We start from the raw sequence: 72,089 nt of genomic DNA, 5'->3' as shown, positions 1-72,089 counted from the left end.
AATTGGGTGGTTTATGAAATAATTTCTCAAAAGGAGATATATTTTGAAGTGTAGGTAACGGGAGTCTATTAATGACATAGATTGCAGTGGTGAAAGCATAAGTCTAGAATTTACTTGGTAAACCAACTTGAGTGAGAAGAGACATGCCAAGTTCCCTAATGCGTCTATGTCTACAATTTGCAAAACCATTTCATTCTGGTGTATGTGAAGTAGTGAGAAAGTGAGTAAAGCCATGTGTAGCAAAAAATTATTTTAATTTAAGAAACTCTGCACCATTATCAGAATATATTGAAATAATTGGGGTTTGAAAATATTTTTCCACAATGTTTTTAAATTTAATGAAGACAGACGAAACCTTAGATTTGAAATTAATTGGAAATGACCATGTGTATCGTGCAAAATGACCTACAAACAATACATAATATTTTAATCCATCATAAAAACAAATAGAGGTCTGACCCTAAACATTCGAGTACAATAATTGAAGAGGCTTTGAACTTGACATAGAAGAAATTCCAAAAGGTAAATTATGAGACTTATTACATAAACAAGTGTTGCAGTAAAACTTATTAAAAGAAGAAACAAACAAGGCTTAAGAAGACACTAAGTGATGAAGGGTCCTATTGGATTGATATCCTAAACGGTGATGCCACAGTTGAAGTGAAGCAGAAAGATTGAAAAGGGTTGTGGAGATGGAGCAAGGAAGACATCGAGGATGGCCACTGATAGGTTCCACCCTTATGCTGTCCTTTGAGAGGTACTATTTCGGTCCGTAAATCCTTCACTAAAAAACAATTTGCTGAGAATTCCACAGAAACATTGTTAATTTCACACAATTTGGTAATTGAAAGTAAATTCTTTGTCATTGTAGGAAGACACAGGACATCTTGTAGTAAAAAAAATTTATTTGGAATGAGTAAATGAGATGTGCTTATATATGTAATAGGAAGCTTATTACCATTTCCCACAGCAATTTCATCAATGCTGTCGTATTCAGAGTGAATGGCCAAATTCTGTAAGTCATTTGCAACATGGTAAGAGGCACCATAGTCAAGCAGCCAATTTTGGGAGGGAGATGGCCTAGGAAGAAGACCATAATTTGAAGGAGTTCAAGAATAGACATGCTTGTGGAGGTGGCAGTTTGGAATTGTATTGCTGGTGCTGTGAGATGTGCTACCACTATGGACAAAAAGAAGGACAATATTTTGCCAAATTTCCCTGTTGGTCACATAGTTGAAATTTTCCTCCATAATTACTGGGTCTTCTAAATTTAGTGGTGTGACCTGATAGATTTTGGCTTGGATTGGTGGTAGAGCCAGAAAATTGTATGGTTTGTTTGGTACCAAATAAATAATTCTTTATTGGTTGCTTTCTTGTACGTTTTGCCATGTTGGCTATGATGGAGGTGCCGTCAATTTGTGACTCAGACCGACGCAGGCATGTGGCATGTTCTACCAGTTGTTCATATAATTTCACAAAAGGAATAAAAGAATCTCGAGTGTGAAATGCTACGGAGATGTCTTTCAGCTTAGGGACAGACCATTGATAATGTATAGAATTACCTCATCATTATCAATTGGATTCCTAGGGGGTGCATATTCATCAGTTGCTCTTTTGATGTCTTGTAAATACTCAATGACAGATTTGGACCCTTGTGGATGAATTAAGCGCTCACGAAGTTGAAGCCTAGAAAGCGTGATGGACGAGCGAAAGAGACAGCTAATGTGGTCCACTCTTCTCTTGAGCTTTTACAGGATGCAACTAGATGGGAGATATCGCTTGAGAGAGAGGCCACAATAGCTCCAAGTAGTAGCTTGTCTTGTCATACCCCGTATTGATATTCAAGATTTGGAGATTTATCAGAGTGTGTAATTTAAGGGTAAGGAATCGTACCATCAATGAAACCATAAAGATCATAGCCAATAAGAACAACATCAAATTGTACTTTCCATAGAAAATATGTGATTTCCATGAGTTTGAGTGGCACCTGTGTCGCTACATTGATTACAACCAGCGGTCTTGTTGAAAAAGATGGTTCTATCACATTGTTAATGGGTAGTGAAGGAGAAGAGGAAATAGATGTTGAAGTAGATGAAGAGGAGGCCGTGGAACAAAAACTTGTTAAAGTGTTTGTGCTCTGATGCCATAAAAAACCTTGAAAAGGTTTGAAATATAAATCTCACTCATTATTATTCATTAAGATCAATGGGTTTAAATACCGAGTTACAGATAAGTAAAAGAATACAAATGAAAGAAATTAAATAATTTAAATACATATAAATCCCTAAAAATATGTGATAAGGATATATGATACACCTGTTGAAGATATACAGTGCAAATAACAGTAGGAGATTTAGTTAACTATAATATTTACAGGAGAACCACTAATAGGGGAGGAGATTTGAAACCAATATATTTTGTAGGAACACTTGGGTTGATCAAGCAGTGCATGCATGTTTGAAATGCCAAGTTCACACCACCAGGTACACGTGATTTACATTCCAAGGAGCTTGACCCCCACAAACATCATAAACAAACAAGAAAAGAAGCTTGATGGCTAGATACATAAAAGATGACTACTCTTCTAGGTCTTGGTGATGGACCTTTGTTAGGCACAGAGCACACAATGCATTAATAATAGAAATCACTTCCTACTTAGATGTGACTGTTTTTGTCCGTGAAATCTAAACAAGATAATTTGCACAAAGGAAATGTCACACTGGAGAGTTGAGAAGGGGTTTACGTTATAACTTCACTTTTCCATATAAGTTTTTAGTAGAAACTGATAAAAAAATATTTTAAATTAATGCTTTCAATCAATAATTAATAATTGACAACTTAATATTCTTGTGATGACAAATAATAATATTTTTTTTAGTACATAACCAAATTGCTTTTTAAAATCCCTTTGCCTAAAAAACGACACCATAATTTTCTCTTGAATGATTTACCAAATGCTTAAGGAAAAAAAAGATTGTTTTAATCATTAAAAAGAATTTTTGCTGATCGGTTGTGCGCAAAGCAATACTAAAAAAATTAATCTAATTATTTTTGACATTTTTGAATTTTTGGATGATTCTAGTTTTTTTGACATTTTGTCTTTACAATTGGACAATAACGTCTTAAGTAAACCAATCCAACCCAACCGTCCATCGTCCATTGCCTTTCTTCTTGGGCCTATTGTGACCCTATTGATCCAGCGGACCTTTCCAATGTATCCAAACAACTCTCAGAACAAGTGATCAAACACATGTGAGCCGAATGCAAGAAAGAGGCCCAAATAGGGCCCTCAGAGAAACCATTACCAGAAATGAAAGGAATGACACATACCTAAGAAAAGCACAGTAAACATGCTTGTGATATTCAGGATAAATGTAATAATTATTGTTGACTTGCCAACTTGACATTTAGCAAAGTTAAGGGAAGACTGCAACTACGGATAAAAACGTGGTTTTCAAACTCATTGGAAGCGAGTATAAAGAGGGATTAAAGGATCATACTAGGTATCCAATTTTTTTCCCATAATTCTCTCTTAAAGCGTTCTCCACAACTGACTTAAGGATTGGAGGGGGGGAAATTTGGCCCAATGCCCTCTTTAGAAGGGCCATGACGATATATACCCTTATATTGGTGAATTTTTTTGTTTTGCCCTTTAATATCCATTACACCCTTAAAAAAATTTTAAAAGACCTGGATGTCCTTTATCTTAGATCTAATACAAGAAAACCTTCTGTGGCTCCTTTGATTCAGCTTCTGGGTTTTCATCTAAAGCCAATGCTGAGATTAGAAAGAGGACCAAATCTAAGGATAACAAGTTTGAGTTCGATGAAAGCAATGCTCAGAGCTTCAGGCTAATGCTCGACGATGCCCATCTTCAATCTCGCCTTTATTTCTACGAGTATCAGAATGCTTTTACCTTCTCGTTTGTGGTTATTTCTTCTTTGTTGCTTCAAAAATACTTGAATGGGGATCAGAAGAATCTGGATCTTTAGCAAATGGTGATTTTGTTCCGATTCTACTAGGATTTGTGGGTGTTTATAAGTTTTTGACATTACTCGCCAAGGTTTCTTTTGAAAAATCTGCATCAAGGAGATCGGAGAAGCAATTGAATGTTCTCTTTGGGGCTTTAGGAGCCATAGCTGGGAATATGGTTTGCTTCCTAATTAGTCCTTTGGTTATGGATTTCAATTTTGGTCCACTTGATGGTTTTGGTAGATCTTCAATTGCTGTTTTAATGGCGAGCAACGTCCTTTGGTTCTGGATTACCGTAGGGCCTTCGGTAATTACCGATGAAACCTACGGTAATCATTTTATACTTGCTGGAAAAATTACCGAAGGTTTCATCGGTAATTACCGAAACCCCTGTGTTAATCATATTTTACCAATTTTTTGGCCCCCACAAGTCCCCTAATGTGTGTTAAATGCAAAAATATACAAATATACATTCTTCAATGATCCTAAGGGGAAAAAACTACAAAGTTCTGAAAAAATTTTCAAATTGGTAAAAAAATTTGATTGTCATAGGGCCTTCGGTAATTACCAATGAAACCTTCGGTAATTTTCCAGCAAGTATAAATTGATCACCGTAGGTTTCATCGGCAATTACCGAAGACCCTACGGCAATCAAATTTTTTTGCCAATTTGAAATTTTTTTCAAAACTTTTGTGGTTTTTTCTCCTTAGGATCATTGAAGAATGTATATTTTGTATGTTTTTCCATTAAACACACATTAGGGGACTTGTGGGGGCCAAAAAATTGGTCAAATATGATTAACACAGGGGTTTCAGTAATTATCGATGAAACTTTCGGTAATTTTTCCAGCAAGTATAAATTGATTACCATAGGTTTCATCGGTAATTATCGAAGGCCCTATGGTAATCAAATTTTTGTGCCAATTTGAAAACTTTTTTAGAACTTTTGGGATTTTTTCTTCTTAGGATCATTGAAGAATGTATCTTTTACATGTTGTTGCATTTAACACACATTAGGGGACTTGTGGGGGCCAAAAAAGTTGTCGAATGTGATTACCATAGGGGGTTTCGGTAATTACTGATGATTTCTACGGTAATTTTTCCAGCAAGTATAAATTGATTACCGTAGGTTTCATCGGTAATTACCGAAGGTCCTACGGTAATCAAATTTTTGTGCCAATTTGAAAACTTTTTTAGAACTTTTGGGGTTTTTTTCTCCTTAGGATCATTGAAGAATGTAAATTTTGCATGTTGTTGCATTTAACACACATTAGGGGACTTGTGGGGGCCAAAAAAGTGGTCCAATGTGATTACCATAGAGGTTTCGGTAATTACAGATGATTTCTATGGTAATTTTTCTAGCAAGTATAAATTGATTATCGTAGATTTCATCGGTAATTATCGAAGGCCCTACGATAATCAAATTTTTGTGCCAATTTGAGAACTTTTTCAGAACTTTTGGGGTTTTTTCTCTTTAGGATCATTGAAAAATGTATATTTACATGTTTTTGCATTTAACACACATTAGGGAAATTGTGGGGGCCAAAAAATTGGAAAAATGTGATTATCACAGGGGTTTCGGTAATTACCGATGAAACCTATGGTAACCAAATATTTTTGCCAATTTAAGAGCTTTTTTCCTAACTTTTGGAGTTTTTTCTGTTTAGGGTCATTGATATTTTATCAACACAATACGACAGATGACTTTTCCAATAAAACAACACATAAAACCAACATCTATTCTGCCAAAACACACATCACGCGGTTGAGCTACTAATTGCATTCCTTACTACATTGCATAACACACGCATACCACATAACATGCCCTCATTGTCTTAATATAACGTAGAGCGATTTATGGTCCTCCAGTTGAATGGTGCTGTTGGTTGGCAGTGCTATCAAGAGGTATGGCGGCTGAGCATGATCGGTTGCGGTGATCAATCTGTTTGCACCTCCCGCATCTATATTGATGATGCTTGTCAGGACCCGTCCAGAATTCCTTCCCCGGAACCCTAGACAGCCCTGATCCCAGGGAAACCCTATCGGACCCTCCAACGGAAAATCCGACAGAGCCTCCCCTAAGGGATTTACTTACCACAAATTTACCTGCACTGAAAACACACTTCTAAAAACATCCCCTTATTCCTCCCACAAACTACAAGTTGTTCCACAAATTGCAGCACTTCAAAAATAAAACAACAGCAGCAACCCAGTGCATAAATAACAACCACACGTCCAATACAGTATACAGAGCATTATACAGATACATGAGGAATTTATAAAACGACAGATAAAGAAGCAATACAAGGTCGAGAGGAAAAAGGGAAGAAAAAAACTGCTTGAACCTTCGGCAACGAACTGAGACGTTGGGCTCGCCCCGGACAATCAACGTCTCCAACATGGACCTAGGGGAACGGAATTTAAGAGTGTGAGATGCTAATCATCTCAGTGAGTAACCCTAACTACTATACACCTTTAATATTAATAATATAAAAATAAAGGAATTTAATAAATCAATACCGAACAATTAATAAATAAATAAATAAATATTTGAAGTAATAATTTCTCTCAAAACCCTCACTATTCACTCTGTTTGAAATGTTCCCCTTTTAAAACATTTTCACAAAACCCTTGTACGTACTTCCCAAAAACCAAGGAACCAAACAAATTAATAAACAACAAATAAACAAATAAATACATAAATACCCCAAATATAAATAACTGCAATAAATTATAATAAATAATTTTTTGAACACCTTTGGGGTTTTAAACTTTAATTGCAATTTACACCGACAATTACACCTGACGCACCACACCATATACCGGTGATGCCCTCCGATACCCAGCGTCCCGAGCACCGACTGGCGGGAGGTTAAAGAGAGAAACCTGCAGTGGTCACTTCGGCGTCCCGACAGTACCGACTGCTAAAAACCATCACCCGGCCAAGGAGGGGGGCGGCTGTGCGCAACAATAACCTTGCCTGCCCACGGTCCAATGGCAACTCACGGGTGAAGTAATAACCGTGCGCTAAACCAGATAATAACCGCGCACTACCACGTGTCCATACACCATACACCAGAACACCAATACTGTATGAGTGCGTCTAAAAATAAACAATAATAACCAACCGTACCGTTTTACAAAATTACCGTGGGAAGTATACCAAATTTTCACAAAACACCATCCCACATATTTTTATTCAACAACCCGGTACGAAAACATCGATAACAGATAAAACCATACCTTTTCTCGTAATACGAGATTCAACAATTGAAATACCGCGGGCATAATTTATAAAATTAAACCAAATATTTTCGTAAAATATTTAACCCAATTATGCCCGGAAATTATTACTTAAAATCATGTACAATTAATACCGAAATCCACTTCGCTCATGCATAGTAATAAATTAAACCACAATAAAATAATAATCGGGAATTTCTTAATGATCCCAAAATTTCCATTTATTACCAATGGGTAAATGTATATAAAATAATATTTTTTTTCCGATTATATTTAAAGTACACCACATAAGCAGAAATTACAAATATCAAATTAATACCACATAAATACAATTAATTATCCCAAAAATATTTTTAAAGGTGGGTCACTCACCTGGAGCACGCAATTAACCCACGATCCACCACGGGATCATTTCTACGACTCACTGGTGGTCCTAGAACAAAATTCACAGACAGTCAAATAAATTAATATTTTATTCGGGTAAATAATACCCGGTACCCGGGGGCTCAAACACAAACTTTAACCAAAATGGTCGAATGATATACCGAATCGAAGCTCGTGGAACGAGGATCACCAATCCGGTCTCCGTCGACCCCAATTCCGCCGGAGGTGGCCGGAATTTGGTCGGAAAGTTTCGGCCGGTGTTCACTTCCTCGTATCTCGCAAACCGCTTCGAATTTCTGGGATTGGAGGCCATTTTTTGATTCAGAGGACCCAAAATAGGGGGATAGGAAGCTCAATTGGGACTGGGCTGGCCGGAAAACACAAGAAAAGAGGAGAGAGAAACTTGGCCGGCCGGCGGCTTCTCCGGCCCGATCGGCGCGCGTCCGGCGGCGGCTGGCCGTGAAACTTGGCGGCCAAGCTCGCGAGGTGGTGGGCTTCCTTGGTGGCTGGTGCGTGAGGGCTATGGGTGGCCGGAATTTGAAACATAGGAGAGAGAGGGACGGTCGGGAGAGAAGAAAGAAAAGCTGCGTGTGTGTGTGTATTTCGGGGAAGAAGAAGGAAAAAAGAAAAAAAAGAAAAAGAAAAAGAAAAAGAAAGGATTGGTGTTTTCCCACGTGGGGAAAAGAAAAGAAAAAGAAAAAGAAAAAGAAAAGAAAAAGGAAAAGAAAAAGAAAAAGGAAAAAAGGAAAAATAATAATAATTAAATAAAAAAAAATATTATTATTTAAAATAATAATAAAAATAATTTGATTTTTAAACATGGTTGACATGTGGCTTTTCATCATGGTGACACATGGCCACCTTCATTGAGTCACACGTGGCACATCGTTATGTGTGTAAAAATAATATTAAAATAATACGGTATTTGAAAAACTTTACAGATCCATAACTTTCAAACCACATGTCCAAATCGGACGTGCCGCTAGTCTACGGACTCGTATCGACGAGCACTTCACAACCATGCATGAGTCAAAGCTCAACCTTGCATGAATAAAAAGTCAACTCCGGCACCCCTTGGACAGTTTGGACCTCAACTTGTTTTGCTCATAACTTTCAAACCGTAGCTCCGTTTTCAACGTGCTACCAGTCTACGAACTCGTGCCAACGTGTACTTCGTAACAGTACCTCAGTCAACTTAGAATTCCAACCGAGTCAAAAAGTCAACTTTTGACCCCTTGGGTCAACGGTCAACCTCGGTCAACGTGCAAAAATTTCCGACATGGTTCGGGACGGGGTGTTACAATGCTCCTCTCCTTGAGATTGAATCCTCTTCTTTCCTGGTCTTCCTGACTGTTTGCCAATCTTAGGTGGAAGTACAAGCTGGTTTATGACATCATTTAGAGCATGCCACTGACATTTATCTCCAAGTGGATATATGGTTTCCGAATATGCGTCACGGAGTGAGTCAACTGAGTAATGTGTCGAATAAAGGATATATGGAGAAATATGTTGATGCTTACATGCTGCAATTGCATGGACACAAGGAAAGCCAGGTTTCTCTATACGGCATGTGCATTATCTGTCAAATTTAAATGAATAATATGCTTCAGTGACTACCAAATAAGGGTGCTTATGAAATGAATGATGCTTCACAGTAACTTATTATGCCATGGCAAGATGAAAAATGCAATCCTAAGATAAACTAAGCCCATGAGTTATTCTTTGAAAAAACATTATAACCCATTGTTGTCGATGCATGTAATATATATATATATATATATAGTCTGTGCCTGAAAGAAATAAAAAATAGGGGCATAAATTTACTTTTTTACCAATTAAAATACAAGATGAAAGAATAGGTTTATATATCACCTTTAGGCAATCCTATCCATAATTGTTATTGCAATTATTTCATAATATATATGAGACCATTGTATTGTACTAATACATTTCTTCAATGCATCTATGTTAATATTTTTCCAATGGACTACTAAGATAGCATAAGCAAAATATAAAAGCACACTGTCACCAATAGGACTACTAATAACATGTATAGAACATTGTATAGTTGTTATATAGCATTAAAAGTTAACTAAAGACTATAACTGTGGATATTTAGATATCACAAAACATCAATAGCAAGTAGACTTGTCATATAAAACATTTAATATGTCCCCAAGAAGATAATAATCATCAAATGCAGCTCCTACCATGAACCTACCAATAATCCAAACCACAACAGCTGTGGTCCTTGTGGTCCTTAAAATTTTGAATAGAAACATAAAGTAAAAGAGCTTCATCATATCATAATATGCTGACAACATAAATACAATTGAGTGAATAATCATCCACTAGTTCCTTTCACCCTAAAGAGAAAAAAGTTCATCCTACATAACTCCTGACAGACATAGTGGATCAAGTAGAATAAGATGTCAAGTTTATGACATATGTACTAAATCATAACATAACATTAGCTTGAATGGATGCAATGTTGACATTTTGGTGATTTGTGGAGTATTTTGTTCACGATCATAAATATAGTTACATTTAGCATGTCCTTCGTATACAATAACATTATCAAAGTTGTCAAATTCGATTGAGGTGGTTTGCTTTCAAAAAATGGAAAAATTAAAATACTGACGGAATGTCAGTAATTACCGATGGAATCACCGTTAAATTTTCCAACAAGCAAGTGTTTCATAATTACCGATGGACCATATGTAACGAATAAAGGTTGTCATTTGCAAATGGAAATTTCCGAACCATTTATGGATTGTTGTACATAAAATCAAACCAACATATAACTTGCACTTTTATATCATGTCAAAACGTGACAAACAATGAATCCAATATGAAGGGAAAATATACACGTATATGTACATATATATATATACACATACCCAAAATCTTTAACTCTGCTGTGCATGAACGTATACTTTAATTACACATTTTGAAATCTATGGGCTCCACAATGAAGATTTTCAGTCTTTTTGTTATCACAAAAGATTGGGGGTATGCAGGGAGACTGAACTGCACTGAAGGTGGTATTGTGTTTTCTGCAATGGTTGGTCAGTGTGAAGAAAGGCTGAAAGATACATAACCAACCAAAGAGAAAGAGAGAGGGAGACACATAAGATTCATTGAATGTGGTAGCAGGGAGAGGAAGAGAGAGGGATAAAAGTTAATGAAAGTAGATGAGAAATGGGAGATGGTAAAACAATTTGTTTAAATATTTTCCACTTTATTCGACAGTTAATGAGAAATCAGGGTAGATTAGAAATGGGAGATGTTTCCATTTATTCGACACTTTTATATCCATTTATTTGAATATTTTCTACAACTGCACAATTAATTCCCTCCTGACTACTCTCTTATGGACATACTACCATGGAGCCGCATTTTAAAAGAGATTGGAAGAAACTTTCAAGTTGGGAATAGTGCTCGCTTAAGTGGTGCGAAGCTTCTTGTATATCTGCACAAAAAGCTGCTTGTGCAGATTTTCAGATTCCTCATCTGTCATGTTCATTGCATCTACATACAAACACCAGTAAAATCAAGGTGAAAGTTAATTAAGATAAAGTAGCTTATTATCAAATTTGGCTTCTCTACATTAATTTTTTCGTGTTTAAGCACAGCCACTATGTACAAAACAACAGAAAGAAACTTGAGCTTGAGCACAAAGAAACTGCGCAATTTAGATTTCCAACTATAAATTATCATATTCTATACCTTCAAGCCTTTGGAGAAGGGAAGCAGGGGAACCAAACCTCAACATTTCTTCCTTTTGTCTATCAAGCTCATGTAGCTTCTCCTCTGTAGCAGCCAACTCTGTTGTTCTCATAATTCTGCACCCTGTACCATACAAACAAGAGAAAATGTTTCACAATCAATACAATAATTTCGACACCACCTAAAGAAAGCAAGATAAATATTACCTGATTTCTGAGCTCCATAATGCGCGGCTCCTTTTCCAAGTTCTACCTATGAGTTTAAACAAATTCAGGATCTGTTTCTCCATGCATAATTCAATTGTGCTTGACTGGTATATATATATATATATATAATTAAAAAAAATACCTAGTAGATATCTCCATGCATAATCCAATTGTGCATGACTAATATAGCAAAAACTAGTAGATAACAAGAAAAGAATAACTCGCTAGCTGCAGTCTTTCTTTGCGAATTTCATCTCTAAGCTGATAATTGTCAAGTTGCAAAAAAATATCTAGGAAAAATAATCAGAACATAGATTCAAGTATCACAATAGCAAAACTACTATATATTGGGAAGACATAAACCACCATGCTGATTAATAAACCATATAAATCAAGCACAAAAGTCATTGTATTAGCACAATACCCAATATTCACTAACAAGCATTTTAAAAAGGGATTGATGCATGCACTTTATACATTTAAGTACTACAAACAGATTCCCAACTGAGAGAAAAAGCTTATGTACGTACATTATTTTGAATTTTAACTTGATCAAGCGAAAGTAAAAATTGATGATATGCATCCTTGTCAAACAAAATCTTCCTTAACTTGTCAACACTAAAATATATCCAATGTAAAACAAGAGAATGATAAATATTAATCAATAATGTTTAACCCAACTGCAAAATAACATATCAAAATGAAACAAGAGAATGATAAATATTAATCAATAATGTCTAGCCCAACTGCAAAATAACATATCAGAGCGTAAAACGTAACAATAATCAAATTAAATATGAAGTTTATGACTTTTACAAAGATGATTAATATTTTCACAAATAGCAAAATAGATTATTTGTCAACTAGGCTTTAGAAAAATAAAATAAAATGATGTAACAAATGTGTAAGTAGAAATTAGTTTTCTCTTCGTAATAGAAAGAGAAGGGAATAAGTAAGTGATGATGATATTAGAACAGTTTGATAGAATACATGCTTGTCTAAAGATTAATTAACCTAGTTCCATAAAGTTATATGAGTAATAAATATAAAATTTAGTTATAAGCATGACCAACCTTACGTCTTATCCTTCAAAACAGCAATTACACCCACAAACCATTCAATAGATGGTTTGACTAACAAAAAAATTTATATTATCATAATTACCGAAAATTTATATTATTATAATTTCTACACAAAACCACCAATAAACCCACTTCCTTTCTACACAAATTGACTAATAGAATATATTTGTATTGTATTCTATTTTCGCTCTATTACCTTCAATGCCCATCAAAAAGACCTCAAATTTTCTTCTCATTGAAGCAAGCAACCAAAGAAGCAAGGCATACCATAATTATTCATTCCAATCCATATCCCAGGTGGCATGTCAACTGCAGTCAAGCAATGAGTGGTATCAAAGACCATTGCATCACCAAATATCTTATATGACTTGATAGAATATGCATATGACCAGACAATGTTCTATTGTTGCTTGTATCCTTCCAGCAAGCACATATACATATATATATATATATATATATAAAAACATGTATGATCATTTAGAAAAACTTTTACAACTTCATTTAAACACAGACATCAAAGCAGAATTACAAGGACCTTTACCTGATTCCAAATTGGTTCACCAGGAGGTCCAATGACTGTGGTTTCGCTGTTCTTTTCGCTGCGTATGACTTGGTCCCCTAGGCTTAAAATAACGTATGGATCGGTCTTGCCTGGAAAGAAAGTTCAAAACTAAAACTTCAAGAGGAACCAACAAGAGATACATAAATATCAATGCAATCCAGTCAAGAATAATATGATGCAAAATTTCAAACAAACCACAAATCAGCTAAAAATCTAAAAGGAGCAAACATATCAATGACTAAAAGCAGCTAAATTTCACTAATACATAAAGCATAATGGAATTATCTTGTGAAATACATCTAGATAAAAGCATATAGTTGTTACCATAGAAGAAAAAATATGAAACGATTTTAAGTTTGCATCTCCTAAATGCAGGGTGGAAGCATAAAAAGGAAAAAGAAATAGATGCAACTGTTGTCCATTATCCTCATTGGAAAGAGAAAAACAATATGATCCCACAAAATGGATAAAAAAGAACCTTCATTCTTGCAAATTAGCATTTCCATAATTTTGCAAGACATAATAGCAAATGTAATAGATCAACAAAATGTCTATTAAAGAGAGGACTTGCATATGATAATTTCAATTCAAAAATGCACATTCCACTATCTGGGAAAGAAAATTTTGAACCGAATTGTTAAGAATAGTTGAAATGAACAAATATATAAAAAAAATTAAAAAAATAAAAAATAAAAACACATAATTTAATTCCTATTTATAGCAATCGAATACTCATTTCCAGTCAAGGGAAAATAAACACAAAAAAAACAAAAACAAAAACAAAAGCAAGAACATTTGGCAATTATTGGAAGCAAAAAAAAAAAAAAAAAAAAAATTGGTCTTACCCACCAGACGCAAGCCAGATGAAAGTTGCTTCAGGAATACAACTCTCTTCCCTTTAAATCTCCCAGCCAACACAATCAACACCGTCCCCGGTATAATACTCATCCTTAAAAGTTCACAGACCCAATTAACAAAACAATGAAAGCCAAATAACATGTAGCCAAAACGCATTAAATACATTATTAAAAAAAAAAAAAAAACAAACCTTTTCGGAATTGAACCTGAGCTTGGTGGGCTTGTGCTTGTGCTTGTTGACAAGCAGTTTCTTGACGTCATCAGTGGGGTAGAACTTGGGAGGCTTCTAAGGTGGGTTCTCTGTGGCAGGCTTCGGATCGTGGCGAGGGAAAACGCCGCCTTTTTTGGCCTTGATAGCCCAAAGTCCTCTCTTGTGGTACATTTTAGACCTTGAATACTTGGTGACCAGAGAGATGAAATGGGGCTGTTTGGAAAAAGGGCAACTAAGTGAAGAAAGCTTGATGAATGAGAAGAGATGAGCCAGCTTTGGGGGAAGGGTGATGAAGGAGAAGAGAAAAATCGGGCGAAGAAAAGAAAGAAAAAACATAAAAAACAATAAAAGTAAAAATATTTAATTTGGATATAAAGGGATTTTGGAATTATTAAAAATTGAAAAGGTAGAAAAAAAAAAAAAAAAAAAAACAGATACCATATGAAAGGGTAAAAATCGTTAAACTCATCTTTATGAGGACATTGGGCAAATTCCCCTTGGAGGGGCTTTATCCGTCACCTTTCTGGTGTGCCCTTGGAGCCTCTTTTTGTAGGGTTTAGTATAGCAATGAAGTTGATAACATGGGCAGAGGGATGGTGGCAAAGATTCAGATGTTAACGATTATTATTATTATTATTATGGAATAATATCAATATATGTCCCTAAACTATATTGATTATAATACTTGCATCCTCAAATTATTATTATTATTTTTTTTGGGGACAATTCGTCCTAAATTTCCTAATTTGTTACAGTATTAGTTTCTAGTCAAATTTTCATCGAAAGATCCATTATTGAGAGGGATCTCAATGATACTTTCATATATAATTTTGGACCCACACATGATATAATCACCTAGAAAACCTAAATAATAAAAATAAATTTTTTTACTAATAATTATTTAAAAATATCAACAAATTTATTTTCCTAAAAAAAGAAAAAGAAAATATTAATAAATTATATTCTTTTCAGAAAAATCATGCAAAAGAAAATTAGTTAAATACTTATCATTTGATTTTTTTTTAAAAGATAAAAGTTTTAAAATATATAAAAATTATTATTAAAATCAAATATCATTTGGTAAAGTTCTTTTCACTTCCTTCATTTATTTTTAGTAAAAAAATTATTTTTATAATTCATGGAAAAAATATTAATATTTTTAGATTATCAACATTAATATTGTTAAATTATTAACATTTTATATCATATGTGAAAATAATTTTTTTAAAAAAAGAAACATATTTTTTTTAAAAAAAAACTTAAATTTGAAACTCTTTGTAAATAATAAAAAAATCTAAAAGTCATAGTTTTTCATAAAAAAATACACATTAAAAAATTTATTTGAGTAAAATTTTTTAAAAATCTAAAGAGAATAAAAAATAAAAAATTAATATATGAATTTTAAAAGTTAATTTTCTATGAATTATAATAACATAGTTCATGTTAAAATAGACTAATGAATAAATTAAAAGTTTCTCCACTGCATGGTATTTGATTCTAAAACTAGAATTTTTAATATATATATAATTTTTTTTATCCTTTTTTATTTATTTCAAAACTTAAAGTAGGTGCCAAATTTCTTTTTCATGATTTTCTATGAAGAAAATATACTTTTCTTAAGTTTTTTAAATAATTATTAGTGAAAAAATCATTTTTGTTAAAAATATTTTTATAGCATTATTTATTTATTTTAAAGTATTTATGGCATGTGTGGTCTTTTAATATTTCTACTACCATTATCCTCATTGTTGTTATTTTGTGAGGATTGCAAATATTTTTTCAATTTGAAAGAAGGGAGATATGACTTGAATTAATGAATTTAAAAGTATCGGTGTGAGGGGTTACTAGTAAATTTGTCTTACTTGTCAATTTAAAACATTAACTGAGTAGTCATTTTTAGTAGATGTAATGCATTGCCAACATGATTTCCAACGTTAAGGAATAGATTAAAATTACATATGTATATGTATATATATATTTATACAATATATAAAGGCAATTCTATATCCCAAGATATTTGACAAATTAGTGACAGAGAGAAACTCTCGGGATTAATTTAGCTATAAAAGCTAAGAGCTATATATTGGTTGACTATAGAAGATGTAATAGGAGCTGTATATTTAATAGGTATTATATTGCAGCTGTATCATTATTTGTATAGCATGTACAGCAACAATTGCCTTATCAGGCTTATCAATTGTACCTATATAGTGTGTTGTTATCTCTTCCTTCATATCACTGAATATAAGACATATTTTTTCTGGTTCTGGTGTGCAAATAGGATTGCTACTACAATATCCAAAGCACGTTAAATATTGTGTCTTTGTTCAACTTTTCATTTAAATTATTTTCTACATGGTATCAGAGCAGGTTTGATATTTTTTTCCTCTTCTTACACATTTAGCTATGGCTGATTCAGATCCGAGTCTAAAGCTTTCATCTGTTCCTTTGAATGGATTTAATTTTGTATCTTGGTCCAAAGCTGTCACTCTATCACTTGGTGGCAAGCGAAAATTGGGTTATATAGATGGTAGCCTTCTTTGTCCAAAAATAGATGATGCAAAATTTGAGGATTGGCTAGCTACTGATCAACTTGTCCGATCATGGATCTTAAATTCTATGGATCCACAAATTAGTGAAATATTCACCTATTCTGAATCTGCAAAAGAGCTACGGGAAGCTGTCACAGAATTGTATGGTAACAAAATAATGCTTTTCGTGTTTATGAGTTAAAGATTGAGATTGTAGGAGCCAAACAGGGAGACAAAACATTCAGTGAGCATCTTGGCCATCTAAAAAAATTATGGGACGAATTGAATCTATATCGGCCACATACTACAGATGCAAAAACATTATTGCAAAGAGCTGAGGAAGGTAAAATCTTTGCTCTTCTTAGTAGTTTGAAATCAGATTATGAAACATTCAGAAGTAACATTCTTATAGATGCTAAGCTTCCTACATTATCTACTGTATGTGCCAGCATTCAACGAGAAGAAATTCATAAGCGAACCATGAAGGTGGCCGAATCAATTCAAGATGTAGAAAAACTTGAATCTCATGCACTGGTGACTGGAAAATTTGACAGAAAAAATTTTCAGGTTCAGAAAAGAAGAATAATTCTATATACAAAGGAAAGAAGGAACTCTTCTATTGTGAACATTGTGGTAAACCTGGGCATACAAAAGATCGATGTTGGGAGTTATCCACATCTCAAATTAAATTTTGAGAAAAATAAAAAAGCTTATGCTGCAGTGGCTGATGCCTCCATCTCTACAAATCAAATGAATCAATTTAACCAACTCTTTCAACAATTTTGTAAGTCCATATCTTCTGAGTCAACTCCTTCATCTGCGTCATCTACACATCTTTCAGGTAATTTGCAAGCCTATCTCACTTCTTCTTCTAATGTCACTTCATGGATTATTGATTCTGGAGCAACTGATCATATGACTAATAATCTTTCTTCCATATATGATTTTATTCCAAAATCTAATAACCATGAAGTTTCTGTAGCTAATGGGTCTACTGCTCCTGTCATATGAAGTGGAAAAATTAGTTTCTTTCCTCATTGTTCCAATTCGGATGCTCTAGTCGTCCCATCTGTCCCTGTTCAGCTTTTATCTGTTGGAAAGATAACTAACTCTTTGAACTGTGATGTTATTTTTTCTCCTACCTCTGTAATTTTTCAGGATCGAAAAACAAAGATGAAGATTGGTGAGGGAACTTACTCTAATGGATTATATATGTTGAATTCAAATCTTTCTGAAAGGGCCTATCATACAAAGAGTGTTAAGGAGAGTCAAGTTTTACATAAAAGACTTGGTAATCCATCAACTCATATTTTATCTAGTCTATTTCCATCCATTGTTGTTAAGTTTGATATTTGTGATATCTGTCAGTTCTCTAAATAGACTCGTTTACCTTTTCCTAATTCTTCTTCTATTTTAAATCAATGTTTTGAATTGATTCATTCTGATTTATGGGGTCTTGCACCTATTGATTCTTATGATGGATACAAATATTTTATTTTATTTATTGATGATAGATCTAGAGCCACCTGGATTTATTTATTAAAATCTAAAACAGAGGTAGCTTCGATTTTTCAAGAGTTTCATAACATGGTGACTACTCAATTTGATGCCAAAATTAAGTTGTTTAGATCTGATAATGGCACAGAATACACCAAAGGTTTTTTACCTGAATATTTACGCAGCCATGGCATCATACATCAAACTAGTTTTGTTGGAACACCACAACAAAATGGGATGGCTGAGAGAAAAAATAGACATATTCTTGAAACCACACGTGCAATTATGTTTCAAATGCATGTTCCAAAGAGATATTGGTCGCATGGTGTTCTTACTGCAACATATTTGATTAATAGGCTGCCTAGTCGAATCTTTAAATTCAAGTCTCCATTAGAAATCCTTAATAATCATAAACCTGATATATCACACTTACGTGTGTTTGGTTGTAGATGCTATGTGCATCAACAGGCTATCCATCGTGACAAATTGGATGCTTGAGCAATTAAATGTGTATTTTTTGGTTATTCTTCTACAAAAAAAGAATGCATATGCTACAATGTGAGTAACCGGAAAATTATCATATCACATGATGTTTTTTTTGTTGAATCAGAATCATTTTTTCAGGCAATAGATCATTCAGAAAATCAGTTTCAGGGGGGAAGCTTGTCCGATTTGATACCTCTTCCAATTGCTCCAAATATAGAAACAAAGGCAAAAAAGGATGGCTCCGCTATAGTACAGGAGGGTGTCGTAGAGCCAGAAGTAGAAGCAGTTCAAGGTGAAAACACAAATACCAAAGATGAAGAAACAATATCAGCATCATTACCTCAATGCAGATCGAGTAGAGTGACTCGTCCTCCTGAAAGGATGAAGGATTTCTTTACCTATCACAGTGTCTCTTATCCTATTGAGGCTCATTTGACATATAATAATATCTCTAAGTCTCATGTCTTTTTTTTAATTGATGTATCCAGGAATTATGAACCCAAGACTTTTAAGGAGGCTAATTCTAGTCCTATTTGGCAGCAAGCAATGAAAGAAGAATTACAAGCACTTGCAAACAATAAAACATAGGACATTGTTAAACTTCCACTAGGAAAGAAAATAGTTGGTTGTCATTGGATATATAAAATTAAATTTAAAAGTGATAGATCAATTGAACGACACAAGGCCAGACTTGTCGCAAGAGGTTTTACTCAGACCTATGGAGAAAATTACACAGAGACCTTTGCTCCAGTTGCAAAGATGAATACAGTTAGGATTCTTCTCTCTGTAGCTACAAATTTAGAATGAAAGTTATTTCAAATGGATGTCAAAAATGCATTTCTTCAAGGTAATCTTATAGAAGAAGTCTACATGAGTATTCCTCCCCGTCACCCTCAAGAATCCAGAGATGGTTTAGCTTGTAAATTAAAGAAGGTAATATATGGACTTAAACTATCACCTCGAGCATGGTATGCCAAGCTTAGCTCTATTTTGATGTTAAATGGACTTAAAGCAAATGCTGCAAATTCCTCATTATACATAGAAAAGGTACTTTGGGAATCACTGTTGTATTGGTATATGTTGATGATATAATAATTACTGGTTATGACAATTCTGAAATCATAAAGCTTAAGGAATTGCTGCATAAAAAGTTTGCTATTAAAGATCTGGGAGTATTAAAATATTTTCTTGGGTTAGAAATTGCCTATTCAAAGAAAGGCATATTTCTTAGTCAACGAAAATATGTGTTAGACTTGTTGCAAGAAACTGGGAATCTAGGAGTCAAACCGGTGGACACTTCTACATATAGTAGTAAACTTGATAATGATGGTGAATTACTTACGGATATTGGCAAGTATCAAAGATTAGTTGGAAAACAAATCTATCTTACAATCACACGTCCAAATATAACTTATGCAGTTAGTCTGGTAAGTAGGTTTATGCATGCACCAAGAGTTAATCACATGACAACAGTTCATAGAATTCTGCAATATTTGAAGGGATCACCTGGAAGGGGTCTTTTGATGTGCAACAATGGTCATTGTTCTATTATAGCCTACACTGATGCAGATTGGACAGGTTGTCCAGTTGATAGAAAATCAACCATAGGATATTGTACATTTGTTGCTGGTAACTTGGTAACGTGGAAAAGCAAAAAGCAAAATGTGATTGCAAGATCAAGTGCTGAAGAAGAGTATCGAGCTATGGCATCAACTACTAGTGAACTTATTTGGCTTAAACGTTTACTGTAAGATTTGGGCTGTCATACTTCTCAACCTGTCAAATTATTTTGTGACAATCAAGCAGCTATCCATATTGCCTCAAATCCAGTTTTTCATGAACGTACAAAACACATTGAGGTGGATTGTCACTTTGTTAGAGAAAATGTTCAAACTGGTGTTATTAGTACTCCTTTTGTTCGAAGTAGTCAACAACTTGCAGATATCTTCACCAAAAGTTTATCTGCTATCAAGTTTCATGAGATTGTCACTTTATTTCTTGCTTCCTTTATATCAGGGCAATTTTGAACTCTCCATATTCTATGAGAGTTCAATTCCTCTGCTTATGATCTTACTACCTGTTTGCTTATGCTCCAATACATATATTTATACACACTATATATATAGATTTTTATTTTATTTTATTTTTCTCTAAGGGAGCTCCATTTTGTATTTACTACTTTGTAATTAATGTGTGCAGGTTTTACCAACTCCAACCCATTTGGCCACAGTCATGAAATATGCATTTGGTATCTGTTCACTTTCCGGAGTGGTAGTTGGTGTATCATACAGCCATGATTTGTTTCTCTTTCTTATTCAGTAGGAGGGTGGACTCATCTACACAATAAAATTTTGATGTTGATGAAGATAAGCTGAAACATGCTACTGTGGATGGTCCGGGGTGGTTTAAATAATAAATAATAATTAATTTACGCGGGGAATTGAAATTGAAAGATAAGAATTCTGATCAAGATACATTTTTTTTTTTAAGAGAATCTGATTAAAATACTTTAAAAGGAAGGAAATGATCGTGTCAAATACGAAGATAATAATAATTTTTTTTATATTTTAGATGACAAGACAAAAATAATTATGTGTCCATATGCGACAGTTTTGAATAATAGAGACAGAAGGCATCAAAGTGGATTTCTATTTTATTTTATTTGGTTTTGAAAAGGTATCAAAGTGGTTAAAAAAATAAAAAGCCAAAGTTCCTATTGCCACACCGGGGGAAAAAAAAAAAAATAGTCACAACAAAAATAATAGCTCAAAGTTAACATATTATGATTAAATATTTCTAGCGACAATTAAAACTGCTATTTAGTTGTGGCTAAAATTTTTTAGTGACATTATGGGGAGTTAAAGTAGGATAACTATCACTCTAGCATCCTTAATTTATTATTTTTTCAATACTAAATTTCTATTATAAAAAAATATCAGTAAAGTGTCCTCATATTTTATTTTTTATAATATAGTATTATTTTTTTTTAAAACTCTTATTAATGAGATTAGAATTTGACTCATTTACCATTTTTTTGGTCATTTTTTTTTTCACTTCCATAGTTTTTTTTTTTTTTTTGATTTCTAATAACTTAAAAAATAAATAAACAAACACAAACACATATTCCCACTTCTTACAAAATTGCTATATCCTTAAAATAGTGATGCTAAAATCCCTTCTTGAATTTATCAAAATAAAGAAAGTAACAAGTTATATATCATAAACATGATTGTCTTATTATTCTTTATATTTAAGATTGAGTAAAAGAATTCTATTAAATGAAGGGTAAATGAGTTAATTTTTAATTTTATTGTTAAGAGTTAAAAAAAATGGTGCTATATTAAAATAAAAGTGAAATATGAAAGGTTATAGTGATATATATATATATATATATATTTTCATAATATGAATGTAGAATTAAAAAAATAATACAATTTTATCCCAAATTTTTACTATACTTTGAGCAACAAAATCTTTTTAATAATTAAGCTAAATGTCGTTCGATATACAGGAAGCATAGAAAAATAAATGTTATTAAATATATTGATGAGGGGGAGTGAAAATCTGAAGTACGACTTGATGATTGAAAAAAAAACATATGCAAGATTCCTTGATATAAAAGTAGATTATGTCCGATAACTCCAACCTATAAAATCAGATAAAATAAATACTCCAAATAATTGTAACTCCATATCATTTACCAAAAAAATAATTCTGCCTCCATAGCATAATCGACACAACCTTCAATATTAATAACGATGATAATGTGGACACACAAATGATATGGATAGCAAGATTTGTCAGGAAGAGGATATAATATAGAATTTAGCCCCAAAAAAAATAAAAATGAAGAGAATATAATATAGGGAAAGGACATAGACCAAGCATTTTTTTTTTTTTTTTTCACGTGGGAAAATGTACAATTAACATAAAGAAAGCTCGATACGAGATAGGGACAAAATTACAATGGGTTTGGGGGCCTGGCAGAGACAAAATTGTCCCAGTCCTTCTACATGCCAGCAAGCTAAATGATGTTCTATATACATGCAAAAAAAAGTAATAATGTAGATTCTTCTTATCAGATCATAATCACGAAGATTCTTGTACCTAATTAGCATTATTGACACAACCACGGATTATTTTTTTTTGGTAATGACACAACCTTGAAGAAAGGTGATGATGTCAAGACGGTAAATATCTATAAATTAAGCAAGAATTGTGAGGAGGGTATATAATTTTACATACCCACCATTTCCTAACCAAAATAATTGAGTACGCATTATTAAAAAAAAGAACAATCTATATTCTTTTTATTTGATCATAATACGAACATAACTGCAATTAAATAAATAGTATAATTCAACAATAATTGTCAAGAAGAGTAGATGATTTATGTACCCAATCAGAAGTGTGACAACAAGGACACTGGATCAAAAGGGATGAATTGTAATGACTAGGGTGGACAGGTGTAAAAGATATTGGTAAATTATCTGGTATCAAATTTTACATTATTTGGATATGAAATAAAAAATGATTTTTATGTAATGATAATCATTCTTATAACATTGAGATCTAATCAAAGCAGTTGATTTCAGGGTTCGAAAAAACTCCAAAGTTAAATATACTTAAACGAGAGCAGTTTAAGGATAGATAATCTCCTGGAAAATTCTAAACCAAAAAATCACAAATGGATGGTTGTTTTATTCAAATAAATAAGTCAATTAAAAAAATAATTAATTAAATATTACTATATCATCTATCACATTATGGTAAATAAATTTAATAAATATTTTGATAAATCCATTATTGATAAAATAAACATATAAAATATTATTAATTGATTATTAAGATGGAAATTAAATTCAATTTACTTTTGAATTGTAAACTATAATTAGTTAAAGTAATTTTTATATGTTCTATTTGAAATTAATTTAATAGTTATTTTGGGAGGCCTAATACCTTATTTTTTTATTATTAATAAAAATTATGAATATATAAGTGATAACAAAAATTTGTGATGTGGGGGGTCATGGCCTCCTGGGCTTACAGGTCCCTGTTTCTTTGTGTGGAAAAAAAAAAAAAAAAAAAAGAAACTACTCTTTGAAAAAATGATATTTGAATTTGTTTATTTTAATATTTTTTTTATTTGTATATGTTCATTTAAGGTAATTTACACTAACGCCCTTTATATTTTTACTTTAATATTTTACACTAAATTTATTTTTGTCATTATACAAAATTGAACCATATTGATCACCATATTTTAAAGTTTGACCGAGAAAAATAAAATATGTTAAAAGAAAATTTAAACTATAACGGGAATATGTGCAATATTTTCAGAAAACGTAGAATTTATATCAGTATGCTTATTATTATTATTATTTTTAAAAAAAGTTTCAAATAGATCAACACGAAAACACATCAAGAAGACTTTTACAATTGATAATAGACTAGAACCAACAGTTAAAAAAATAATTAAAAATGTGTTTATATGATAAATAATAATAATAATAATAAGAACAAATAATTAAATTATATTATGAGTATATAGTAGATGAAAATTAATTATTTGTCTATGGTCAATCCAATTCTATCGTCCATGATATGCTAAACTAATTTTCTATTTTCCAAGTTTTAGAAGTATTTTGATAATATACTATTGGAAAATTATTTGGTTTACGCTATTAATTTATGTGGTTCAAATATTATATATTATTGGGAAAAAAATTAGATTAAAGTTTAGAGAATATATATATATATATATAAATATATAATTATTAAAGTTTAGAATACTAAACAAACAATATAATTGTTGAGAGGAAACTACATATATGGATTCTCATTTTTTGATTAATCATTTATATCACATAAATGATTATATATATATGTAAATATAAAAATATATAATTATTAAAGTTTAGAACACTAAACAAACAATTTAATTGCTTGGAGGAAACTACATATATGGATTCTCATTTTTTGGCTAATTATTTATGTTACATAAATGATTGTTTGCAAAGAATTAAAAAATATATTTGTATTTGATTTTAAATTCTATAGAAGAAAGACATTATTTAAATACATTTAAATTTGAATGAAATTATATAAATGCATTTGAATTTGATTTTAAATTCCATAGATAGAAAAAAATTAAATACATAAATATTTTTTAATCTAAATTTTATGATTGAATAATATTATATATAGATATCAAATTTTTAGTTCTTAAGAAACCTTTTTAGTATACATTAAAAAAAAAAAGATACAAATATATTTATTATCAATAAAACTTTTAAATAAGTTTTCAAATATGACTGGATATATCAATTTTATCAACCAGATCAATTCTAACAAGACACAATGGATATTTAAATTTCATGTCCTAAGACTTTAGGAAGTCACAAGCTTTGATAACAAATATGAAATTAGTAGTATTGAAATTGTGTCAAAAGATGAGCAGATTTTTTTTTTTTTAATTTTCATTACATGTTACTGATATTATTATTATTATTATTATTATGATAATATACAATATAATCTATATAATATATAAAAATAGAAGAGTCAATGCTATGTATCATTATAATATTCATTTAATTCTCTCCAAAATTATTAATAAAAAAATCATAATTTATTAAAAATTATGGCGTTATCAAAATAATGTAAAATTAAACTTCCTTATCAAAATGTATTAAAATGTCAATCAGTACCAATAAAGTAACCATTTAAGAGTATGAGATTTTTTTACCTTTAATTATTTGTATCCCAAAAATATAGTGTTATTATTATAATATTGTATATCATGCCTAATTGATGAAACCTTAATTAGGACGAGAATGTTAAAGTGCATAATTATAACAAAATTATAATATTATATTTGTAAAATAATAAGTGTATTTCCATATAATGTATTTTAAATATTCTTACATATACAAATGTTATTCTATAAAAAATAATAAAGGTATATTTGTATTTGGACAGAAAAATATTGCATAAGTAATATAATTTATTTTATTAGTGATTAAAATTTAAAATATCATTTTTAGAATATAATTGTTAAACATGCCAAAGTAGAATTTATATTCAAAATAAATTTTTTGATTTATTTTATCTATTAAATAAGTTAAATACATTCGGCGTTTCTTTAATACAAAAAAATTAATTACTTGCAAGGAATAAAAAAATGAAAAAAGATAATTAAAATAAGATTTATAATCTATATATTAATATTTTTTTAATGTGTTGTATTTATTTTATTGTAAAATAAAAAATGTTATATACAGTAATTAATAATTATATTCTATATACTAATACATATATATATATATATATGGTTATGTAATAAATGAAATTTTAATATCAAAATATATAGATTTAAACAATAAAATTGATTTTCTTATTTAATCTTCTTAAAATATATATGTAAGTATAAATAAATTATCTTATTAAGTAAAAAAGTTTTCATTGGGCAGATAATAATAATAATATAATTAAATTATATTATGAGTATTTAATATAAAAAAATTAATTATTGCAATAAATAAAAAAAATACATTTGAATTTGAATTTAAATTCTATAGATAAAAAATATTATATAAATACATTTGAATTTGAATTTGAATTTCATATATGGAAAAAAAATAAATAGGTAAAAACTTTTGAATTTGAATTTTATAATTAAATAGTATTATACATAAAGGTCAAATTTTTCGTTCTTAACAAACTTTTCTAATATGGATGGAAAAAAAAAAATTAAAATCCAAATATACTTAGTAACAATAAAATTTTTAAATAATTTTTCAAATATAACCGGATAGGTTAATTTTATCAACAAGATCAATGCTAACGAGATGTAATGGATATTCAAAGTTAGAATCCTATGACTTTAGGAGGCTTCAAGTTTTGATCATAAATTAGTAGTGTCGAAATGATTTTAATGGATGAATAATTTTTTTTTCTTAAATTTTTGTTACATGATATTAGTATTATTATTATTTATTTCAGTATATCTAATATCTATTTATCTTTAATTTGTTGTTTCAAATTATTTTAATAAAAATAAAATATATAATATAATTTAAAGTTTTGTATATAAACGTACATATGATATTATATATAAAAGTAAGATAGTTAGTAAATTTTTTTTCCATATATTATTATTAGATTTGAATATAATTAATTTAAATAGATTATTTTTAAAATCATTTATTATGATTACATATGTCGTGCATCACACGGGAATCAATGCTAGTAATATATAAAAGAAGAATCATATGTGCCACGTGTCAGCACATCATTCTTCCAAATTCCCTTTAAAAATATTTATTTATTTATTTATTTATTATATAGATTATTTATTATTTATTAGTTATTATTCATTATCTTATTTTTTATGAATACAACTAAATATATATATAATTAAATTTTGATATAATTTAATTACATATGGTAGTAATTTTGAAATATTTTTATTTTATTTATTATTTATCATTCATTATCTTATCTTTTATGAATATAACCAAATATATATATATATATAAAATAATTTGAAAATGAGTATAATATTTATTTTGATATTATTTACCAAATATATATTTATGGGTTTGTGTAACTATAATTAAAGATATTAACCCGTGCATGTACATCATATATATAATTAAAGATTTAGAGAATATTTATTTGCATGTACTTTTATTTAATATTCGATTTTATTTTATTTACCAAATAAGTTAAACATATTTGGCTATAAATTAATAAGTGACACATTCTGGTATTTTAAAATTTCGATATTCAATATTTTGTTAGTTTTTATTTATCTCATTTTTTTTGTTTTAGGGTCTAAGTTTTTTTTTATTCTTTAATTTAATTTAATTTTTTTTTTTTATAGATCCTAAATATGATCATGTTTAAATATAAGCATGTACATAAGTCATGCTATGGATTTTTGGAAGAAGTTGATGATTTTGAATCAAGATATGATGTAAAAACTATTAAAAAAGAAGAAGATACTTCTGACGAAGAATCCTTGCACATTGATTCACCTTTAGCTATCAACTTTTTCAAAATGATGGATAAAAAAAAAAAAAAAAGAAGAAGCAGGAAATTATTCAGACCGAGGGCACACAAGAAAAAACAATACGATCGTTCAAACAATTAAGTGGTGCCGGAATTCCCTGATTTTGAGACAACTTTATTGAACAAGAAGCAACTTCAAGAGATTAAGTATTATACTTTTTTTTTATTATGCTTTTTTCTATTGGGATTGAAATAATATAATGATTTTATTTTAGTTAGTATAAATTACTATAGGGTTTTTTCAGGCAAATAATATTTTTGTTTTTGTGGTTCGTTAATATAATTATTCTCTACATTAATATAATTTATGGCCTCACTAATGGAATTAATTCTTCTGAGTATCACTTCTTACATTGTTTTAATTGTTAGCATTCATCCCCGTGCGATGCACAACATGTAGAACCATAATAGATGATGTTAAATAGAATTTATAATAATTAATTATATTTAAAAATTTATTTAAAAGTTTTATTGCTAATAAGCATATTCGGAATTTTTTTTTCAATCTATTCTATAAAAGTTTGTTAAGAATTATAAATTTGATTTTTATATATAATACTATTCAATTATGAAATTCAAATTCAAAAATTACCTATATAATTTTACCTATATAATTTTTTCCATCTATGAAATTTTCCTACTTAATTTTTTCATCTATGGAATTTAAATTTAAATTCAAGTGCAATTATATAATTTGATTTAAAATTTAAATGTATTAAAATAATATTTTCCATCTATAGAATTCAAATTCCAATTCAAATATATTTTTTGGTTCCTTGCAAATTATTAATTTTCATATATTAAATACCCATAATGTAGTTTAATTATTTATCACTATTATTATTATTATTATTATTATTATTATTATTATTGTATAAATATAATTTTACCTTATTAGATAAATTATTAATGGAATTCAATTAAAAAATGTTTACCTATTTAATTTTTTCTATCTATAAAATTCAAATTCAAATATATATATATATATATATAATATTTTCCATCTAGGGATTAAAATGAAAATACAAATATATTTTTTTATTCTTTGTAAATAATTAATTTTCCTATATTAAATCCTTATATCTAATTTGATTAGATAAAGAATTTAATTTAAATGAAATAATATCCTCTATATCTCTTCCATTATCTAATATACATATATATTTTAATTTAAGGGATCTTTCCTTTTATATATATTTTAAAATGTTTTTGATTTATTTTCATTAAATTTTATAATTCATTGTTTGATTTTATATATATATATATATATATAATAATTTAGAATAATTGTTTCAATTTCCGAATGAATGAAGTGTGGCAATTGCCTATTGATCCTTTAATTAATTCAGTAGGCTCATATCGCATGAGGTACTCGTGCTGGACGTCTTTGGTAGCCCAGTTATTTATTTCCAGTGTAATGATTATAATGTTCTATATCCTGTCTCTTTATCATTAGCCTTAGTAAATTGTCCTTCAGGATATTGTGCATATTTTGATATAGAGAATGCAAAAATAAATTTTGGTCAACTATGCCGAAAAGACTAGGTAGAGAATCCTGGGGGTTTCAAAGCAGAAAGAAAAAAGAAAGTAAAAAAATAAAAAAATAAAAAAATAAAAAAATAAAAAAATTTAATGGTTAATAAGGAAAAAAGGAAACAAAAATAATAATAATAACTGTTTCTTTCTTCTTTTATTTTTGTTCCCTGTTAGAATAGAAAATTTTCTAAAAACAAAAAAAATAAAAATAAAAACAAAATCAAAAAGATTAACTATTAATAAGGAAAATATTGAACCATTTAATCAACCCTAAAACTATTTAAATTTTAATTATTTTATTTAAGGATAAAATATTAATTTACCAATCAAATAATATCTTTCCATGATTATTTGATTTGTATCCATTGTTTGTCACACAAATTTATTGATTTATAGATTTCTCCAAATATATAATAGGTTTTTTTTCGCTTATTAAAATGTTATAGAAGAATCAAAATCAATTAAGCTTCTATATTGGTCAAGAAGCATATGAAAAGGATGAAATAACCGTTTTATATAGATTTTATAAATTATATAGATTTTATTTATTATTACTTATTACTTGTTCATTATCTTACATTTTATGGATATAACCAGATATATATATATATATATATATATATATATATATATATGTATAATTATTTTTTCATATAAATATTCATGGGTAACAAATACTTGATAAAATTACACATGGTCATAATTTTGAAATTAATTGAAATATATAAATTATTTCATTCTATTTTGCTTACCAAATATATATTTATGGCCGAATTAGTACACATATATATTATAAGATAAGGAAAAAAGGGCAATGATGCTCTACTGGAAAAAAAATGATAATAAATTTTGTTCAACTATGCCGAAAAAAGAAAGTAAAAAAAAAAATTGTTAGTAGTTAATATGGAAAAAAAGGCAATGATTCTCTACCGGAAAAAAATAATAATAATAAATTTTGATCAGCTATGCCGAAAAGAAGGGGTAGAGAAACATGGGGGCTTTAAAGAAGAAAGAAAAAAGAAAGTAAAAGAAAATTTTAATGGTCAATAAGGAAAAAAAGGGCAACAATTCTCTACTAAAATAATAATAATAATGATGATAACTGTTTCTATCCTCTTCTTATTTTTGTTCTCTGTTAGAATAGAAAATTTTTTAAAAACATAAAAAATAAAAATAAAAACAAAAACAAGAAAATTAACTACTAATAAAGATAATGTTGACCTATTTAATTAACCCTAAAACTATTTAAATTTTAATTGTTTTATTTGAGGATAAATATCAATTCTAATTATGGCATAATATATATTTTCATAAGGCCTACTAGTATACACTTTAACATCTAATATTTGAATTTAATTTTTATGATTGGAGAATATTATATATAGATATCAAATTTTTAGTTTTTAACAAGCATTCATAATATACATTGAAAGAAAACAAGATCCAAATATATTTATCATCAATAAAACTTTTTTATTTTTTTATTTTGGAGAATATATCCAGGCAGATCAATTTTATCAACCACATCAATGCTAACAAAACACAGTGGACATTCAAAGTTCATGTTCTTAGACTTTGGAAGATCGCATGTTTTGATGACAAATAAGAAATTAATAGCATTGAAATAGTATTAATGGATGAGTATTTTTTTTTTTTATAAGTTTCATTACATGTTATTTATATCATTATTATTATTGTGCTTATATTATACAATATAATATTATATATAATATCGTGCATGTGTATATAATATACTATATAATATATTATTATTATTATGATAATTATACTTATTATATTATATAATATATACAATATCGTGCATGTGTATATAATATACTATATAAAATATATTATTATTATAATTGTACTTATTATTATTAAATAGATTATACAATATAATATTATATATATAATAATATAATAATATTATATATCTATCCTTTCGTTTAAGGTTTAAAAATTTAAACCAATGATGAATATATATTGTTTTGAAGCGTTGGACAGGACTATGAGTGATATTTTAAGATTTAGCAAGCCACTAAGTTTGGAGTATCGTTTTGGAAGTAAAACTGTTGTGTTTGGAGAAGATTTCAGATATATTTTGTAGATTATCCCAAAAACAAGTAGGCAAGACATTGTTCTCGTAACTTTAAACTCATCATATTTGTAGAAATATTGTAAAGTTTTGAAGTTGACAAAAAATATGAGACTTCAAAGTATTGACTCGAACATTGATAAGGATGAATTGAAGGCTTTTTTAGAATGGATATCAAGTATTGGAGATGGAACAATTAGCGGTCCGACATGGTCATGCAATGATTAATATACCTGTTGATATTTTGATAAAGGATACAGAAGATTCAGTTGCATCTATTGTAAATAGCACGTATCCTTCTTTCTCAGAGAATATTAATGACCCATCATATTTGCAAGAAAGAGCCATACTTGCTCCAACTCTTGACATTGTTGAATCCATAAATGACTACATGAGTTCCTTTAATCGAACTTAGAAAAATACATATTTAAGTTCTGACGCAACTTACAGATCTGATTCAAACATTGATCTTATAGGAGATTTTCATATACATGAATTTTGGAATGCTATAAAATGCTCTGGGGTGCCTAATCATTAGTTGAAATTGAAGGTCGGTGTCTCCGTTATACTATTAAGAAATATTGATCATTCTTTGGGATTGTGCAATGGGACTAGATTGATCATTACAAGGTTTGGCAATCATGTTCTCGAAGGAAAAGTTATTTCAAGAAGCAATGCCAGGTTTAAAGTTTTTATTTCAAGAATGACTTTAACTCCATTGGACCCAAGGTTCCTTTTTAAGTTTAAAAGAAGACAATATTTTTTGGTTGTATCATATGCGATGACTATTAATAAGAGCCAAAATCAATCTCTTTCGCATGTCGGATTTTATCTTAAAAGACCAGTTGCAGTCTTCAGAGTTACAAATATCAAAAAATTGTAGATATTAATTTGTGATAAAGATGGAAAACCTACCAATTCAATTATTAATGTGGTTTTTAAAGAAGTTTTTCAAAATTTAGATTAATTATATTGAATTGAAAGTCATGGTTTAATTTGTTTTTATGATACTTTATATATGATTTGATTATAATTCTTTTTTATATTTATTATTAAAATAATATATAATAATTGTATATGCCGTACATCGCACGAGTATATAACTAATTTATTTAAAAACAAAAGACCGTTAGAGTTTATTTAGCAAGAAAACAAGAAAAAGGACAGACCGAAGTTGACAAACATGACAAAATAGGGAAATATGGATATTAAAGATGTGGCACTTAAAAGAAAACAACAGTATATTTATCGTTAAAAAGGAAAATGCAGTATTCTTTTTCTGCTATATATATATATAAATGTAAATATATAATCTAACTATTATCCTGATGATTTGAATGCGGATAAAAGAATAAAGAGGAAAAGATGTCCTTTTTTCTCACACAGAAAAAGTTAAAAATTTTAACATGATTATTTTTCAAAATTATCATTTATATCTAAACCATCCAGATGATAAAATTATACTTTATATGTCTATCTGATGTTTCATTTAACGTTAAAAAGTTTTTTTTTTTTGGCTGAAACATTTAACGTTAAAAAGTTATGCACGTTTGTTTGTTGACAAAGTATATATTTGAACATAATTTCCTAACTTGGATATGCCGCATCATATATATTTCCATAGACGTGTGTCCTAATTTTAATAAAGTTAAAATATTCTAATGTAAAAATGAAATGTTAACAAATTATACTGCAATCGTTGTGGTTATTAGGCAGAAAAGCTTCCATTACAAAAAATCTAAGCAATTCCTACAAATTTTTAGTTGACGCAAAAAAAAAAAATAAAAAAAAAAAGAAAAGAAAAGAAAAAGAAGTCACTGAATGGCCAGCAACTTTGACAATAATGTGCATTGTCACATTATCAAGCATGGTTTAGTGACAATAATTATCCCTGTCACATTAGCATGCTCCAACCATATATTTGGTGGCACTTTCCTCGTTGTCACATGGTTTTTGACATAGAAAGCCCCAAAATATATTGGTGCCAACTTTCCTCCCAATTTTTTGAACCCCATTGTGATGAGGATTTACAAGTTGTCACCGATACTTTTCATGTTGACGAGTTGATCATTAACATTAACAGCAAATAATTGCAACAATTTTGTCTAAGTCCAAAACAACGTCGTTTAGTAACACCAACAATGTGAAAATCCCCAAATATTTTCCAAGTCTAGATTTCCATTTCACTTACCCCCCGTGCCCAACTTCACTCTTCGTAATGTACCTCCTCTAAATCTCTCTCTCTCCCTCTTGATCTTCTTCTCTACTCCTAACCTTGGTCTCTTGCTCGCCGTCTTCCTCTCGATCTCTATCCAACCTAACCCCCTTCTCCCTCTTTCTCTGGATCTTGGTTTTATTGCCAAGAGCCCCATATTGGAAGGATGAGAGGCAATTCCAAGGCTTACATTGTGAGCAACTATAAGCTTCTTGAAGAGGTCGGATATGTTGCCAGCGCTACGGGTTACAGAGCAATCTATCTTCCTTCCAATGAAGCTGTCGACGTCAAGTACTTGGATCTAGATCACCCTAATAGTAATCTAGTTACCTGCTTATTATCATTATTTTCTTTTTCTCTCTCTATAATTATTGTTTTTTTTTTTTATAATCAGAATTTTACATTTTGATTCAAAATTTTGACTTTAGCTAGATCTTGTTTTTGTTTTGGAATTGGATATTTTAGAAGTCTAATTCACTTTGATTTGTTTGGTTCCCATTCAGTTTGCATAGGGGCATGGGCTCATTTATCTTGGCATGTTTATGTCTAAGATCTTTAATCATTATTCAATGTTTGAACTAGTTTATGTACTTATTTATTTTCTGCTCTGGCCTCTAAGGAGTTTGAGGTAATTGTATTCAGGCACATGGGATGGGAAATTTTGGGTGTGAAAGATAATGAGGATTATTGAAGGTCGTTGTATGGTGAAATTACTCACAAGGCTTTGCCTTTTGATGTTGTTGGCACTCTTCTTGTTCACAAGGCTTAACTTTTCGTACTCTTTTATCTTTTTATTTTTTTATTGAGATTATATCTTCTTCACAATTTTTTTTTTTTTGGGTAATGTAATTATATGCTCAGTGTTTATTTGATGTTTATGTAGCTATTGAAGGAGCATTTAAGGCAATAAGGAACCGGTAGTTGGATTTCTAAGTATGTGAGGCTCATATTATATTTTTCTTTACTTATATTTTTCTTTATGTATCTTAGTTGGAAACACAAACTATCATGTTTTAATGTTTGAGTTAGCATGTACAGCTTAAACTATCAAGTTTGAATGTTTGAGTTAGCATGTACAGCTGTATTAATACTATATAATTATATTCCATTATTTAGATAGGAATTAATTTATTAGAATTATTGTTTAATTGACTTTTCCTATAGTAGGTTATGAGTATTCTATATTAATACCCTTTGTGATATATGGAATTTATCAAGTGAATTTATCAATTTGGCATCAAAGCAAAAGAAAAAAATTCCACTGTTGTTTTTTCTGTCTTTATTTGCTTTTCTATTTTCTACCTATTCCATAGCCACTATGTCTACAAAGCTTGACTCAGAAATTCCTCAAAGCCAACAGTCCACCAACATGACCATTCATGAGACTTCTTCTTCAATCCATACTAAACCGGATGGTTATCGTGTTTAGTCCCAAGTTTTGGAGATGCACATTGTTGGAAGGAAAAAGAAGGGCTCATTATAGGGAGAAAGACTACACCTAAAGAGGGTGATCCAAGCTATGATGAGTTGGAGGCTGAAGATGCTCTTTTGAAGTCTTGTTTAATTAATTCCATAAGTGATAAACTAATGTCCCATTTTGTACAGCGTGGAACGGCTAAGGATGCTTGGAAAACAGTAAGGAGGAGCTATCTTGACATCTCCAATTCTTCTCAAGTCTATGAATTGATGAAGAAGTTCTTTCAATTAGAACAAGATGGTCAGCCTGTTGCAGAATAATATAATGATTTGAACTCAATATTTATGGAACTTGCTTATCGGAGACCCAACAATATCACATGTCCAACAGATATTGATAAACAAAGGAAACGTATTGCTGAGGATCGAGTCTATATGTTTCTTGGGGGCCTTAATCACAATTTAGATCACGTTAGTAGTCGGGTTATGGCTACTTCTCCTTTGCCAAGTCTAAAAGAGACATATTCAATGGTTCGGTGTGAAGAGTAGAGATAGCTCACCATGAGAGCGAAAGATCACTTTAAAGGTTCAACCCTAGCTGTCCAAAAGAATAACACTCGACCAATACCACATGTTTCTTCTTCCAATTCCTTTTCTCATTTTTGCACTCATTGTAATAGCACCAGGCATACTGAAGATTTTTGCTGGAAGAAGCATGGCTATCTGGAGTGGTAAAAACTTAAGCAAGCTAAAAAGTGAAAAAAGAAATTTGCTCAGGTTGCTTTCATAGATACCTCTCCATCTTCTGCTTCTCGTATGACTCTGAGTGTCTTCTAGGGAAGAAATTCTGGTTTGGCCTTATTTTTGCTGCTGATAAGAATTGAATTATTATTTATGGGCCACTGATCATATGATTAATGATTCTTTTTTACTTGACTCACTAATGCCTTCATTGATCAAGTCTGTCCAAGTTGCTCATGAGACTCCTATTCCAATCTCAGGGGAACGGAATATCTCACTATCACCATTGGTTTCCATGTGTTATTATTATACTTGTGCCTAATCTTTCAAATAATCTCGTTTCGATTAGCAAGATCACCAAATATCTTAATTGTTCTGTAACCTTTCATTCAACTCATTGTGTATTTCAGGACAATCTTACGAAGATGACATTGGCATTGGTAAGGAAAGGGGAGGTCTTTGCTATTTGGAGGGGACAAGACACTTACCATCTGAACATGGACATGGTTTTCAAGTAGCACGAGGGATGTCTGATAAAGGTAAGATTCTTTTATGGCATTGCTGTTTAGGTCATCCATCTTTTCTTTATTTAGAACATTTATTCCCTCAATTATTCTACAATGTTTCTGTTTCTAGCTTAAGGTGCGAACAATGCATTTATGCTAAAAAGCTTACACTCAGAGTCGAGAAACGATATAAATTACCTAACGACTGGCATGCTATTCAGATGCACAGATTTGGAATAAAAATAAATAAATATTATTTAAAGAAATTAAGTTTATTCCACATGATCAACTTGCCAACCTGTAAAAGACCCTGGGTAGTACAAGGTGCGTGTGAAAGTGATTTAATAATCCATTCTTGAACAATTTTTTGGTACAAAGAACCCACTGTCACCATCCAGTTAGGATTGTTGACAACAACAGAAGGGGAGTCATTATGCATTGAGAATAGCAGGGAATGAAAATAGAATGATATCCATAAAACCTGCAAGCATGGAGGTGCATTGTTCAAAACTAAACGGCCATGTCAAATGGCATAAGAAACGAATAAAGACTTTACTAGTAGTGTAATTTCACCTGTGGAAATTTATCTCTAAGTTGGACCAACAAGTTAACAGCAACACTACGAATATGTTCCTCCCTCTAGGACATACTTTTGATCAGAAATCAATCATAGGCAGACAAAGTTGACTCTGCACCCAGGTTGCATGCCAGTTTGTGAAATCTGATGTTCCTGAAACCATATCAAAACACTGGTGATGCTGACATGCCACACTCACAAAGAGCAAATCCATAACTTCATACAAGAAAATGAATATCGTACTTCTATTCTTTTATATAGTTGGTTAAGGTCCTGTTTTTATTGTAGAATATAGAATTTTTCTTCCCATATTTCCAGAGTTCTGAGTAACATGTTACAAACAGTTACTCCTCAGAAAAATCACCAGAGAGATTGAACATTTTCCCTAAAAAATAAAGACCTAGAAGACAACAACCTAATCCTAAGAGAAATGATGGAGGTGAAGCAACATAGCTCGACAGCTCGGCATCAACATAGCTCTGTAACAGCAGCTCGGCAGCAACACAGTAGCTCGGCAACAGCAGCTTGGCAGCAACACAGCAAGCTCGACAGCAGCAACAACAAGCTCGGTAGCACCCGCAGTAGCACCAGCAGCAATACAGCAGCACCAGCAACAACACCAGCAACAACAATGCCATACTAGCAGCAACATAGCATTGCATGTGCCAAGGTTCACATGACCCAAATAAAAAACACACCATTTTGATCTTTCTAGAATAATTGTTTAAAACGCACCGTTTTCATTTTTAGGTTTATATATGTAATAGTTTCCATCTTTCAAGTAGACAATTTTTATCTTCTTCAATATATGAAATAGCTTGATGAACAAGCTGAGCTTCCAGCTTCCTTTGCTGGTTGTTTGTAAATGATAAATTCATTTTTCTTGTTTAATTGAAAGCTTCTACATCAAATTGGTATCAGAGCTGGGAGATCGTCGGGAATCCTGTTATGGCCAATTCTAATGAAGGTAGCAGCTGTACCAATGGAGAAGACCAGGGTACGAAAGCCATTTTGGTAGCCATCCGAGGTGTGGAGCAGCAGATCGAGAATCTTGCCTTAGTCATCCAACAATCCTTGCTTCAACAAACTTCACCACCACCTTTAACACCACCGGTTGCTGGAGCGAGAGAGCGAGAGCTAGCTTGCCACCCACCGGCACCAATTCGGACCCAAAACACCCAGCCACGGCCAGATTTTTCCTTGGCAATAAATCCACCACCACCATCTCACTCTCTGCGAAATTTTTACCCTAACCAGCTCCCATTGCCGAACACCAACTCAGATGATGACATTGAGGCAACTCTCTTTAACCAACCACGACGTAGGCTTGGATATCATTTCCCTAACCACCATTTTGGACAGTCAGGATCTCCACCCAGGTATGATCAACATTGAGATACGGCTTATAAAATTAAAATTGATCTGCCTATGTCTGATGGCCAAATTGTTATAGAAAGCTTCTTAGATTGGATTCAAAATGTTGAGTCATTCTTAGACTACATGTATATCACCAGAGCACAACAGGTCAAATTGGTGGCTTATAAGCTTAAGGGTAGTGTTCTGCTTGGTGGGAGCAATTGCAAGCCAACAGAAGGAAAGAAGGAAAGGAACCTATTAGATCTTGGCACCGAATGAAGCAATTGCTCAAGGCACGGTTCTTGCCAGAGGATTATGACTAATTGCTTTATGAACAGTACCATAGTTTCCACCAAGGTAATAGAACTGTGAATGACTACACTACTAAATTCTTTTGTTTGAGCTCCCGTAATAACTTGCAAGAGACAGAACGTTAAGAAATGGCTCGATATATCCATGGGCTTCAAAAACTAATTAGAGAGAAGCTCCATTTAAGCCCCATTGCTAACTTTAATGCAGCTGTGAATTTAGCAAACAGAGTAGAGAGGCAACTGTCAGTCCCGGATTCAGCTACCTGACCTCCCCACAAATGGAAACCTCTATCAGACTTCTACTTCGATAAACCAAGACCATATCAACAGCACCATAAATCAACCAATTTCACTTCATATCCTACCCATACCAACTCCAAACAACCACACGAATAGAACACCAAAGCTGCAGGGAAAGTACCACTATTCCAACCCAATTACAACCAACCTTCAAGACCATCCAATCATCCCACAAATGCCAATCCTTATGCATGCCCATACCCAATCAAATGTTTTAAATGCAATCAATTGGGACATAGGTCCAATGAGTGTTCTCAACGGAAATTGATGCATATGCATGAGGAATTGGAAGAAATTGGTGACGAAGGGGATGAAATGGGTGCTGAATTTGTAGAAGCAATTGATGAGATTAGTGGGGATGACATTGGGGGAGAGCTTGTGATATGCATATTGCAGAAAATGCTCTATTTAGCCAAGAAGATCACGTCTATCTAACGGCATTCACTCTTCAAAACCAAGTGCACCATCAATGGCAAAGTGTGTGAAGTAATCATAGATGGAGGTAGCACCGAGAATGTTGTTTCAAAAGCATTAGTTAATGCTTTACAATTACCCACTAAGCCTCATCCTGAACCTTACAATATTGGTTGGGTTAAGCAAGACTCCAAAATTCAGGTAACCGAAATAAGCAATGTCACATTTTCTATTGGCAGCAACTATATTAATACTATTAAGTGTGACATAATTCGGATGGATGCTTGCCACATACTATTGGGGAGACCATGGCTTTTTGACCGAAATGTACAGCACAATGGGAGGCAAAAACATATTCATTCATTTGGCATAATAAGAAAATTGTCCTCTTACCACCAACCCCACCAGGAATAGGTCCACACAAAACTTCCAGAGATAAGCTGTGACACCCACATCAAAACTTATGTGGCCAACTTAACACTCCCAGTGCTACACAAGATTCCTCACAGTACAACCACTCTCATGCTTTAATTGCCCTTATTCTTAAGGATGCAGAGATGACAGAGAGTAACATTACTATTCCACCAACCATTCAACCACTCCTTGAAGAATATAGTCACCTCTCACCAACTGAACTTCTAAATGAATTACCTCCTTTCTGTGATCTACAACATAATATTGACTTACGTCCTGGTGCAAGTCTTCCAAATTTGCCCCATTACCGAATGAGTCCCACAGAACATGCAATCTTGCAAGGTATAGTAGATGAGCTCTTTTCAAAGAACTTGATACATCCAAGCCTTGGTCCATGTACCGTTCCAGCCTTCTTGGTCCTAAAGAAAGACAAAACATGGCGTATGTGTGTGGACAGCCGAGCCATTAACAAAATCACCATTAAATATAGGTTCCCAATTCCACGGTTAGAAGGTATACTGGACAAACTTGAAGGCTCTAACATCTTCTCCAGATTGGACCTCAGAAGTGGCTACCACTAGATTAAAATCCAACTAGGGGATGAGTGGAAGACTGCATTCAAAACCCGAGAAGGATTGTATGAGTGGTAACTAATGCCGTTTGGCCTTTGCAATGCTTTAAGTACATTCATGAGACTCATGAACCAAATTCTCAAACCTTTTATTGGCCAATTTGTGGTGGTATACTTTGATGACATTTTGGTGTTTAGCAAATCCAAAGAAGACCACTTAACTTATCTAAGAAAGGTTCTACAAGTGCTGAGGGAGAATAAGCTATACCTTAGCATTCACAAGTGTGAGTTTGCCACTAACTGACTTCTTTTTCTAGGTTTCATTATCAGCAAGGAAGGGATCCATACCGATCCCAAGAAGATACAAGTGATAACTGATTGGCCTCCACCTAAGAATGTCACCGAATTAAAAAGTTTTCATGGCTTTGCCACTTTCTATCGAAGGTTTATTAAGAATTTTAGTGAAATAGCTGCACCATTAACAACAAGTTTTAAGAAGGATGATTTCAAATGGGGACAACCATAACAAGACAGCTTTGAACTTTTGAAGAATAAACTCACCAATGCACCAGTCCTAGTATTGTCAAATTTTGACAAAGTGTTTAAAGTTGACACCGATGAATCCAAGGTAGGAATTGGAGCTGTCCTCACTCAAGAAGGCCGACCAATTGAGTTCTTTAGTGAAAAACTTTGTCCAGCCCAGCAGAAATGGTCCACCTATGAACAAAAGCTCTATGCTGTCATTCGTGCTTTTGATCATTGGCAACACTACCTTATTCAAAAGGATTTCATTCTCCGTAGTGATCATCACCCTCTTAAATATCTCAATTCACAAAAAAAACTCAATGACCTACATGCTCATTGGCTTGAGTTTCTTCAATAATTCCACTACACCTTCAACCACAAAACTGGACGTCATAATACTGTAGTGGTGCGTTGAGCCGAAGGTATTCACTCCTCACCATTTTGAAATTAAACCTCCAAGATTTCAGCTACCTCAAGAAATTGTATGCTAAAGATGAAGATTTTTCTTTCATATGGGACCAATGCCAACTCCACCACAACATGGATGATTATCATATTCTAAATGGCTATCTCTTCAAAGGTAACCAATTGTGTATTCCTAAGACATCACTATGAGAGTTGATAATGAATGATCTTCATTCGGGTGGCTTGGTTGCACATGCTGGACGTGATAAGACCACATTGGCTATCACCCAACGCTTCTTTTGGCCTAAAATGACTGCCCAAATAGCCTCTTTTGTTACCTGTTGTCCCACCTGCCAAATTGCCAAAGGGCATACCCAAAACACTGGTTTGTATACTCCTCCGCCAACTTCTGTTACAATTTGGGAGGATCTTTCTATGGACGTCATCCTTGGCCTTCCAATGATTGTCAGACGAGTTGATTCCATTTTTGTAGTCGTTGATCGCTTTTCCAAAATGGCTTACTTTCTTCCCTGTAAGAAAGCCTTAGATGCAAGCTTTGTAGCTCACTTATTCTTCCGGGAGGTGGTCCATTTACATGGCATTCCAAAAACCATCACTTCTGATAGAGATGTCAAATTTGTCAACCATTTTTGGAAAGTTTTATGGAAGAAATTTGATACCAAGTTGCAGTATAGCAGTCCTTACCGTCCCCAAATCGATGGCTAAACTGAAGTTGTCAACTGTACACTTGGTACCATGTTTCGTAGTCTAGCTTTAGACAAACCAAAACAGTGGGACTCTCTCCTTCCACAGGTTGAATTTGCCTATAATAGCATGGTTAATCGTTCCACCAGTCATCCGCCTTTTGCCATTGTGTATACAAAGATACCCAACAATACCGTTGACCTCATTTCACTCCCTATGTCAACTCATTAAGGAGCTGCCACCTTTACTAAAAATTATACCCATTTTCATAAAGAGATTCAACATAAAATTGAGAAAGCCAACCTTAAATATAAGGCATCCGCGGATGCCCATCGTCACCACAAAACTTATGCTGAAGGTGATTTAGTCATGGTTTACCTGCGAAAGGAACATTTCCCTCCGGTACATACAACAAACTGAAACCTCGCAAACTTGGTCCTTTTGTCATCTCCAAATGTGTTGGGCCAAATGCTTATCACCTTGATTTACCTGAAGATCTCCACATCTCTCCTGTGTTCAACGTTGCTGATCTCCATCCATATCTTCCTCAAGATGCTTCTCCTACTCTTTCTTTACAACTCGAGGATGACTTTCCTGACACCGGGAAGGAGTTGATGGAGGTGCAGCAACATAGCTCGACAGCAACATAGCTCGGCGGCAGCAACATAACTCGGCATCAACACAGTAGCTCGATAGCAACACAGCAAGCTCAGCAGCAGCAACAACAAGCTCGGCAGCACCAGCAGTAATACAGCAGCACCAGCAACAACACTAACAGCAACAATGCAGCACTAGTAGCAACATTGCATTGCATGTGCCAAGGTTCACGTGACCCAAATCAAAAACACACCATTTTGATCTTTCTAGGATAATTGTTTAAAACATACCATTTTCATTTTTAGGTTTATATATGTAATAGTTTTCCATCTTTCGAGTAGACAATTTTTATCTTCTTCAACATATGAAATAGCTAGGTGACTAAGCTGAGTTTCTAATAGCTTCCTTTGCTGGTTGTTTGTGAATGATAAATTCATTTTTCTTGTTTAATTGAAAGCTTCTACATCAAGAAAGCTGGCATCTTGCAGCTAAAACATTTTTCCTAATGACAATAGCTAGAGCTAGACATTCCCACTTCCACAAGGAAAACCAACATTCCGGCATCACTAATGCTCTCGATCACCTTTTCAGAATTGCCAACATATTTCTTGCTAGTGCCAACTATCAATAATTGAGTCATCATTGGAAATTACACAACTACCAATTTATCCATGCATGCCAAAAGTTAATTTATTAAGGGACATTTTACACTGAAACAAGTTGAATCCAAAATATACTATGATATGAATTGAAGGAAACAGAAAGATTTTCAAAAAGTTGTATCCTTGAACACTTGCTATCACTTTTTCTTATTTTAAAGGAAAGCCAAAAATACAATTATATTTATCAGATATATGTATATATATATATATATACACACACTAATAGTTTACACCAAAAGTGAGGATGTAGAAGAATGCAGTAAGGTGTTAAAAGAAAAGTGTCAGCCCCAAAACACAATACATAAAGGCTCATTTTCTTACTGAAGATTACGTATACTAGGTAAGCTTTGAACCTAAAACCTCTATGCAAGCCCACACAAAAACCATCATAAACGCCTCCAACCACATTCCAAATTTACATTTTTAAATGATACAAAAAAAAAATTAAAAAAAAAAATCAATTTAGCTATCTGAAGACCAATTCATGTGATACTAAACCAGGAGTATCCCTCGATAGAGGCATCTCCTCTATTCGAGAAGAAAAATTCAATACACAGGTTAACTTCACATGCTTTTGAAAAAGACATACCAACCATAACACTGTTGTTTCGAAATCCCTGCTGACAATTGCCATTAAGCATCGGAAGACAACTGGCATAAGATTTGGTGCAAACACACAACTAAATGCACTTTTAGAAGCATTTAAACTAGTGCCACCATTAATAATGCCACCTGAAACATATAATCTCCAAAAATGCTACCGCAAGAAGATATGCATAACTTTAACACTTGCAAAACATTGGAAAGTAATATTCCCAACATCAAATGAGAACACGGAAGTCCAACAAAGAGATTATATTTCAATGTATGTGGAAAGTGAACTCCAGCAGCTAAAGTGTAAAACCACATTTTTTTGCAATATCAAAAACTAGGTAGTGTGAATTTGGTAAATACTAAACAATCATTGAGCTTAAAAAGAAGACATTTGATTCACCATTAAATTTTATGAAGTTAAATAACCTGAAATTGTACAGCAGCTTTCTCATTGCCACTTCCACGACGGCTACCAGGGTTATGAAGAGCATTGAGTTCCAACTCATCATCAAGCCATTTCACAAAACTAACAACTTGAGGGCCACATATTGTCATAAAATTTCACTTGAATGATAAAATACTCAGCAGACCAATTCCAACCATACACGAATGCAATTGGCCAGAGTTCATATGGACAATCTAAAAGGTTGCCTAATCTGAGGAAATGCATGGGGAAGGGAAGAACCTTAGAAGTACAACCCTTATTCCACTTGACATTAGGCATGGTAATCAATCACATCAAAGGCTTTTGGAGATGACCATTTCCCATAACTCTTAGATATTTCTTTTTGGAAATGAACATTGAACAGGTTGGATGCTATTGTCTTTTAGTGAAAAAAACAATTGGAACAATGGAATCAATTGGCATAAATATCAAGCAATACTTTGAAAATAGCAATATATTGCTGATTGATATGCGTATATCAAATAAAGCATTTATCTTGCTAGTAAATCATGAGATGATATTGAAAATTGCTTTGACTCGTAAATTTTGCACCTGCCAGTTACAAGTATCATGTGCAGTTACAATTCATACTACTACTACAAGTAAATTTGTTTAGTGAAAACACACTACAATTTATATAGTTCCACTATGAGATGTTAACAGGATGAATGTGACGATGCCTATGCATCACCATGGGAAGGGTAAAGCAGATAGAGAATACAGCAATCCTAGGGGGGTGGTGGGGGAACACACTCAAAACTTTTGTCCAGAACATATTAAAGAGAAGGCTCACAATTGGCAGGTAAAGTACGGAAAGCATCATGCAATAGATCTTCTATTGAACTTACAAGTGGAGGAGTCCCATGAGCAATTTGCTGGACAGCAGAAGACCACTGTGCATTCCACATGTACTTTCTAGTCCTTTTAGCTATTTGCTTGATAGCAGAAGACCATTGTATTCCACATGTATGTGTTTTCCACCAACAGCTTGAAAAGAAATTAATTTAAACCCATTCTCTCGTACAGAGGAATGACACATGCCCAAGCACAGTAAACATGCTTGTGATATTCAGGATAAATATAAGAATTATTGTTGACTTGCTAACTTAACATCTAGTAGAGTTAAGGGAAGGCTACAACTATGGATGAAAACGTGGCTTTCAAACTCATTGGAAGCTATTAAAGAAAAATATAAATCAAATGAAAATCTACTTTCCGTAAGCTTAAAATTTTGAAATAAATGGTAACTCAACTAAGTATCAGAGCCAAAGATCCAAGAAAAAAAACCCAAAAGAGACGGGTCTACATATAGTCATTTTTAGTAGATTCCATGCATTGCCAACATGATTTCCAATGTTAAAGGAAATATCTAACAAATAGATTAAGATTATACACACACACACACACACACACACACAATATATAAAGGCAATTTTATATACCAAAATATTTAACAACAATGTTCGTTTTATCCATTAAATATCTAGATCTAACAATGTACAAATCATGTAACTAACTACTAATCAAACTACCAAAAAAAAAAAAAAGCAACACATAATTTTTGAAATCATTAAAAACTTGTCACTGAAGGCCCAGCAACTATGACAATGAATATGAAAATTTGTTTATTATCACAGTATTATACTGTATCAGTGATAAAAACTTTTTCCATCATAGTATTATAGATTTAGTGATAACTTTTGTGTTGTTACATGGTTGTTGTCACCCTCTAAAATTTCTTGGTGCCACTTTTTAACCTAAATATTTGAGTCCAATTGTGATAGACTATTTAAATTGTCACTGAAAAAATCATCGATAGTGACAATAAAAGTTACAACTATTTTCTTTAAGGCCTAAAGACATCTTTTACGTATCTCAAACTTATCAAAGTTGTAACATTTTGGCCAAGTCCAAATGCCCAATTTCACTTATACCATTTTGGCCTTATCATATTGTCAAGTTTTAACCATATAATTTGTGACAACTTTCACGTTGTCACATAGTTGTCGTCATTGATGCCCCAAAATTTTTTGGTGCCACATTTCCCTCCGAGTTTTTCAATCTATGTGTGACAAATGGCTATAAGCTGTCACTGATAATTTTCATGTTGGCCAGTTAATCAGCAATAGTGACAATAAAAAATTGAAATTTTGTTGTTTACAAGCCAAAAACGACATCGTTTGGGTATCTCCTACTATGAAAATTTTAAAATTTTGTCCTAGTCCAAATCCCGTCACTTGAATCCTTTTGCCCAAAGGAGGTGGGAGTCACCCATTCATCCATTCCGCATCCACATCCCTCTTCTCTCACTAAATCTCCACCACCTGCAACTCCAATGGCAAACCCATCTCTCCACCCATAGACTCCTTCATACCACAAAACCCCTACCCCAAGAACAAAACACTATTGACCACCCACACTCACTGCTGCCACTCCAACTCCATAACCCTTGTCGATGATCACCGCAGGGGTGTTGGCAACATTGAGCAAGTCCACGATCTAAGTTTTGATTGAGCTGATGGGTTTCACCAGTACATGATCAAGTGGGGTACTAATTTGATAGAGTGGTGATTAATGGGAATGGTGTGAGGAAGGAGAAGATGGAAGGCGAAGGGTTTCTTAGGAAACCAATGTATTTGTATGCTTCGGTTCGGGATGCAAGTTCCATTGATGAAAAACTTTTCCACCACCATCAATTTCTTCCATCAATTTAGCAGTTGATTCTTCTAGTTCTCCTCGGTTAATATTTTCCTTTTTGTTTTTACAATTTTTGAACTGATTGATTTTTTCTGGTTTTGAATATTCAAGGGAATGGTAGATTACCAGCATGTCATTGGCGTTCATAGGGATGTTTCCCGGAGGAAAAAGAGAAATTGGATGGAATTTGAGGAGCCACATTTTAGTAAGTCCTTACCATTCCCTATTTTAATTGCAAAAAAAAAAAGAATTATTATTTTTCTGATCTTTCTAGAGAAGGGTGGACTTATGGATGTCGATCAGGAGGGTGATGTTATTAGTGGCTTCAATTTTCTTACCCAAATATGTCCCTGAAAATATGTTGTACTTATTTTTATCTGTTTGTATTGCATGGTTTCCATAAGTTTCAACACTGACTGAACAGCACCCATTACTCAAAAGAAACGCTTGTAAATGATGAAGAAAAAATAAATAACTGTTGTTTGGTGAATAGGATGAGTAATTTTCCTTTCATAAACTAGATTAATTTATTATGCACAATGGGGCCATAAATCATGATTCATTTACTTGACAAGATCAAGGCTTCAATTGAAGATTTAGAAACTAGACACAGATATATGTATATAAACATGTATTCTTGCACATATACACGTACATAGAGACCAAGTGGACAGGTAGATGCTTCTCCTTATAGTTTTAAAGCATATTTTCGTACTGAAATTATTTTTTGTTATCATTTATCCGGTTGAGACCATCAGTGATATTAAGTTCAAAGAAGAATCAATGGGACATGTAAAACCTGTATTAGAGGTAATATATGTTGGAACCAAACTTGTTAGTACAATGTAAAAGCCTTTAGACAATTTAACTTTCTATATAAAATGTCTGTCTTTTATATGAGGTTTGTAAGTACTTGTCTTGATGATATCTTATTAAATTCCCGCATTTGTTCTAATTGCTATCTATATGAGTTATATAAATTTTATGTCTTTCATCAATATGTTTGTTTTGTCATTTAAGTTGTATGGAGGACTAAATTAAGGGTATCTTTAACTAAAATATATATACCAATAAATATATAAGAATATGTGTTGGATTATCTAATTCTACTCGTGGTTTAAGGGCACTCATTAGTAAAAGGATCGGCAAAATCAGGGAATCAATTAGGAGGTGATTCTGAATATTACTATGTTATTGTTTGAATTATAATACTTTTCTTTGACACTTGCATCTGCAAAGTAGATTTTTGTTATTTTTTGGACCTTTTTGTTGAACTATGTTTCAGGTGTAGCAAATGGCAGCCGTGGGTTGACAGCTAGCCTTGGCATAGTGAGTACCTGTTATGAATGACAATGATGGAGTAACTATTAGATTCTATGAAAATTGTGTAGGTTTGCTCTGTTTATACGATTTGCCACTTACGATCTGAAAGTGTTGACTGCTACCATTATTGATTTCCTTCTCTGAGTCTTTGAAATGCTGATAGACTATTGGAATTTATTTTACGGGAAAGCCTCAAGAGAGAATACAATTTGAGCCTTATAGCTACTACTCCTAGTGTTGTATACAGAGTGAACTGCCTGAACGGTGATACTGTATTTTCTTCTCAATCCTAAACTTATTTCGTTTTGTTACGTTTAATGTTCAAGGATGTTTCAATAAATTTTTTGTTTGTAATTGTAATTGCATTATATGTAGACACAAAATGACAAAAGAATTGTAGGGTCTGATTTCAAAATGTTATAAAAATTCTCATTTTACTTTTTCTTTTTCTTCTTTAAATAAAATGTGTACTCTGAGATATGGCAGCTACTTTAGACATCATATTTGAAGTATAGTTGCTAAATGAAAACATGGGGCATTATTTTACTACTTAAGGATACAAGTGATGAAATAAAATTTAATTTAATTCTTAAATTAAGGATTCTATTTATGAAATAGAGTCCTAACCTATGAAATTTCCCACTTTTCTTGTCAGCTGATTCAAAGATATCTTTCATGCCTAACTTGCTAGTTAGTAACTCAAATGTTGTTTCTTAAAGTCCTTTTATGAGAATATCAGCAATCAAATTCTTTGTTGGATATAAAAGGCATGCAAGCTTTTCAGTTTTATCATGATAACATGCTACAAATCATTTACACATGTTTAATTATGTCATCTTGAACTAGATTTATGAGCAATATTTATGGTAGCCTTGTTAGGAATTAACATTGTAGGACCTCTAGAGATATTCAATTCTTCAGTATAATTTTCTAAAATTTATTATCTTTAAATTCATTTGTTTGATGTGATGTTTTTTTATGGTTAAATGATGATTTATTTGTTCTTGGTTAGTAATATGGATGTTGTTTAATATCACAATCATGCTCTATCTAAATTCCTTGAAGGTTGAGTGCTCAAATCCATCTTTACTTCCTGATCCTCGAAGAAAGAAGTCAATTAATAGCCTTTTGTTAAGGTGAATACTTGAACTTTTAGATATTTATTTCGCTTAGTAATTGCAGATAAGCCTTGTAGCTCTTAATTTTATAGATCGTTTTTCTATGGTAAGTAAGACATTATTTTCAACATTTGGTGAAGTTCTATGTAATTTACTTTAAACTCATGTTTATAGATTGATTGAGATACTTGACTATGTTGGTTCACTCATGGAGTTGGCTCTAGAAAGACGAGGGGAGTTTAAGGAAATGAAATATATTACCAAGAATAAAGCATCAATCACATATGAATTACCATTAGCAGAGTTTGTTGAGTTGGCATGCAAGCTGTGCTTTAATTTCTAAGAAGAGTTTATGGTTTTAGTAGAAAAATAGGGAATAAAAAATACTATTAGTTACTGTCCTTATCTCAACAAATCAGTAAAATGAAAAGCATTAACTGGGTTTGTTCATAGTCATTCACAATCAATCTCTCTATTTATATGTATATATATATATATATATACAGTTCGTCTATGGTACGGACGGTCCTCATGCGGACCACAGTATTGGTGACGGTTTTTCATAGTATTGGTGACGATTTTCTAAGAAACCGTCGTTAATACTATGAAAAACCGTCACTAATACTGCGGTCCTCATGCGGACCATCCTCACCATAGAATTTCCGTATATATATATATATATATGTCTATATATATTTTTGCAGGAAAAAAAAAAGTTTCAAGTCATGGGGGCCTAATAGGTCTGTTTTGGTGAAAATAGGTAATTCATTTAATGGGAAACATTGAAGCAAAACAACAGTTGGTAAGGGTGTTTGATGTGATATGAATGAACCTTTTCTCTCCTGGTTTTGATTTATTTTATTTTTTTATTAGAGAATCACTTTAATTAGATTTCTACTAAATCCTGCTTTTTTATTTCATTATAGACGATTTGCATTTCGCTTCTTTATCTCATTTTTCTTTCTCTTTATTGTTATGCTGTTTTGAGTCAATCAACATGACTTGGTGAAGCTAGCAATGATTGGTAGGTAAAGCTAGCAATGTTCAGTTCCTAAGTGAAGAGGTTTTTGATTTCTCAAAGGGGAAATGACTTAACAGAATATTAAGGAGCTCAAACAATCATTGAATGAGTAAATGCTTTGTTATCACATTAGTGCTAGGATGATGGCATGGTGAACGTGTAGTTTTGAATGTTCCATATTGAGAAGCTAGTGATGCTTGGTGTGGTAGCACTGATATCAATATCTTTATTTGTGATAAAGTCCTATTATTGATGCTTCTTTAACTTAAAGAGAATGTGTAAATTTCTAATTTTCTAACCTTAAATATATTTTTGTGTGAAGATTAATAGAGATGAGTATGTTCCTCAATTCTTTTTCCTTTTTATTCAACTAGATGGCTAATGGGACTGCATGTCTTCTTCCGGTGAGGGTTACACCATGTGACTTATCGTGGGACAAACGATGAGTCCATAGTCTTTGGTTCAAGATCAGCTGCTCTACTATAATACTTCCTCTGGTTTGTAAATTTGACCATTTGATTGTTTGCCTTAAATGCTCATGTTGGAATCTAATTTCTTTGCTTTGTTTTGGCTGGAACAATAGTTACTAACTCCATAATTTATTGAAAACAAAGGTCTTCTATTTACTATTTTCACCATGTATGCATAGTGATTGTTGATGTGTTTGTTAATACTTGCATATTTTTGTAAATCTGTCCCTTGATATGTTCAAGCAATTCTGTTTAATTGCATTTTTTGGTCAATATAATTTGAAAATTTTATTCTATTTTTGGAGATAGGAAAAATGGCTTGCTACTAGTGTCCCTAATTTTTTCCCCTTTTGTTTTTGTTCTTGTTGTTTTTTATTTTGTATTATTATTTTTTAACGGGGTACTTGTACATGAACAAGATGTGAAACCGCATTAGATGGTGTTGAAGATGCTAATGAATGAAGATGAAGATGGTTTAGAGACTAGGCAAGCATCATGTATTTTTTTCTCCTTTTATTTTAAGCTTATTGTATTTAAATGCACTTTGCGTAGTGTTCTTATTGTTGAAATTTTAATGTAAAAGATATCTGGTGGTAATAAAACATTATTCATTGTATGTAAATTGCATTTCTTTCAAGTGTCATTTTAGATTTTTAAAAGAAAATTCAGTGCTAAAATAATTAATTGATAAAAAACAGTATTTTACCAAATAATAAATTATATTTTATTATTAGTTATAAAAAGAGTTGTCACTAATTAAAAAGATTGTTTCTGTGACAGTTTCAATCGCTTAACCATGGTTAACCATGGTATGTCAATGTCAAAAAAAAAAAAAAAAAAAAACTGTCAGAAAACGATATGTAATTTGTCACTGAAACCTTTTGTGTCAACAAGCAAGATGTCACAAAAATGAACAGAGGCGGTGGTAAATTGTAATTGACAATATATGTGGCCGTAGTAAATTGTAATTGGCAATATTTGTCTCAACGAGTAATATGTCACATGAATAAAAAGTGATTGTGTTTGAAACTGAAAATATTTGTGTCAACAACAAAGATGTCACAAAAAAGACAGGATTCAATCGTATAACTATAGTTTTTTGTGCCAAACAAAAATAATACAAATAGAATCAGTGACAATAATATTGTCATTTAAGTGGTAGGTTTGACCAGGTGAATAGATGACAATTATAATGTTAACATTGCATTTTTATGGGCTATACAGTGATATTTGGTGTGTAACTAAATCTCATACCATCAGTGATAATTGACATACTATCACGATTAAGCATCCTTTTGTTACATTTCTTATGATGAACAGTATATTGTAAATGAAAGTGCACAGGTGTGAGATCTGTAGTTATGAGTCAAGTGTCAACGTCCTTTGTCACTATAGGTGATATACAAGAAATGAGTCTATAGTGACAAAAATTAGATGTAAGATGTAAGTGTTGTTCCTTTTTTTTGTAATGTCAACTTCTTAATGTTTATCAATCCTTGGATGTACTCAATCAAATGCCAGAATAATTTGCCAAATATTTTGGTATATTGAATACTCTTCATATAACTACTGTACAAAGTTTGAAATTAATTATATGTAATCATTGTGAAAATTAGCCATCTCTCTTCGGAGATAGATTGTCTATTGCAAAGATAAGTGACTTTGGCAATATTTTATTCTTTTCGGCATCTGACTCTTGATTACACGAAATCCAAGTATCATTTAACATAAGTAATTAGGTAATGATACCGAGTAGAAAATTATTATACATTATTATGTATATAATTTTGCTAAAAATAGCACTTTATTCTTCTCATATTTTGCATACCTTTAAGTCAATTTTATGTCAGATAACATATTATTTGATATAAGGCATGCATAAATATGGTGAGGTGATACACACATTATAAAAAATCTATATATATATATATATATATATTTTTTTTTTATATTTATATATATATATATATATATATATATATGTGAGATCGTACATCGGTTGGAAAGGAGAACGAAGCATGCCTTATAAGAAGGTGTAGATACATTTCCCTTAAGAAGCCTTTTAAAACCATACAAGTGGGGTCCAAAGCGGACAATATCTCATTCGGATGGTCTGGGCTGTTATAGTTGGTATCAGAACCAGTACTCGGATCGGTGTGCCAGCGAGGACAGTGGACCCGTCCTCGTTGGGCCCCAAGGGGGTGGGTGGATTGTGAGAAAGGAAAACAAAGCATGCCTTATAAGAGGGTGTGGATACCTTTCTCTTGAGAGGCCTTTTAAAACCGTGCGGACGAGATTCAAAACAGACAATATCTCATACGGATGGTCTGAGCTGTTACATATATATATACATAGTTAGTCTTATATTACACCTCTAGCTAGGATAATATTTTACTATGGCCTACAAAATCAATCTATTAATTTTAATTTTAAAAATTAGGTCCATCTAATGTTAAAGGATAGATGTCATTCAATTAAATAAACCAAGTAAAGTCATTTAATTAAATAAACAAAGTAAAACCAACTTTCATGCGTCCAAAATAAAAAAGTAAATCCAACAACTTTTTTAATAAAACACCTTATTATAAGAGATTTTTATAATAAATACAATATATTCAAAAGTCATGCAACACAACCATGATCATATATATAATATACTCAAAAGTCATGAACACAATCATGATCCAGTTTAATTTGACTCAATTGAAAATGAAAAGTTTAAAAAATCAAAATTTTTGTGGAAATTTCATCAAAATTTTCATATTTTTAAAAGGTAGAAAGGAAATTCTGGTTTCAAATGAAAGTGAATAAAATTTCAAAAATTTTCACTGATATTTTTATAAAATTTTCATCGATTAGTTAAATACCCACATGTGTTCCTTTACAATTTTATCCAAAAATTCATAATTTTCGTAGAAATTTATGAAATTTCTATAATATTTCTGAAATTTCTATAAAATATTTAAAATTTCTATGGAAATCTCTATTAAATTTAATTTTTGTAATTTTTTATTAAAAATTAATAAATATTATTGATGTTTAACTGCCTACTTATCTTTTTTTTTACCATATTAAATTTAATAGTGCAATAAATGTTATAAAATAAATATAAGTTATAACATAGATAAAAATACAAATATGCATGTGGAAGAAATTATAGATATTATAGAATAGATAACTATTATAATCATGTGCAAAAAATATATTATCAAATGAATTGATGAAATGTTTATTAAATGTTGTCAAATAATAAGTCATGAGTATCATTTCAAATTCAATTATTAGAGGCAATATAATATAATAATTATCAATAAGAATAACCCATTTAATACAAAATTCATATAGTTGATATATTAATAACTACATGCAAAATTATCAAGAAGATACAATTTTTAATAATTATTTATTATTATTTCACATCTCAAATGCAAATGAGGAAAAGACTAATAATTTTCAACTACTTAAAAATTCTATATATTATTAAGATGATATTTTATGATACATAATATAATTGTAATAATTTTTTTATATATCTTTATTATTAAGTATTTCTATTAAATATGTATTTTTTACGTGTTTTTTATTTATAATAATATACTTATAATATCAATCCTTATGATATATCATAAAAAGAAAAATATCAAATTTATTCAATATTTTTGTAATTTTTATTATTAATTGATAATTAATTAATTAAATAAATTAAATTTAGAATTTTAATTTTTTAAAATAAATTTCTATCAATATTTTATTTTATATACTTTTATTGATATTTAATAATTTTAATATTTTTTAAATATTTTAATATTTGGAATCCTCCATGATATCGATGTTGAATTTGAAAATGTACAATTGATAAAAAAGAGCTGGATTCAAAATGGATAAAATTATAAATAATAATTTATTTATGTGGGGAATTGAAATTGAAAGATAAGATTTCCCATTAATACACTTTTTGTTTTTTTAAGAGAATCTGATTGAGGTACTTACAAAATAAAGGAAATGATCATGTCAAATCCGAAGACAATAATAATTTTTTATATTTTAGATGATAAGACAAAAATAATTATATGTCCATATGCGACAGCTTTGACTAATAGATAGAAGGCACCACAGCAGATTTTATTTTATTTTATTTTAAAAAGGCGATCCAAGTGGTTATAAAAAATAAAAATAAAAAGCCAAAGTTCCTACTCCCACTTGGGAAAAAAAAAATTTACAATAATAATAATATCTGAAAGTTAAAATATTATGATTAAATATTTTTGAATTGAAATTGAAGATAAAATATGTTATTAAGGTACATAAAAGGAAGGAAATGATCATGTCAAATCCGAAGACAATAATAATTTTTCCATTTTAGATGATAAGACAAATAATTATACGTCAATATGCGATGGCTTTGAAAAACAGACAGAAGGTATCAAAAATAAAAAGCAAAAGTTCCTACTCCCACCATGGAAAAAAAATATATATTCACAACAAAAATAATATCTGAAAGTTAAAATATTATGGTTGAATATTTTTAGCGACAAAAAAAGTGCTATTTAGCTGTGGCTAGTCACGTTGTGTTGGAGTTAAAGTAGGTTAAATATCACTTTTAACACGTTTTAATTTATTATTTATTTAATACTATAGTTCTATTATAAAAAATGTTAGTATAGTATCCTCACATTTTATTTTTTTATAATATAGTATTGTTTTTTTTTTCAAAACTCTTATTAAAGGAGTTAGAATTTGACTCATTTACCCTTTTTTTCAAACTTTTTTTTTTTAATAGTTTTTCTTTTTTTTTTTTTTTTTCGATTTCTAAAAGCTTAAAAAAACAAACAAACGCAAACACAAACACATATACACATTTCTTTTAAAATTGCTATATCTTTTAAATAGTGATGCTAAATCCCATTTTCAATTTATCAAAATAAAAAAAAAGTAATACGTTATACGTAATAAATATGATTGTTTCAAATATAACTTTCAAAGTTAAGTTTATCTTGAATACATTTGAATTATAAATTTGAATGCATTATTTTCATTTATTAATCTTCACAATTCTTTATCTTTACAATTTAGTAAAGAATTTTATTAAATAAAGGATTAATGGGTTAATTTTTTATTTTATTTTTAAGAGTTAAGAAAACAGTGTTATAAAAAAAAGTGAAATATGAAAAGGTTATGTTGATATTTTTATAATATGAATGTAGTATTAAAAAAATAGTAAAAATTTACTATACTTTTTGCAACAAAATGTTTTGAAACGTCAATACTAAAAGCACCTTTAGCTACAATTATCAATAGTTCTACAAGGACCGTGGCTATTAATTTTTGGTAGTGTTCCTAAAATGTAAAGACAAATTAATAATTAAGCCAAATGTCCTTCCATATACAGGAAACATAGAAAAATAAATGTTATTAAATATATTGATGAGGGGAGTGAAAATTTAAAGTGCAACTTGATGATTGAAAAAGACAAACGCAAGATTCCTTGATGTAAAAGTAGATTATGTCCGACAACTCCAACCTATAAAATCTGATAAAATAAATAGTCCAAATAATTGTATCTCCGTATTATTTATCAAAAATAATAATTCTGCCTCCATAGCATAATTGACACAACCTTCAATGAGGATGATAATGTGGAGGCAGCAAATGATCTGGAAAGCAATTTTGTGTTTTTTTTTTTGGTTGCTTGAAGATCTGGAAAGCAAGATTTGTCAAGAAAAGGAGGATGATTTATAATTTTATATACCAGCGTTTTGGTGCGCAAATAATTGAGTGGCATTGCTAAAAGAGAATAGGACCGTCCGATAACAAGATAACTTTTATTTTTGTTTATGTTTTTTTTTTAAAAAAAAAAATAGTTTAGTGTTTATTAATTTCAATAATTTATTAATATTAATTAATTATATTTAGATATTTTATTAACTATAAATATAAGTAAAAAATATAAATTAAAAATAAAACCCATATAAAATTGTCTTTTAATTTTAATTTTTTATTTATAATTAATTGATATTAAACAAAATCTAACTATCATCAACTATTACAAATCTTTAAGGAAAAAAAAAAAAAGCTATGTACAATCTTTTAAAAAAATAATAAAAACAAAATATAAAAATTGAATTTGTTATGAAATGGAACTTTATATATATATATATATTTTTTGTTAAATAATGTTATATATTTTTACTTAAAAAATATTATGCTCTTTTTTTTATAATAATATTATATTCTTGTTCTTTAATCTTGATCTCCATAAAATTATTAAAATACTGGATCTTACAAACCACGTGCAAAAACTTTTCTTTTTTCAGCTTATTAAACGGCGACTTGGAGGATTTTAGCTTTAGCACGATCAAATTTAAAATTTGAAAGTTGTCATCTCAGTAATCATTTCCAACTACTCGACTATTCAAAAGGGGCATAATATTTAATTATTCAAGCACGATCTAATTGAAGTTGATCGTCATTCCTTTTATTTTCTAGTTGACATCATTCCATTTATTTTCTAATTGAAGTTGAATGCAATGCCTACAATTATATTCTAGGTAACAAAAATTAAAGCATTAGGTGTTTATTAGCTAATGAAGTTTAACCGACCTAATATGAATATTATATACCTTTTTTTAATATTTTTTAATATTATAATAGAGAAAATATTGGCTTATTACTAAATTATTTTTATTGGGAGGATGATAAAAATATAATCTTCATATTTCTTCACAAGTCATATATAGCTAGTTTTACCACTAAAACTATGTATTGACTTTATACGTTAAAATGTTGGATAATTTACAAAAAATCTATTATTGTTATATTCTTATCAACAACTCATGTCACAATTATGTTATGAAAAAAAAAAAAAAACTCATATTGCAATTAATTATCTGATTCATGATTAATAAGTATTCAATTACATCACCTTAGTGAACTGACATAGCTTACAAGCTATTGGAAACAAATAAAATAAAAAATAATACTCATATAGCTAGAGGGAATAATTGTTTTATAATTATTAGGATAAACTACACAAACTGCCCCTGTAATTTCCCTCTAATTTCAAGTGTTTTTCCATATACACATTGATTTTTGAAAAACTGCGAGCACACATACTCCCCTTTGAATTTTCTTTTACATGGTATACTTCTTTAAGTCAAACTTTAAAATTTGATGGTTAAATATAATTTATTTTTATTAGATAAGGTTGATTCAATTAATATACTCCATTTCTTAGATTTACACCTATAAAGTCACATAGTCAAATGGAATTTGCTGTAATAATAATAAAAAAAAAGTTTATTTTTTTATATAATGAAAAATACTCTCAATGTAAAATATTAACAACATAATAATTATTCCATCTTTTTAGGAGTTATTCTATAAATAATTTTATTTGTAGGGAGGAGTCATAATTCAATGCTGGGGTGGCCAAAATGTAAACCAGAAAAAAAATGATATTGTATATATACATATAAATATATATCTATATATATAGCTCTATTATGGTGCATACAAGGTATATATTATAATGTGAGCGTCCAACATGAAGCAGTGTTATCTGATATTCATGTTATCCTTCATTTGCTTTTTTATTTATTTATTTTTGTTTTTTTTCCCCCTATTTTTCCTATTTCTATGGATGTCTAAATTAATATATCAATTTTTTCAATTTGATATTAATGATTTTATAAATTAATTAAATAAAAATTTTCAAAAAATAATTAGATGAAAGGACTTATCTATTTATTTATATTGAACTTATGTAATTTACATGTTTTTGTTTAATTCAAAAATCAATAAGTTATATGATAACTTATATTCATTTTAATAATAATTATATAAATAAATTAGTTCTATTGCACCAAATATAAGATTGTATTAATTCTTATCCATCTCATCCTAGTCATTTACCTAGTTCTAATCTCAATTAAGTTATATACTGCACATTAAACAAACCCTTATTTTAGGTTGTAGAATATTATAATAGATTTGTTTATGTTAGGTTAAGAGTGTAAAGAATACTACTTCTTTAAAGTAAATCTTAAATTAACAAGATTGGGATATAAAAAGTAAATCTTGAATTAACAAGATTGAGATATACATATAGAAAAAAATTAATATAATTTTAGTAAAATAAATTTCTCATATAAAATAGAGATCAAAAAAGGAAATCAACTTCATTTTGGAGGCCACATAGGGTAAGTTAATAAAAAAAGGTTGAAATTAACAAAAATATTCAAAACAATTGCAAAGGGCGGGGGCCATGGCCTCTTAAGCCACGATAAGCTTCACCCCTTTAAAAATCCAAAGATCAAAATTAAATTTCTAAATTTTAAAAAAATTCAAAAATTTTGAATAGGAGAGTTATTATATATATATATTCAAAAGTCACCACAAGCATGACGGCTTTCTATTTGATTGTATCGAATGGCCCAACGAGGTGGATGCAATTCACGTGGAGAAATATACAATTAATAAAAAGACAAAACTATAATGGGGTTTGGGGGCCTGATAGAGACAAAATTGTCCCAGTCCCTCTAGATTTCAGCTAGCTAAATGACGTTCTAATACATGCGAAAAGATAATAATGTAGATTCTTCTGATCAGATCATAATCATGAAGATTTCTGTACCTAACTAGCATTATTGACACAACCCCGGATGGATTTAATTTCTTTTTGATAATGACACAACAAAGGTGATAATGTGAAGACAGAAAATATCTATAAATTAAGCAAGAATTGTGAGAAGGATATATAATTTTATATACCCAGCATTTTCTAACCAAAATAATTGATTGCGCACTACTAAAAAATAGAATAATATATATTATTTTATTTGATCAAAATCACGGACATAATTGTACAAATAATTGTCAAGAAGAGGTGGATGATTTATGTACTCGGTTAGAAGTGTGCGAACGAGGACGTTGGATCCGATGAATATTGTAGATGGGTATAAAGGACATTAGCAAACTATCGTATCCAATTCCACATTATGCAGGTATGGAATAGGAGATGATTCAAATATAATGATATTTTACCCTTATAATATCGAAGCTTTTTCTAAACGGCTAGCTTGAGTATTCGAAAAAACTTAAAATTTAAGTACCTTTAGGCAAGAGAAGTTTATACTTAAATAAATAAGTCAATCAAAAAAATAAATCAATTAAATATTGTCATCTCATCTATTATATCATGGTAAATAAATTTGATGAACATTTTGCTAACTCCATTATTGATAAAAGAAACATATAAAATATTATTCCATTCAAAAAGAAAACTATATAAAATATTATTTATCGATTATTAAGATGGAAATTAAATTCAATTTACTTTTGAATTGTAAATTATAATTAGTTAAAATAATTTTTATAAGTTCTATTCGAAATTAATTTAATAGTTATTTTAGGGGCCAATACCTTTTTTTTATTATTAATAAGAATTATGAATATATAAATGATAAAAAAATATATGAGGTGTGGGGGTCATGGCCCTCTTGAGCTTGCAGGTCCATGCTTCATTGTATAAAAAAAAAAAAATGGTACACTTTGACAAAAATGATGTTCAAATTTGTTTATTTTAAAAAATTGTTTATTTGTAAATGTTAATTTAAGGTAATTTACACAAACTCCCTTTATATTTTTACTTTAATATTTTACATTAAATAAAAACTGAACTTATTGATCATCAAATTTTAAAGTTTAACCGAGAAAAATAAATATGTCATAAGAAAATTGAAAATTGAAACTATAACGAGAATATATGCAATTTTATATATATATATATATAGACAGTCCGTTTATGATGCGGACGGTTCTCATGCGGACCACAGTATTGGTGACAGTTTTTCATAGTATTGGTGATGATTTTCTAAAAAACCGTCATTAATATTATAAAAAATCGTCACTAATATTGCAGTCCTCATGCGGACCATCCTCACCATAGAATTCCCGTATATATAGATATGAAAAAACTTAAACTAAAAGTAGAATTTATGTCATACGTTGTATATTATTATTATTTTTAGGGAAAAAAAATTCAAATAAATCAACATGAAAACACATCAAGAAAACTTGACAATTGATAATAGAATAGAAACAACACTACCAAAAAAAAGAAAAAAAAAAGAGCATTAGCAACGGTAAATATTGTGTGGTTAAAGTAGTTGTAGCAAGAACAAATAGCTTTTAGATACAAATATTTTTTAGTTACAGAATTGCTTGTTGTTAAAGTGTGGCTAAAAGCTTTTATACGGTTGTTAAAATTAGTGCCGACAAATAATAATAAAGAACCGAACCACGTGACTCCTCTTCCAGTCATGTCAAACTTTTAAGAAACACAAATGATTCTCGTTGTTTTCGAGACGGCCAAAAGTGTTGTTTTCTTTTAGGGTAATACATGGTAGAAACAATTAGATTCTTACTCGAATGTTCCCAAGGGATTATTTTACATTTTGGACGGTATACATTTTACTAGGAATAACAAAACAATTAAGAATTTTGATTGCAGTGATCGCATATTATGTATATAAGTAAAAAAAAGAAATAATATATATATATATATATATATACATATACACCCCATAACAAATCTGCAATACTTATTAATAATGCATATTATATTGATTTGGACATTACATTAAACATTACTAGTACAGATGTCGACGACGCACACAATCAGCCCTTTGGCAAGTCGAGAGCCTCATGCTACGTACAGACTCGAAACCTTCCGGTGTCATTATTCGTTATAGTAGGCGTTTATAATCTAGAAAAGCACATAGACCAACCATTTTTTTTATTTAAAATTTTTCTGTGGACTTAATTAGATAACATTATTAAGGACGATTTTAAACACTACAACAAAAGGAAGAACCCAAGTACATGCATGCATAAACCATATACTCAAACAAGCAAACAAACAAACTACACATTATCGTTAAGTTTTAACCCAAACAGGGTTATGAGGGCCAAAGAAATGGCAAATCGAAACTGTTCCAGGCTTGACGCCGAGGAGTTTGAAAGAAACGTGATCGGGTGCCCATTGAGATGTATCGAGGTGACAAACCGCAATAGCATTAAGTGCATCTCCGACCTCTTGACCAACGATCTTGATCTGGTACACCCTACTGGTTTGGCTGTGGCACATATATACTATATAAGGGTAGTCCATAATATGGCAGGCCACCATTGTTGGGCTATGCACCTCTTTGATGTCGAGGAAAGTGTAGTTCTGATAAACGCTGACTGGTTTTCCCAAATGGGTAGTTTTCATGGCTCTGAAATCGACCCCGTACTGTCCTCCTCCTAACATAGAGCTCGCGAATTCGATGAAGGATTCTATGGAAGTTGCACAAGTCTTTTGCTCCCCCTTTATGGGTTCCTCTGCGCAGGTTTTCAGAGTCCTCTCCGCTAATTGGGCCTCTGGAGATCCTGGAGCCATCCCGAAGAGTTGAAGAAGAAGCGGAAGTTCTTTCACTGAAAATGGAATGCGATCCGCAACTTCTTTGGACAGAAACGGAGGTAGCGAAGAAGGGTCTCTGGTGTAAAACTGAATGCCCACTGCTTTTCCTACATAGAGATCATCCACAGTGAAGAATCCTACTCTTCTAGCCATATCCAGAGGATCATCACCGCCGTCCTGCTGCTGGTGGTGGTGGTGGTGCTGGGGATGACCATTTCCAGTACTGCACAACTGCATAATCGAATTAATTCAACATGGAAAATATCGTAAATTGTTTAGATCTTAAATATGTATACATATATATATTAATTATGTTCAAAACAAAATATTAATAAAAATGAAAATTAAATTATTACCATCAACAAGGAAAGGTACATGATGAGAAGAACACAAGAAGCAAATCCCTTTGCCATTTTTCTAATTTTCCCCGCCGTCCTCACACTTTCTTTCTGGTTATTTTTGATAACGAAGTGTGTGAGAGAGGATATATAACAAAAATTAGACTTTTAGAGAAGGGCCTGCTGTCAAATATTATTCCCCCTCCATCTCTCTCTTTTCTTTTTTTTTTCTTTTTTTTTTTCCCTCAATTTATATATTTAAAGTAAAAGGTTATTTTGAGTGTTATATATATATATATATATATAGACTAAGTGGGATTTATTATTAAAGTATTAATATTACTATAAGATAGGAATATAAATAGGTTCGAACATTTCATGATCGGCTTGATTTTGGCTCATTCAAACTCGATTAGTAAAGAAAACGAGATGAACTTGAACAAGTAATAAAGCTTGTGAGTTAATTTTAAACAATAAATTAAGTTCGTGAGTAACACATGAGAAGTTCAATTTTATCATTCATATGTATTTATGTAAAAAATTATATTATAAATTTAAATACATTGAATATTATAATACATAAATAATATTTTTATATTTTAAATTTATAATTTTTTTCAAATTAAATTAATTTTATAATAACATTAATAGAATAATTAAAATTTATTAAGTATTGATGTTAAAACTTTTATTTTAAGCAAATAAATACTCAAGGTTTTAATTTTTTTATAATATAATGAGTCTAGCTTATCTAAGCTCGAGTTTTATATAAACCAGCTGAGACGAAAAATAAGAAAAGGAAGAGCTTAGTTACCAAAATAAGAAAAAAAGGAGAGTCAGGAAAATCACAATTCATGCACCAAAAAGAGAAGAAAAAAGGACAGACATTATTTATTGACAAGAAAAAAAAAAAAAAAAAAGACCGCCAGGGTTTGTAAAATATATACTTTTTACAAAAATTAAATTTACCCATAATTTATAGTATCAAGTGTAGTAATATATTATTTTTATCTTAATTTTAAATATGTAGAAAATACGAAACTTTTTTTGTTATTTTATTATTTTTATAGATTGTGTTTAACTCATAGTCTAAATTTTTTTTCAAAAAAAAAAAAAAAAAAAAAAGAAACCATGTAAAATATGAGTTGGCAAAACGAGTGGTTTCATAAGAAGAAAAAAATAAATAAATAAAAAACCCTTAAAACTAGACTTGCAAAAGTACTTTTCTTAAAGTTCAGAAAATGGCAATTGCGTTATTATATGCAAAAGGTATGGGTAGTTGTTTCTGTTATTGCTGTCTTTGATTTCCCCATGAAAAACACATGTCACCTTATAAAGACAGGGAGTGTAGCTAGCACTCATCTTATCACGAAAAAGGCAAAAAGGCAGTACTCATTGTCTTGTAGTAATAATTGAGGGAAAATTTCCAGTCATCCCATATATATATATATATATATATGATGCACGTTTGTTTATTGACAAAAAAGGAAAAAATACTTTAATCTTATATTAGCCAAAAAAATGAGAAAAGCTGGCTGGTGCTATCTTTTAACTTTTTGTTGTGTTTGGTGAGGCATTTAATTCCTCTGCGGTGCCGCATACTCCAAAACACAATCCTTTGTCTGTGTTGTTGTTAGAAGGAGGGGTCGCGATTGAAACCAAGATTTTTAGGATATAAATTCAGAGCACACGGTAAAAGTGAAACTTACAATATATGTACATATGGAGGGATCGTCTTTTTTTTTTTTTTTTTTTTTTTTTTTTTTCTTTTTTTTAAATATTTTTACTTACAATTTTGGAAGTTTTGATTTATTATATAAAAATTGGGAAATGCCGACATCCAACAAATAGCAGTTGAAGGAAAATAACAGGATTGTCTTGTAGTAAGGATTTAGGGAAAATTATTGGTGATATGTCCAACAATTAATTGCGTTTATTTATTCAAAAAAGATAACAATAATAAAATAAAATAATACATCAATCATGCCAAAGCAAAATGAAAAAAGTTAAGTGAGTGCCATGTTAGTTTTTTTGTTTATTTGTCTGTCAGAATTCCTTTATCGTTTTTTAGGTGTTAGTCAGTGAGGTTCCCATAATATATTATGTTTGGGATATTATATCTTTTAAGTAGCAACATATTCTAATTTTAAAAGGAGCGGTCGTGACCACTGGACCAATTTCATTATGTTAATGGAAATAGTTATTTTAATTCATTCCTTTATTTGGTAATTTGGTATATCTTCTAATGGTAATTTTTTTGCCGCCAATAGTTTCAGATGAAAAATGTTCATATTTAATCACTAGATTACACTTTTAAAAGAGTTTTAAAATATAAGAGTATTTGATTTATATTTGTATGGAATCCAAAAAATTTTAAATGTATTTAATTTAGATTATAATATGATGAAAGTAAAGCAACAATTTAGAATTTGCCAACAAATAATCTGAGTTGTAATTTATGAACAATACAATTAAAGCTGAATTTTTTTTTTTAAATTACGCTAAATATAACAATTTTTTTATTTTTTATTTTAATTTATTAGTTCCATATTTAAGTTATTGTTTAAGCTGGCACCGGCCAGCTTTTCTCTTTTTCATGGTCTTTTTGAGATGATTCCTGGGGTTGATTCCATGCAAAATGGGGTTTCTATTCATCCCTTTTATAGCTTAATCGAAGGGTGCATGAATTTATTTATTTCAAGTTAAAGTTTGATTTGCATCGCTTTTTTTAAAATGTAACAAAATGACGGATATTTTAGCTGACTTTAATTGAGGTGTGAGTTGGGAGTAACTAATGCTTTCAAATCCTTTCCTAATTAATTTAATTTGCTACTTTGGTTGCTCAAAATACTGGAGGTGTGAGCTTTATTGAATTTGTTCTTTTTTTATTTTTATTTTTTTTGTTACATTTCAAATATATTTCAGCACATAATTAAATTAAATATATTTTTGTCTTTAAATTTAAATTGATAAATGGTTTAATAATATCCATTGATTTCACAATCGGCGAGTAAAATTGAAAGCCAAAGCATAAACAAGGACGAAGAAAAACAAACAAACAATCCTATTAAAAATGAATATATTTAATAAATGACAATGACTCGTAGGTATATTGACAGGTAGTCACGTTCCATTTACTCCAAAATATAGAATATGCAGCATGTGCATATCCTGCCCGTGATACCTCTGTTCGGATTGGGTGTCCCCAGTTCAATACTATTAATTGAAAATTCATTATGCGCCCACATGGGTAAGTGTCAATTTGGTCATTCTTCCAATTGTTTTTTGCCCCTTATATTTGATGAAATTAACTAGTAGCATTCAAATAGACAGTTTATTTGTCAAGTGAGTTGGTTTCAATAAATTGTGCATTCGAAAGGTTGAAAATAGACGGTTTATATTAATATTATAAGTACGTTTTAATTTATTTATTTTCTTAAAATATATATAAAAAAAAGGAAATGAAAAAAATTTCTTTATATAATTCTCCTTTAATTTTTATCAAATTAAAAAAAATTCATAATTAAGTATATTTATGTTGTTTATATAGATTTGATTTTTGAGAACTCTATCTTCCCATTTATAATGGAAAATACAATAACATGGTAAAACATTCTCAACTAAGTTTTTGATTTTAAACAATTAATAACATAGTTCTTTTACAACTTGCCAAGTGACAATGTTATTCTTTGGTAAACAATTATAATGGTTTATACATGAATATGAAGTTACCAAAAAAAAAAAAAAAAAATCAAGCAATAAGCTATTTATATCCATAATTTCTCAAAACATAGAGCTAAAAGGAAAAATTATTACAAATAATAATAATAATAATAATAAAACAAACTCTAATTAGGACATTTTAAACTTTTTAATTTTAAAATAAATGAATTGGTTTTACTTATCCTTAATTTAAAAAATTGAAGATATCCTCATTAAATCCTCTTTGATTATATATATATATATATATATATATATATATGAACAATAAGGGAGAGTGACCAGTTGGACATAAAATGAAAATACCTGTCGAACAAATTGAAACAAAATTTGAAGGGTAGTCTCGTAATTTTCATTTTAGATAATGTAATGTTTATTTTTACATGTAGAGTGACCAATAGCCCATGCTTGGTATGTCTATAAATACTTAGAGCTAAGACAGCCTCTTCGCCATTCAGGAACAAAGCACTTAAGCACTTCGAGCTTTTCCAACTCCAGTTTGTCATCAAGATGAAAAGTTTCTTTGCGCTCCTAGCCTTCTCTTCACTTCTTCTGGTAAGCATCACAAGGTCATATTTTTGTCAATACATGACACTATAAGAAGTCTAATCCATATATGATAAAAAAATTTAGCTATAAACATAAAAACTATCATTAAAAATATGTATTTGTGGCCAAACAAAAAGTTTTTTTCTCTAGCTAAGATTTGTGTCTAACAAAACATATTTATGACTAAAAGCTATAAAATTTGTTAGTAGACCCCTTTTTGTGATGGTACTATGTGATAAACTAGCTACAAACAAATTTTTATGATATTGACTAGTATGCCAATCAACTTAGAAAGAATTGCTAGACATTTTTCTTAAGTTGATATTAATGATGAAAATACATATTTGCCGCTCTTCATGACCTTCTCATATTACTTCTTCTAGTAAGCATTTCTCTTATGCTACAAATTCAATTCCCTAAAAATAGCATGATGAAATGGGAAACATATGATTTATGCATATACATTATGCTTTTGATTTTATTGAGAAAAAAAAATTAATGATTTGTTTACTTTGATAATTACTCATATATTTTATCGTAGTTGTCAAGCACCATCACAGCAAGGAAAGAGCCTGGTGAATATGTGAAGACTGTTGTGGAGCAAGTAGCCGAAGATCTTTTTGTTGATCCATCATCTATTATTCCTTTTTACCACAAAAACAAAAATGGACAATCTGTCGATCCATTGTCCTTTCTTCCCATATACCATGGTAACCAAAATGGACAATCTATTGATCCATCATCCCTTCTTCTCATATATCATGGCAACCAAATTGGACAATCTGTCGATCCATCATCTTTTCTTCCCATATATCACAGCAACCAAAATGGACAATCTGTCGATCCATCATCCTTTCTTCCCATATACCATGGTAACCGAAATGGACAATCTGTCGATCCATCGTCCTTTCTTCCCATATATCATGGGAACCGAAATGGACAATCTGTCGATCCATCGTCTTTTCTTCCCATATATCATGGGAACCGAAATGGACAATCTGTCGATCCATCGTCCTTTCTTCCCATATACCATGGGAACCAAAATGGACAATCTGTCGATCCATCGTCCTTTCTTCCCATATACCATGGGAACCGAAATGGACAATCTGTCGATCCATCGTCCTTTCTTCCCATATACCATGGGAACCGAAATGGACAATCCGTCGATCCATCGTCCTTTCTTCCCATATACCATGGCAACCTAAATGGACAATCTGTCGATCCGTCGTCATTTCTTCCCTTATATCATGGCAACCGAAATGGACAATCTGTCGATCCATCATCCTTTCTTCCCATATACCACGGCAACCTAAATGGACAATCTATCGATCCATCATCCCGAAATGGACAATCTGTTGATCCATCATCCCTTCTTCTCATATACCGCGATAACCAAAATGGTGAACAAAACCCTAAGGCCAACGAAGAAGGTGTTGCAAAAAGTATTTCCACTGACCAATAAATTGTAGAAGCAGATGATAAGGAAAATTAGACTTCGAAGGAAAATCGTATGAAGAAGATCACTATTATTATAATAAAAAATAAACGATTGTAGTTTGAAGTTTGTGATTGCCTTTATATGGCAAATTGTGTTAAGTCTATGGCCTTAAATGATGTATCTTCTATGTTACTGTTCTTATCGTGGTCTATGTATGCTATTTTGTACTCAAATAAATTATTATGGCTTCTTTTATATTTGCGTCCTTCTCCAGTTTTACACGAATGGTTTGAAACTTAATTGTCAAGTTTATGAACCTTAACAAGCTAGAGTTTATGGTTGCAAAGTTTTTTACGTTACATTTGGTGTTCTTTGTTGTATTAATTAATTTTTGAAAATCAATTAGCTATATATATGTATATATATATATATATATATTGTTTAATATAATATCCTAACTTGGATATGCCGCATCATATATATGTACATAGATGTGAATCCAAATTTTAATAAAATTAAAATATTCTGATGTAAAAATGAAATGTTAACGAATTATACTATAATCATTGTGGTTATTAGGTGGAAAAGCTTCTATTACAAATAATCTGAGCAATTCATACAAATTTTCAATTGATATTAAAAAAAAAAAATGCCATTGAATGGCCAGTAACGTTGACAATAATACTCATTGTCACATTATCAAGCATGGTTTAGTGACAATAATTGTCCTCGCCACATTGGCATGCCCTAACCATATATTTGGTGGCACTTTTCTTGTTGTCACACGGTTTTTGACACAGAAAGCCCCAAAATATATTGGTGCCAACTTTCCTCCCAATTTTTTGAACCCATTGTGATGAGGATTTCAAGTTGTCATCGATACTTTTCATGTTAACAAGTTGATCAAATTGCAACAATTTTGTTTAGGTTCGAAAAAATGTTGTTTAGTAACACCAACAATGAGAAAAATCCCCAAAAGTTTTCAAAGTCTAGATGTAACATCCCGATCTGAGAAAATGTCCTGAGTTTAAATTTTTGATCAAATTTGACCAAAGTTGGCTGAGGTTGACTAAGTGAATCCTATGGTTGGCTTTCTACTGTGAGAGGAGTTGAATTTTTATCTATATGGGATTTGATGTTGACCTATACACCATGTGATAGTGCTCCTCAATATGAGTCTGTAGACTAACGACTCGTTTAATTTGGATCTATGTTGAAAAGTTATAGATCTGTAAAGTTGTGTCTATCTTTCCCGGGACTAACTTTACCAGGTAGTGGAAAGGTGAAAAGATGCCACATGTCACAATCATAGAGGGACACATGTCATCCTTAATAAAAAAATATTTTCTTTTTCTTTTTCATTTTCCTTTCTTTCTCTCTCCCATCCCTCATATGAAAAACACCTTCTTTCTCTCTCTCTCTCTTTCTCTCCTTGGATTGGTCGGAATTGGTGAACCTTTGGCCACCCATCAATGACATGCATCAACTGTCAGCACAGCATAGTTGTCGGTGAACTCGATCTCCAAATTTGGTGGCTGGTGGGCCGGTGATGTGTCCACATCGGGCATTGAAAGCCATCGGTGGCTGTTTCTTTTCCTCTGGCAAATCAGCCATGCTCTGGCATGCCTAGGCTGCACCGCCCCACTGTTTGATAGTCAACCACACCAGCTTCACCGAGATGTACTTTGATCACTGAAGAAGCCATCGCCGCACTTGAAAGCGACCATGGAAGTTGACAATGGACACACCATCTAACCACTGGATTCCGGCCATCTCAGGCTACATTCTTGGTCCTTCCCTCCTAATTCGAGCCTCCTAAAGCTGATAGTGGCCTTTGTTCACTCCAATTCAAGTTCGTTTGGGGCATACGAAGGAGGCAAGTTGGCAATAGTTTTCAATGAGAATTCCAAACACAGTCGACGATGTCTTGCTCAAAGGAGGTTAGTATCATGTTCTTCATATCTCTAGCTTTCCATCGATATTTTATTTGTGAATTGTGGTGATATATTTGAAAAATTATCATTTTTGAGTAAATTTTGTATTTAATGTTGAAATGGTGTTAAAGCGTGTCTGTATATATATGTATATATGTATATGTTTTTGCATATTGTGTGTATACATATTTGTAATATGTATTTTTGTATGTATGTGTGCGGGTTAATATATATGAATGCATATAGATGTTTATACATACATGTGTACATATCGATGTGTATATATATATTGTGTTATTTGAAATATTTTGTGTTATTTGAAATTCATAAAAGTATTGTGTATGTTTTAAATTTTAAGAAAATTTTCATTTAATTTTATTGTGTAGAACTTATGTAATTTAGATATATTTGTTACAAAAAAATTTACATTTATGATTTTAAGGAAATTACTGAGGTAATAATTAATTTTATAAAATTGCTAAATTTATGTGGTTGTTTAAAAGGAAATATGGAATTTTATGGGCTTAACACAAGTATATCAAATGCGATGGTAATTTATCAAATTTTAGTATTTATGATATTATAATTTTTTTATAGTTTTTAGATGCACCATACAGTATTGGTGTTCTACACTATATTGTTGATTAACGTACAAGTATGCCTGGTCATCTTATGAGAGCTGTGGACTTAAAGGTTGGTAGATATAATGCAGAGTGAGCATCAGCCGCCTCCTTCTTAGTTGCATGATGATTGGTTATTCATGATTGTCCTTTGTAAGCTGTGGTGATAGAAGGTAGGTAAGTATAATGCCGAGTGAATATCAACAATCTCCCCTTAGCTGTAGGATGATTGGTTATTATGGATTAGCGCATACGTACATATGGCCATCCTATAGGAGCTATAAGCCTGAGAATTAGCAAGTATAATACACAGTGAGCATCAGACAGCCTCCCCTCGGTCGAAAGACGAATGGTTTAGCCACGACAAGTTAATAGCAATCAGTGTCTCGAGACGGTAAGGTGATCGATTGTAGGTTTTTTTCTTTAACCTCCCCATCAAAATAGTGCTTGGGATGCTTGATACTATCTGACACCATTGGTATATCGTATGGTGCATCAAGTGTATTTTTCATATATATGTACCACATCGTACGGGGACAATGATCCGATTCGGCCTATGAATAGCTTTATCGAACGACCACTATAGACAACCATCTCGGATCGTATTAGTAGCAGTGTACTTGCGACGGTTGATATCATGGGATGAGGCATCAGCATGTTATATGGTACACCGGGTGTACCTTTGCTACAAGTGTGCGAATTTCATAGTATATTTATAAATTTTAAAATTGTATTTTACTTTATTTCATTTTATCTGTTAATAATTATGATTTTCTATTATGATCATTATTTTTTGTTGTAATTATTATTATTATTATTATTATTATGGAAATTTTTATTAATTGTTAATGACTTATTATTATTATATTGTTATGGTTGTTAATTATTATTGTAGTTATTATTATTATTTATTATTATTATTATTATTATTATTAGTTGGGAATTTGTTACTGTTATTACTCTCATCATTAGTGTCAACTGCATACTCATTGTGTAACACCCCGTCCTAAACAACATCGGAATTTTCTTCACATTGATCGGGTTTGACTGCCGTTGACCGAGAGGGTCAAATTTTGACTTGTATTTTAAGGATAATTTTGTGTTGACCAAGGCACCGTTGTGAAGTAAGTGTCATCCCGAGTTCATAGACTAGTAGCACGTAAAAAATGGAGCTACT

The 72,089-nt window shown here is 30.9% G+C and overlaps 4 protein-coding genes and 1 long non-coding RNA gene across 39 annotated transcripts; 2 read left to right on the top strand and 3 right to left on the bottom strand.

The window, feature by feature from the left end:
• Positions 1–6,162: 6,162 nt before the first annotated feature.
• On the bottom strand, positions 6,163–7,648 carry LOC132799512 (uncharacterized). The gene is made up of 2 exons (XR_009634228.1): positions 7,587–7,648; positions 6,163–6,376 (listed from the first exon to the last, which is right to left on the bottom strand). It is a non-coding gene; the product is annotated as an uncharacterized LOC132799512 (long non-coding RNA).
• A 2,815-nt stretch (positions 7,649–10,463) lies between these two features.
• On the bottom strand, positions 10,464–14,819 carry LOC112493204 (vacuolar protein-sorting-associated protein 37 homolog 1). Of its 6 annotated transcripts, none has more exons than XM_060811615.1 (6): positions 14,242–14,819; positions 14,023–14,126; positions 13,157–13,266; positions 11,534–11,579; positions 11,328–11,450; positions 10,464–11,129 (listed from the first exon to the last, which is right to left on the bottom strand). In XM_060811615.1, the coding sequence occupies exons 2-6, from the start codon at positions 14,123–14,125 to the stop codon at positions 11,044–11,046; spliced, it is 468 nt and encodes a 155-aa protein (XP_060667598.1). In that variant the 5' UTR covers position 14,126; positions 14,242–14,819; the 3' UTR covers positions 10,464–11,043. The 6 variants fall into 6 exon arrangements, 5 of the variants coding, with proteins under 5 accessions (XP_060667598.1, XP_060667596.1, XP_060667597.1 ...); XM_060811613.1 differs by having other exon boundaries at positions 14,226–14,805; XM_060811614.1 differs by having other exon boundaries at positions 11,328–11,426; positions 14,226–14,803.
• Positions 14,820–33,452: 18,633 nt separating this feature from the next.
• Positions 33,453–51,495, top strand: LOC125424319 (uncharacterized). Of its 30 annotated transcripts, none has more exons than XR_009634202.1 (5): positions 33,590–36,380; positions 47,032–47,125; positions 48,206–48,249; positions 49,309–49,379; positions 50,066–51,495. XR_009634202.1 is itself a non-coding variant. In XM_060811518.1 (3 exons), exons 1-3 carry the CDS (start codon positions 33,851–33,853, stop codon positions 47,067–47,069), a joined length of 318 nt encoding a protein of 105 aa, XP_060667501.1. In that variant the 5' UTR covers positions 33,502–33,850; the 3' UTR covers positions 47,070–49,380. The 30 variants fall into 30 exon arrangements, 2 of the variants coding, with proteins under 2 accessions (XP_060667501.1, XP_048337357.2); XR_009634205.1 differs by having other exon boundaries at positions 33,593–36,380; positions 50,757–51,495; XR_009634198.1 differs by having other exon boundaries at positions 33,635–33,975; positions 34,568–34,617; positions 36,252–36,380; positions 47,032–49,379.
• A 9,946-nt stretch (positions 51,496–61,441) lies between these two features.
• On the bottom strand, positions 61,442–62,901 carry LOC107426822 (BURP domain protein USPL1). The gene is made up of 2 exons (XM_016037117.4): positions 62,670–62,901; positions 61,442–62,544 (listed from the first exon to the last, which is right to left on the bottom strand). The coding sequence occupies exons 1-2, from the start codon at positions 62,724–62,726 to the stop codon at positions 61,789–61,791; spliced, it is 813 nt and encodes a 270-aa protein (XP_015892603.3). The 5' UTR covers positions 62,727–62,901; the 3' UTR covers positions 61,442–61,788.
• A 3,865-nt stretch (positions 62,902–66,766) lies between these two features.
• LOC107409485 (adhesin AWP1) lies at positions 66,767–68,613 on the top strand. Its single transcript, XM_048480971.2, has 2 exons — positions 66,767–66,926; positions 67,462–68,613. The coding sequence occupies exons 1-2, from the start codon at positions 66,882–66,884 to the stop codon at positions 68,380–68,382; spliced, it is 966 nt and encodes a 321-aa protein (XP_048336928.2). The 5' UTR covers positions 66,767–66,881; the 3' UTR covers positions 68,383–68,613.
• Positions 68,614–72,089: the final 3,476 nt, after the last annotated feature.

Source organism: Ziziphus jujuba, chromosome 9, assembly GCF_031755915.1.
Source record: "Ziziphus jujuba cultivar Dongzao chromosome 9, ASM3175591v1".
NCBI lineage: Eukaryota > Viridiplantae > Streptophyta > Magnoliopsida > Rosales > Rhamnaceae > Ziziphus > Ziziphus jujuba.
Note: the sequence above shows the minus strand (reverse complement) of the source record. Positions and strands in the feature narration are given on the sequence as shown.

Coding starts and splice junctions, on each gene's coding strand:
- LOC107426822 (XM_016037117.4), bottom strand. CDS start 62,726: ATGGCAAAGGGATTTGCTTCTTGTGTTCTTCTCATCATGTACCTTTCC. Junction 62,545..62,669: donor TGTACCTTTCCTTGTTGATG/GTAATAATTTAA, acceptor TCGATTATGCAG/TTGTGCAGTACTGGAAATGG.
- LOC107409485 (XM_048480971.2), top strand. CDS start 66,882: ATGAAAAGTTTCTTTGCGCTCCTAGCCTTCTCTTCACTTCTTCTG. Junction 66,927..67,461: donor CCTTCTCTTCACTTCTTCTG/GTAAGCATCACA, acceptor ATTTTATCGTAG/TTGTCAAGCACCATCACAGC.
- LOC112493204 (XM_060811613.1), bottom strand. CDS start 14,296: ATGACGTCAAGAAACTGCTTGTCAACAAGCACAAGCACAAGCCCACCA. Junction 14,127..14,225: donor TCAGGTTCAATTCCGAAAAG/GTTTGTTTTTTT, acceptor TGAACTTTTAAG/GATGAGTATTATACCGGGGA. Junction 13,267..14,022: donor ATCTGGCTTGCGTCTGGTGG/GTAAGACCAATT, acceptor CTTTCTTTCCAG/GCAAGACCGATCCATACGTT.
- LOC125424319 (XM_060811518.1), top strand. CDS start 33,851: ATGAGAGGCAATTCCAAGGCTTACATTGTGAGCAACTATAAGCTTCTT. Junction 34,002..36,251: donor GGATCTAGATCACCCTAATA/GTAATCTAGTTA, acceptor TGTGTATTTCAG/GACAATCTTACGAAGATGAC. Junction 36,381..47,031: donor ACGAGGGATGTCTGATAAAG/GTAAGATTCTTT, acceptor TGAATATTCAAG/GGAATGGTAGATTACCAGCA.